Here is a 72089-nt window from a genome sequence, read left to right as displayed (position 1 = left end):
TAGGTTCTATCTCCCATGGGTTTACATATTCTTCTTCCCGAACGGGGTCATCCCATGTCACCTGCACATTCAGTCAATTGAAGATAAATTAATCTGAGTACAATACGAAGACCAAAGGTATACTAGAGCCAAAACAAACAGGATTAAATTAAAATACCTTGACAGAATTCCAATGTCTCGTCGAGAAATAGGAGGACACAGTACCTCTAAACCACATTATTCCTCTTGAGTCTTCTGTTTCACTTCTGGAATTTCATATTGGGCTGCCACTGAAATCGCATTGCCTTGCGCACAACTGACATGTCAACAAAGAATTGAGGACTTGAAGCCCTTGGATAATACCTTACCACAAAAGGATCCCCTCTTGTTGCATTTAACATTACTCGAGTAGTAGGTGCAGCCCTCTCATACCTCCAAACTTTCTTTGCAATCCCTATAAAGGGATCAGCATCTTTTACCTTCATGAAAACGTGTACATCTCCTGCAACAAGCTTCTTGAGAGCCACGTACATTTTCCATCCTTGAGATAGAATATTCACCCTTCTGTTTAACATCTGCATATGCTGAAACCACCAGATAGTCCCATGGATGTCTTTAGCGCTGATCACTTGAGATCCATGATTATACGGTGAATTTATTCTAGGAAAAATATTTTCCACACAGTCATCTAGGACACTGAGGCTATCGGAAATGTCAGAAGATGTTAACACTCTCACAGACAAAGGTCCTTCTTGGACATGAGCAGCATTGATGTTTGTATTTTCCACTTCTGACTCATCGCACCTAACCAATTCAAGTGCTGCATACACTTCATCAGTGACGGAATTTGCATGGAATCGCACAGCTAACACTCGACAACAAATCATAGTTGGAACTCCTTCAATCGCCCGATCTAGAGCACAAACGTGCTCGGCGTGCCCTTGAGGGTAATAAAAAACTTTTGATCCGACTGAGGGCACCTGCGCCATCCTCCCGGCACAGGCAAACCATTCTTGGGGATTTACCACAGGTTCTGTCATTATGTCTACCTGAAATACATAATTCAGTTCACCAGGAACAATCAATCCATTTCAACGAATAATGCAATTTTAATTTATTAAGTCCTGCTACTTTTTGATCAATTCCGAAGATTTAATGGTTCATCTAAATGAACAGTATAGAAACCTAAGTTGAACTCATGCATTTGTCCAAGGCTCTCATCACAGAAGCAAATGTTCAATCAAGAAAGCAATACTTTCAGAACAATCAAATTCATTCTAACGAGTAGTGCAATTTTAATTTATAATAAAATCCTGTTAGTTTCCAGGATTAGTTGAACAGTTCCAAAGAATTAAGATACGCAATGTAAAAGATAGAAACACTAAAAAATTGATCAAATCCATCCATTTTAACAAGGTAATGCAAGTTTAATTCATAAATTCCTGACAGGAACAGTTCCGATGAGGTAAGCTATAACATTAAAACCCTAAATGATAAAAATCAATGTCTCACACACACAGGGGGAGAGAACATTGATTCGTGTACTGTGTGCTTCAACTGCTTAAGAATTTATCAATCGCGACTTAAATGTGTATGCGTGTGTAGGTATGCGAATCATTAAATGGTTAGGGGATAAAATTAAAACCCTAAATATTCGATGAAAAAAACAAAGATTACACAAATTTTCACGCACACACAGATGGAGGGAGAACAACCTCGATTTTGTCTACAGTGCCCTTCAGATTTCACTGTCGCACCAACTCTCTGCGTCTGTGTATATATGCGAAGCATGATTAGCGATAAAATCAAAACCCTAAATATTCGATGAACAAGAGAAAGATTACACGAATCAATTTCACACGAACAACACACACAGGGAGGGAGGGAGAACCCCGATTTTGTCCACTGCGTCAGATTTCTCTGTTGCTTCAACTGCTTGAGAATTTTATCAATGGTGTCTGCGTGTATACGACCATAAATGGTTGGCGTCCTTTTTAAATTTCAAGCTACTTGAGATATTTTGGAGGCGGGATTTTTTTTTTTCTCTTTTGTATTTTAAAAACCCAGAGAAATTTTTTTCGTGCTTGGTGCGTAATATAGTTCCATGGTTGGATGAACAATTAAAGGCTGAATTCAAATCTCTCCCTTACATGGGTTGTGGGGCCATTCCATGTACCACCCAAAAATATATAATAATAATGATAATAAATAAATAGTCTACGGGGTTTTGAGACAGGTAGATAAGAATTTGGCCTGTTCAGGTCTAACATTAGACCATTTTGGTGCAAATAATTTATTGAGAATTCAACTCTTTAGTACAAACGGGGTTTTGACACAGGTAGATAAGAATTTGGCCTGTTCAGGTCTAACATTAGACCATTTTGGTGCAAATAATTTATTGAGAATTCAACTCTTTAGTACAAACAATTCCTTGAAAGGAGATGTGAGTATCAATTAAAAAAAAAACAAACAAACAAAAAAAACACACTGATAGGACTATGATAAGGATCTGTGTATATAAATAATAATTATGCATAAAATCATAAATTGCAACTTATAACTAATATTGGTTATTTTAGTTTTCTAAAATTTTATTTTACTTTTTCAATTAACCTGTATATTTTAAATTACATTAAATTTCATTCATCTACAAAAAATACTTACAGTAGTATCTTAATAATGTCCCAAAGTGTAATAACCCAAACTCGGAAGTCCGAATCGCTAACCGGGTCCTAACCTGATCCAGGACACCCAAGGGTAAAATAGTCATTTTACCCCAGCTATGCAATATGAGTCGCAACGAGGTCACATTGGTCATTTCTAGCCACTTTGGATCAAATGAAGAGCTTAACTCTAAGTTCGAGGGCTTCATGGTTGATAAGGGTAAAATTGTCAATTCAAGTCATAATTGTGGGATGGGACATGCACCATTAGAAAGACGGTTAAAAACCATGCAACTTAGACTCAAGAACAACCCCATTTGGTTAAGAAACGAGAGAGATATGATGTACCAAAGTTCGGGTTTGAGAATACCAGAAAGAGGCAAAATTTGGCTAAGTCTGGGAGCGACGACCAATAGTAGCTTTTGGCTACCGGTCGTCCAACACCCTGGACACCTCCACGCGCGCAAGATGAGTACCCCGACGCGTAACATGACAAGCTACGACCAGTCGTAGGTTCTGGCTACCGATCGTAGATTCACGAACTCTCTGATGAACAATAACTTATGCTCCAAAAATGAATTTTTTTGCCCCTATTGACTTGGTTCACCTTCCCCGACATAAACTTGGTCAATTTGACCATTATAACCCTGTCCCAACTCACAGAAATGTGCAATCATGCAATCAAAACCATCATAAACCAAGCATTGAATCTAAATAATTCTTTAAACATCATGACATCTCAAAGCTTGCACCATTTATAAAGTATGAACATGGTAATTATTTTCATCATTTACATGCCCAAAATATGGCATAGATACCCCAAATGAATTAGATTATAAGTTTGAGACCTTATGGTTTTAAATATAATGCTCCTTCCAAAATAAACAAAGCATAGTCATTTTACAAAATTTATCATAATAGCTAAACATAGGTTAGAAAAATATCAAAGGTGATTCCGTCAACTTCAACTACACTCGTGGAGGTCCATCATTAACCATGTCTTTACCATGGCATGGAAAATGTTAATGGAGGGGGTGAGCATGGATGTTTAGTAGAAGATACCTAAGGCACTAATTTTGGACTCCCTTGAGCCACACAACACACATTAAGGTTTAAAAGAAACCGGGATCATACATTAGGGAAATTTATAGCATTTAAATCACAAGTCAATCTCATCAATAGCATTTACACAACTCATCATAATTGCACACAAAAATATAATGCATAACCGTTCCCAAACTTGATCTCTATTGACCCTAACTAATATCGAAAACTGCTAACCGAGGCGAGATTGATTAGACATCCCTGACCTCTAAACCGACGAACCTAGCAATCAACATTACGTGTCCTATAACTGGCACGCGCTCCATCTAGGTCAACGTTAGCACTGGACTCGCGAAATCCAGTTCTTTGTATAAAAATCTATCAAATGCCTTTTCTCATTATCCATTTCCCGCCATGCCATGCACATGAATCAAATTCATCATTTTCACTTCATTTTCATTTATACGACAATAGTGGCATTCTCTAGAAAATGAACACAACATGGCATTATTTAAAATACAAATTCCAAACATTGCATTTTCCATAATTCAATCAGAAGCATGACATTTAAAAAAAAAAACCAACTACAAGCATGCACAATATAGAACTTCACACTATCCCCAAATCATGCTAGAATTCATATTCCAAGTAATTATTCTCTAAAACAATATCATACATGCTTTTAGCATAAAAAGGAACATAACTTCACATCATTTAATAGCATGTTTTCATCATATTATGTAGGGGTGGCAAAGTTCGACACGACCCGCCAACACGACACGTACACGATACGAGTTAAATGGGTAATGGGTTTACCATAAACGGGTTCGTGTCGTAAACGGGTTGACACGAATAACCCGTTTAGTTAAACGTGTTGTGTTCGGGTTTATGTGGCTCAACCCGTTTAATTAAATGTGTCACCCGTCTAACCCGTTACCTATTTTGACCTGATTATTAGGGACATTTTGGTCATTTTATTATTACACAAGAAACCCTATTAAGGCTGTTATACAAAATATATCAACAAATTCAACACCAGTCGGTCCAGTCTCCAGACAACTCTTCCTTCACTCTTCCGTCTCTCTCTCAGACCTCTCGGTCGACGGTCTCTCCTCTTCCCTCTCTCAAATCCACGCCACACCAGCACACCTCGAGCGACCAAGAAGTTCAAGAACACTACAATCTACACTTCGAGCGAACCAACGAAGAACACAAACCTTGAACAATCGAAGTAAGTTGTCTACTTTTATTTAATTTTTTTGTCTTCTCTCTTTCAGATCTACTCTGAAACAACAAGAGGTCGATTTTTTTTTGTTTTTCCTCTTTCAGATCTACTTGAAAACAAGTTTTCTTTAATTTTTTTTTTTTCAGATCTACTTTTAAACATGTAATTATTTGTTATTGTTTATAGTAATGATTCTATTCTATTTATAGTTTTATGCTCTGATACTGATTTTTACTCTTCTATATTAATTTCACTTAAATGTTTCGGTAATTGCCTAGTTACAGCATCAAGGTTGGAACTCATTGTTTATCTGGACATTGAAAATTTATAGTTTTATGTTTCTGTTTACGAAATGGGTTTGTTGTTCAATTGAAGCTTCTTTATCTGGCTGTTGGGATAAATCAATTCGTTATAGGCTCGTTCCCTTGAAGCGATAATAATTTCAAACATGCAGTATAATTTTCATCTGCGTTGCTACATGTTTTTAGCTTCAGCTCTGAAAGGTTGAGAAATTTCTCTGCAAATGTTGGTACCAATTTTAAATTTACTTTCTCGTTAATATGATAATTATACCTGAAGTAAGTCGTGTTAATTTACAGTAGTTTGTATACACAGTAGTTTGTATAGTTTGTATATATGTGTTTATATTTGTGGCCGATGATGACTCCATAGACCTGTACCGACTGTGGCGATTTACTTAGCAAATATGCCTGGATAATTAAAAAGCCAAGAATAGCTATCAATTTTTATAGCTTTCTGACATGTACAGCTTTCTTTAGTACTCTTTTTTTCTTTCGATTTAGTTGAGCGTTTGTTGGACTTTAAAAGTTAATGATACCACTTTCTTCCTCTTCTTCTTGTGGTTTTGTTTTCATTTTAGTACATTTGTACTATGTTTTTTGGTCCATATTTGTTTTATTCAATTGTATTTTTAGAAAGGCTGAAACTTTTACGACATATGGGATATGGGAAAGGAAAAAAATAAAATAAAATAAAGAAGAGGATAATATCATAATAGTATGCCAATATGGTATGATCTAGTATTTTACGGTATATATCACGAATTTTTTTATTTTATTTTTTATTATTGTTTTGAATCCAACTGGTTGTGTTGATTAATTAGAAATGCAAGTGTAGGAGTATTTATTGTTTGCAACTGCAACAACACAATGAATACTGTACTGCTACCATTTAATGGATCCTTTTTAGAAATCTAAGAATAAACATTTCTACTTGCTGACAAAAATCTCTTTAATCTTTTTTATTAAATTCTTTTATGGGCATTAATTTGTGAGGAATGAAATTCCCTCTATATAGATGGACTTTGAATTGAAATAATACGATTTCGCCATAAAAATGTTATCAGCAATGCAATAATACTAGTTTCTTTCCCTTTGCATATATGTGAAAAATCAGCATTCCCATACTATTTTACTACTACGCTCTCTACGTACTATAACAAATCATTATTATATATGTCCTCTTTATTAATTATTATATATGTTTGATTTATTTATTTATTTATTTATTTTTGGTAATATTTAGATGGATTCTGCCATGAGACTTGACGAAAGTGGATCAGAAGATGATCTTGATTTAATCGACCTTGAAGTGGATCAGAATGAAAATGCAGATGTGCAAGTGCAACCGAAAAAGAAACAGGACACGAAGCGCAAAAGAAAACTCACATCAAAAGTTTGGTTGCACTATGATATACTTCCACCCGGCAAAGACAAGAAAAGAAGATGCAGATGTAAGAAGTATGGGACTGAGTATATTGCGGAGGGCAGGTATGGCACTGGTAATTTAAAGAGGCATATAGATTCGTGTGTTAGGAGGGATATACGGGACATAGGTCAGTTGCTTTTATCTCAATCATCTGGATCCATATTTATGCATGCTTCTAAGTTTGATTTTAATAAATTTCGTGAGTTACTGAGTGCTGCTATCATTATGCATGATCTGCCATTTCAATTTGTTGAATATGAGGGCATTAGAAATATGTGTTGTTATTTAAATGAGGAGGCTCAGCCCGTAAGTAGGAACACAACCAAGGCTGACATATTAAGGATGTATAAAAATGAAAAGGGTAGGCTTCGACATATGTTGGAATCAACAAATGGTAGGATTTCTCTAACATCTGATTTGTGGTCTTCTCTGACTACTGATGGGTACTTATCTCTTACTGCACATTTTATTGATATGGATTGGCGCTTACAAAAAAGAGTTTTGAACTTCTCTTACATGCCATCACCACACAATGGTGTTGCTTTGACAGAAAAGATTTATACATTGCTAACTGAATGGGGGATTGAAAAGAAACTATTTTCAATTACTCTAGACAATGCTTCTTCAAACTGTTCATTTGTTGAATTGTTGAAGTCTCAACTCAATTTGAATAATGCTTTATTAAGTGGTGGGGAGTTTTTTCACATTCGTTGTTGTGCACATATCTTAAATTTGATAGTGCAAGAGGGGTTAAAAGAGGTTGATGAATCTATCATAAAGATTCGTGAGAGTGTTAAATATGTCAAAGGTTCTCAAATGAGGAAACAAAAATTCTTGGAATGTGTCTCTCATGTTTCCTTAGAATGTAAAAGAGGGTTAAGGCAAGATGTTCCTACAAGATGGAATGCGACATAACTCATGCTTGAGTCTGCCATTTATTATCGTTGGGCTTTTTGTCATTTGCAGTTGAGTGATTCAAATTACAAGTTCTGCCCATCTCAAGAGGAGTGGAGTAGGATAGAAAAGATTTACAAGTTCTTGACTGTTTTTTATGATGTTACAAACATCTTTTCTGGATCTAAGTATCCCACGGCAAACTTGTATTTTCCATCTGTGTTTTCGGTTCAATTAACGTTGCGAGAGGAAATGGACAGTAAGGATCAGTTTATGAGCAAGATGGCAATTCAAATGTATTCAAAGTTTGCAAAGTATTGGTCTGATTATAGCATGATCCTTGTTATTGCTGTGATTTTAGATCCTAGATACAAGCTTGGGTTTGTTATTTTTAGCTATAACAAGCTTAATGGTGATAACAACATTGAGAGCACACTAGTTCGTGATGCATTATTTAACCTTTTTGATCAATATTTGTTGAATTCTCCTATGGCTTGTACCACCAAATCCACATCTTTACCAAATGATGAAAGTGGGAACCGGCAAGTTGATGAGGGACAGTTAACTAAAAAGTTCATTGATGTTATGAAAGTGAATAATACTTTTGTGAGATATTAAATTCATTTAATGCCTATTTTATTCATTACATCTATTTATTTTTTTTACTTTTATCATTGATTAATCTATTTGTTTTTCTTAATTATTGTAATGTAGGAATTTGACTCATTTGAGAATGATAAATTGCTTGGAAATGCCCAAAAATCAGAGTTGGAACTCTATTTAGATGAACCAAAAATCAATAGAAATGCGAACCTTGACGTGCTTGCCTATTGGAAAGCCAATCAGTTTAGGTATCCAGTGTTTGCTCAAATGGCTCGTGATATATTGAGCATTCCAATCACTACAGTTGCTTCTGAGTCTGCGTTTAGTGTTGGTGGTCGGGTTCTTGATCAATATCGTAGTGCGCTTAAACCAGAAAATATGGAGGCTTTGGTATGCACGAGGGATTGGCTTTTTGGTTTGAAAGGTAAATAACTTATAATAAATTTCAAATTATATTTTTATTATTGCAGAAAATAGTGAAGTAATAAATTTTTTGTGTATGTTTTACTATAGATACAATGGAGCTTCAAGTGGATGACTTGATTGATAATGTGATGAAACTTAATATCAACAATGATGACCCTGCTGAAGGCCAATGTTCCACCAGTGTTAGCGTGACCGAACATTAAAATCTAGCTAGGTAAAAAAGCCCTCTACATTTGTTTTATTTTTCACATAATTTGTTATATGCATTCTTTTATATTTCAATCTGTTTTTTTTATTATTATTATTATCTAAACTTATTTTACACTTACCTATTTTGTAGGAATTTCTACTTTTGGGTGTTTCAGAAAAGAGTGCATGCAAATTCCAGAAGGAAGTTTTTGAGTTGTGGATCTTTGGCTTTTAAGAAGATTGCATGTTACTTGACATTTCTATTAAATATTTTTATTTCGGTCTGTAATAACTTATGACTTATCTTTATTTCGGTGGTCCGTAACTTATGACTTGTGACTTAATCTTTATCTTTGGCTTTTAATCTCTCTTTTAGATGTTTGCTAGTATTTTAATCTTTGGCCACTTTAAACAGGTTAAACGGTAAACAGGTTAAACGGGTTAAACAAGTTAAACAGGTTAAACGAGTTAAACAAGTTAAACGGTAAACATGGTAAACAGGTCGTTAAACAGGTCGTGTTTGGTGTGTCTAACACGACACGTTTATTAAACGGGTTACACGTGTCGTGTCGTGTTACCCGTTTAATAAACGTGTCGTGTTCGGGTTTAGGATATGTGACACGATTATTAATCGTGTCGTGTTCGGGTTGACCTGTTTAGTGTTATACCCCTACTTCGACACGACACGATTATGACACGCGAACCCGAATTGCCACCCCTAATATTATGTGACACCCATCGGATCCGAGACACGGGTTGATCAAGTCCGACCCGAGTCCGAGGGATATCAAACAATTAAAGTATTTTAAATCGAACACGGAATACAAAATGAATTAAGAAATGAAATTAAAGCTGAAATGAACTAAAAATAGAATCCGTAAAAATATTATAATTATTAAAATCCATCAAACCCAAACTCCAAAACTCCATCAGTTTACAACTTGGGAATCCATCTCTAGTGGACCCCTATTAAACATCCAAACGGAAGATAACACAACTGTAAAAAAAAAACATCCAGAAATAAAACTATGGAGAGAGCCCTACATCGTCGGAAGAGGGAATAGAGACCTCTGCTCAGCATGAACACGTCTAAGCCTGGAACTGTCGTGTACCTGAAAAATAGAAGTGGGTCAGGCCCACGCGCAAGTTCTATCCTACTACAATCCAAGCAGAGACTTGATACGCATGTACATTCTAACCAACTTAACAATAGCTAATAGTCCGTATGTATATATATATATAATCACACTAAAGGACTCTCACTGGACTACAGGCCGGTCTCAACCTGAATAGAGGCAACATGCAAAACGCACACAAAGTGGGCATGTGTACCTAAGCCTAACAGGGTACACCTCCAACCATCATAGCCAGCTATGCATCCCAATGCATATACGCTCCCTAACCGTCGATCCTGAGACTCAAGCTCATATCGAGGTACCATAAAAATATATTTAAAATCCATCCAGAATCCATAGTAGTGCCGCTCAACTATATGTTGCCTTGACACTACAAATCCATAGGATTTAACCTTTAGTCAATCCATTTCCTTAATCCCAGAATAGGTAGGACTTAGCGGTTTTTGAGCTAGTCCCCCTTGTATGCCACCGTCCCATACCGGTGCATACATTTCATCCATCCAGTAGTTGATAACACAGACCATGCATGTAAATATCAACTGATCCATAAATCCAACAATTTAAAATCAAAATATTAAACTAGACATTCAATTGTTCCATAAAGAGCATACAAAAATTATGTAATTTAATATGCTGCTTTTAAACTACGTAACCATAATCCAGCAATTGGCAATACAACCGTATATGTAATTATCAATTATTCCAGAATCCATATAATTGAGAGAACATGAATAAATGTCTACCTCAATTAATTCCATAGCAAGTATAATAAACATTGACAAATTATCATGCTTATATCACCAGTCCAACAATTGATGCGATAAATGCTGAAATTTAAACATCAATTACTCCTTAACAAGCATAATAAAAATACATAGATTTTAACAATGCTTATTTTATACCATTAATACATGATTAGAATTTGATAATCATTTACAGAAAGTTTCTACAACAAATTAAGCAACTTAAACCACTTGCTTTCCCTAACAGTTTACAACTTTGTTTAGAACTGATTATTGTTCAACCTATAAACCCCAAGTGGTTCATTAACCATTCCCACACCCTCTGGAGCTTTAATATAACCTTAAAACTCATTAAGGTTCCCATGTACAGTCCCTGAATGTCCCATACAGATCAAAAATTCAGCCCAGAAGCAAAATTCGTCAAAAATTACATCAAAAGGGGAAGAAGCCGCCTCCCCCACATGGGGAGCCGCCTCCCCCTTGTGTGGAGCCGCCTCCACACACCCTAGAGCCGGCTCCACCTTGTGTGGAGCCGCCTCTTCCTCCTGTTCCCCTCTCTGCTTGCGTTCCTTCTTCAGTTTCATCTCCGGTGACCCCCAGTTTGATTTGTCCCTTAACTCTAAAGGTTTCTCTTGACTAAAACTAGGTTTCCAATGCTCCAGATAATTTAAAATTCCTTAATCTTCAATCCACTTGAATCAGAATAGGAAATAAGCAAAGATGAGTTATAACAAGAAATTTTAAAGCATGTAAACACATGCAGTTCCAAACGAACCTACCATACAAACCAGATCTTTATTATTCCCAGTGTGTTACAGACTAATTCAACTCTGTTCACATTAATTTACATGAAATAATTCAGGAGTTACGCAAGAAAGAATCCGAAAAACCCAATACGTAACATGTAACCACAACCAGTTTTGTTTTTCATTCAGACAAGCCATCTGGTTTAATATTAATCTTTATTAGTCCTGGAGTTGCATTAAACATGTAAAGAACACAAGTCCAAGGGAGAGAGTTAGGAATAGAACTTGCCTTTTGCCTTTAGCCTTGCACAGTCGTCTTCCTACGTTCTCCGGCAACGTCCTACTGAAATCCTCCTCTGTACTCTCTCTGCCTCCACTGTCGTGAATAGTTTTTTTTTTCTAAAACCCTAAGCAGACTTAATACTTATATTTATAGGTTTATGCAGAACCTAAAATCAAGCCAAACCCTACAATGATTCCTAACCGTCCCATAGAGAATCCTAATTAAAATCTACGTCGGCTACCAAGACTTAACTTCTAAAACAAAACCCTAAATTAATCCAATTAAGCATTTAAAAGAATTAAAATACCAAAAATACAATTAACTAAATAATTAAATAAACTAACATACAATTAACTAAATAACAAGCAAATAAACCAATAATTTCAAATAACTTCAAACATTCAAATACACAAGCAAAATAAACAATTCTATCAGGTAATTAAATCAAATAATACAATTTAAAGAAAATTAAAGCCAAATAAATAATTAAAACAATTAACTCAAATAATCACAATTAATGTAAATAAACCAAATAATTAATTCAAATAATACAAATAAGTCAAGTAAGTCAAATAATTAAAAAAAAATCAATTAAAACATAAATTAAATACCAGGACTATCCTTTTGAAATTAGGGGTATTACATATTAACCCATAGTCATTTTAATTCACATTTTTCACATCCAAGAATGAACTTAAGAGAAATCAAACAAAGATGTTCAATGAAAGGCAAAGTGTAATGTCGTGGATTTTTTAGGACTTTTCGTTATTTTATTTTATTAATTATCTCCGTGCACCGTTTTACGCGTCATATGGGACTTGATATATTTTTATTACATCATTATTTATTTTGGGTCATTGAGGTGTTATATATATATATATATATATATATATATATATATATATATATATGTGTGTGTGTGTGGATGAGTTAGTAGGAGGATATATTTTATTGGATATGTGTGGGTTTGTTTTAAAAGAGAAAGGTTAATTTGGTAACTTGTTAGGTCAAATAGGAAGACCAAATATGAGGCACACATTTTGTGAGGCCAAGAGTGGGCCTTTGACCACACACCATTACCTCGCCATCACCCACACTCTCCCCTTTATTCATCACTTTCTCTTTTTCTCCTCTATCTTCTTTTCTTCTTTCTCTCTCTATATTTCTCCTCATTCTCTCTAAGATTTCACCATGTTAAAGAATGATTTATAAGGATCCATGGTTAGAGAAGTTGTAGATTGTAATGTTTCTAATTTTTTTCATTTTTCATTTTCTAAATTTTTTTATTTTTCGAGTGTATTTTTGTCTTTTTTGTTTTGCGTGCCAGATACCGTGGGGTGTGCCGAGTGTGTCGGAGAGTTGGTTGAAGCATTTCCTTGAGTTTGGGACTCTTAGGAATGTAATGGTTGTCATTTCGGCATTTTTCCCATTTTTCGGACAGGGAAGTCCTTGGTGGGACCCGTGGTCGGAGTTGTTGAGTACGGGAATTTTACTTTGGGGTCTATTACATTTTATGCATATTTATTTGATGCATTTTTATGTGGTTGCATGTTTTTATGTGGTGGTATTGTGTTAGTTTAAGTATAGAAAAGATGAAATATTTGTTCTCCTCATTCTCTCTAAGATTTCACTATATTAGAGAATGATTTATAAGTATTGCTCTTAGCCCATTTACCTTTCTGAAATTCACAAATTCCTTCTCTCTCTACACAAACTTTTTCTTTTTCTAAAATCGCACACTTTAAGCTCCAAATTCATAACCCTTCACTTAGATTTCAGCTTTGCCATTGAAGGCAAAGTTGACAAGCTTGATGAGGCGTACGTTTTGATCGAAATTGATCATTGTTGATGCGAAAATCCTCGCGACTTGGAACGACGGCGTTTACCTGCAAAACAAAGGGACGTCACCTTGAATGGCATCGGTGGGGTGCCAGCCAAGGACCCTCTGACGATCAAATTATTACTTGTAATCGTATCACATAATAATTATGTAATATTCTCTTTAGGTATTTTTTCTCGTACCTTCTTTAATGGCTTGGTGCCCTATTTATGGCTATCGATTGGAATCAAATTTGTTCCACTAATATCGATGGTTGACCTTATATTCCGCTTGTACGAGATCGTAGGAGATTTGTTACCAGATTTGTAGGGATATGATTTATTCCAAGGTTATCCTTACCCTGTTGAACCACATCCTCTTTCATTATCCTGGATCATTCTTATCCAATGGAAACCTTTATTTTTTATAACGAAAAATTATCGTTCAAAAGTAGAGTAGGTCTGGCGGCTGGTTAACACTTAATTGCCTTTTATCGTTAGGTCAAGGTAGGTTTATTTTTCCTAATCAGTTGCCTCCCATTCCCAAGCTTGCTCATCTAGCTTTGGAAATGTAATAATAATAATAATAATAATAATAATAATAATAATAATATATATTTTTTTGACATATGAACCGTAGAAGTAGAATATATATATATATTTTTTTCTTTTCTTCGAACAGTACCCGCGGGTACTATTCCCGCATGTACTGTTCATATGAACAGTAACAGAGAATAAATTTTTATTTTTTTTTATTATTTTTTTTTTTGCTCTTGGAACAGTACCCGCGGGGGGTACTGTTCATATGAATAGTAACAGAGTTTTTTTTTTTTTTTTTCCTTGCTCCTGGAACAGTACCCGCGGGTATTATTCCCCACGAGTATTGTTCATATGAACAGTAACAGGGATTTTTTTTTTTTTTTGCCCTGGAATAGTACACGCGGGTACTATTTTTAGTACCCTTGGGTACTCTGCCCCTAGGTACTATTTTTGGTACCCTTGGGTACTCTGCCCCTGTGTACTCTTCCCTTTGGTAAGGGAATAAATTGTACGAGCTTCATTCAGGTCGTCACTCCTTTAATAAGGATTTTTTATTGACTATCCCTTATAGTACGGAGATATTAATTACGGGATTCATTCAGCCTGGTCCTTGTAGTACAGGACATTTATTTATTATCCCTTATAGTACGGGGATATTGATTACGGGATTCATTCAGCCCGGGTCCTTGTAGTACATGACATGTAATACCCCGTAATTTTAAAGAGTTTATTTAAATTAATTTTGTGTTAGGTTAATTCTTTAATGTGTAGATTTATTCACCTTTTAATTATATATGTTAAATTATTTAATTAATTTTATTTATTGTGCATGTAATATTGATTTTTTTGTTCTATATATTATAATGATTAGTTTAGACATTTTATTGGTTATGTTTTAGATTAATTAATATTATTTAATTAAAGTATTTAATTTGTATTTAATAATAATAATAATAATTATAATAGTTTATTAATAATAAAAATAATAATAATATTTATAATAAATAATAATAGTATTAAATCAATGTAATGATGAAGAAATTAAATCTTAGAATATGATTTACCTTAGGACATCTTGCTTGACTTGGCTTGCTAGCCTTAAAGCCTTATGGTTGGGAATGTGGTTAATTAAATGCAAAAATAGATATTTGTAATATTTAAATTATATAAGTAATCTATATATAGAAGTTAGCCCTTTAGTTGAGGATTCACATAAGTTGAAGAAGGAAATAATAAAAATGAGTTCTTGTATAAGACCGAAAGGAAAAGAGAGAAAGAAAGGAGCCTGGACCGGTGTAGGGAATTTACCCGATTACGCGCAACCGGCGGATTTATTTTAAATCCAAAAAGGCAAGTTATTATCTACTTTTCCCCTTTGAGTCCATAAATTATTCATTACATTTATTCGGCTATTTTTTAAGGTTAGAAACCATGCTAGGACAATGAGAAATTAATTATTTAATTTATTAAAATAATGAGATATAAATTATTTAAGGGTTAAATAATTTATTATTAGCCTAGGTAATTATTTGAAACTTAGGAAATTGTTATTTAAGGCTTTAGAACTTTTTCTAGAATTTTTGGGCAATTTTCGGAATTTTTCTGTATTTTCCGGCGACCCTCCGGCGAGTTTTCCGGTCGCCGGCAATGGGGGAGATGACCGGAGTGATCCGGTGTGATGCGGCGCACCATAGGAGGGTGTGCGCGCGCATCTGGGCCTTAGATGAAGCTGATTGATCCGGTGCATTGCGGTCCATGTTACCGCGGTACACCCGGATCTATGAGCATAGGATTGAGTGATGAGAGGGTGAGATGATTCAGTGTAGCGCGCCCATAGTAGGATGATGCAGCCAACGAATTAGGACGAGCCACGTCATCAGGATGCATTAGTGCGCGCGTGGGAGCGCGTGCGCGCGCGTGGCTGATGCCAGACGCTCGTGGAGGCGCGTGGGAGAGTGGGAAAGGTTGGGCTGCGCGTGGGGAGGCTCTAGGAGGCGCGTGAGGGCGCGTGTGGGGTCTCTACAGCTGCTGGAAATTACCAGAATACCCCTAGGGCCTGTTTTGTAAATTCCAGAACCTTAAACTTGGATTTTTAGGTACTGTGTTGGTATTTACGGGTTTAACGGGCCACGAAATTATTATTTTAATACCCGTTACTTATTCTTATGGCCGATTAATCTTTTCTAAGCATTTATTGGCTCGTTCACAGTACGGATACTAATGTGATTTATTTAACGACATTGTTAAATATAAATAGTGTTATTACCTTATTAAATGGTATCAAACATTACTGTTAAATTAAATAATGCCATGGTTTTAGTCAGATAAATTATCCATGATATCTTATGGGATGTTTATACTGTTAAATGATATATAAACCATGATTATTATGCTGTGTGCATTTCAGGAAATAAATGGACTGTTTAATTATGTCGCATTTATATTATATGGATGTGTTGCCATATAGAACCATATGAGCTGGCTAATAAGTTTAGACTCATTTATACCTTATGCATTCGTTGCTATAGACAGATGTGTGGCTGTCGGGGTATGTGGTTTAGTATTATTGGCATGTGTTGCCTAATTGACATGCTCAGTATATTTAGTAATATTATTGGCATGTGTTGCCTAATTTATATGCTCAGTATATTCATCAGTACTTTGAGAGGTGTTATCACTGTGTAGTTCGTTATAGTCTGTGTTGTCAGTACCGTGCACCATGTATAATAGCTGATTTCCCGGGTTGGGAAAGGCGACACTTAACCACCTAGTGTGAGTCTAAGTGATCACCGTCTATTCTGGTTGAGATCATGTTATATATTGGATAGTTCCCTTAGGATGTATACAGATATAGTACTCATCCGATTCATAATGATTAATTTATTTGATTCTCTGATTTGGGTCATAGTAGAGAGGACTTGCTCGTGTGGTTGACCCACCATTGTTGTTATTTCAGGATACGGTCAGTACCCGTTCCAAGGTTGAGTTTAGCAGTGAGGGACCACCATCCGAACTCATCTACTCTTACGATCCAGTTCAGGGTAGAAGTTTTATGTATTACTTCAGTTTCAGTTTTTATTTACTTTTGACGTTGAACTCTCAGGGTTATATTTAGGGATCCTTGACATAGGATTTCCAAGTTGTAATGGAGTACTGTATTAAATAAAGGATGGATGGATGTTGTATTATTTAGTGTTCCTTTCCTGTCTAAATTCTTTTATTATCATCATGTTGTATTCCATGCTTGTATATTGCCAATTGTTTTTGATATCCCTCGTTTTTCGTGTATAAGCCTGATCAACTTATGCGTGGAAAATGTTGGGGGTGTCACATGACACTTATTTACTATCCCTTATAGTACGGGGATATTGATAACGAGATTCATTCAGCCCAGATCTTTTTAATATAGGACACTCATTATCATCCCTTGTATCCCTTTAGTAAGGGAATTAGATTTTTGTCAAGCGTCGAGAATGCCAAGTCCTACTAAGCTAAGTATGCTTGATGATTACTTTTTTGCCCTTTTTAATGAGGGAAGTGGATTTGTTCGAGCGTTGTGAGCTCTCCCTTTAATAAGAGAGTAGTTAACCCGTAGTCTTTTTACCGAGGGAAGAAGATAAAGTTGACCCTTCGTTCCTTTATGGGGAAAGATGTGCAGTCTCAAGGAAGATGACCCATTTAATACGAGAGACAGTCATCTCATCTTTCTAATAAGTGAAGGAAGCTGTAATTATCTCACCATTCTGTGTAGAATGAGTAGTTGGCTTCTTGTCCCTTTAATGAGGGAAGAATGTGTTGTTGGCCTCTCGTCCTAGACAACTAGTACCCCCGAGGGGTCGCTAAAGGAGAGAGACTTGAAACCCGTCTAGCTTGATGTACCAAGGTTAGTACGTCAATCTTCTAAACCTTGTCATCACATGTAGATCGACGATTAATATCGTGTGATCCACTATCCTGCCCCCGATGGTGGGATCTTGGGTGATGACCCATTCTATAGGCGTTTATACAGCGGACGGGGTGCCTGGTGCTGCAAGAATTTACAGATGTCTAAAAGTATTAAATTGTGTTAGAAATGATTACTAAAAATTAACCTGCCATGGATTATCAATCCAAAGTTCTACATAATCTGAAGTCGATAGGCAATTCCTGCAAGGTAAGAGAGGTGACGACTGTCATCTGGTAGGTGGAGGCTTAGTGTCCAGCGACTGGCTTGATGCCTGGTGGATAGGGGCGTGGTACCCAACGGCTGACAAATGACGGTCTGGTGGCTAGTACTAGATAATGGTCTGGTGGCCAGTACTTCGTTGGGTCCAATAATCGCCCTTAACTTATGAACCTCCTTGGGAATACATACATCATAGGATCTTGAGGGACATTGGACCTCCTTGGACCTGAAAGCCTTGATACATTCTCGGGTGTAAAAGGCCACCCTGATTACACGAACGAACGGAGTAATGAGACTCCGTTGCTAGAGACATCCTCAGTAGTAAAGGCTTTACTAGTAGGTAGAGACCCCTTTGTTGATAGTGATCTTCTTGATGGGTGGAGACCTACCCATTTATGTAGGTGTAGAAGGACCATGCCTTAGTCTTCAATGATCAGGCCTTGGTAATTGGCTGCTGCCCGATATGAGATAGAGTCTGGTCTTAGACGACCAAACCTCAGTAGTGAGGGGACCAAGCATCGCTAGATGGAAAACACCACATGGGACTGCTTGGGTCGACGTGCCAAATTTTGATTATTGTCGTCGTACCCTGGGTAGCATCACACAGCCCACCATTTTGCCCCCAGTATGATGGACGGGTAATCAGGATGTAGTGTCTCGTCCTTATATAAGAACATGGAAACCCGTTGTCAACTGACGACTTTGGGATGGTTTCCATGATCGAAAACTTTCGTCTTGCCGTCCGAGCCAAGTCGCGCCAGGATTATTATTTCTTTAGAGAACTAATCATTCCCACAGACGACGCCAGCTATTGATGCGAAAATCCTCGCGGCTCGGGATAACGGCGTTTACCTGCAAAACAAAGGGATGTCACCTTGAATGGCACCAGTGGGGTGCCAGCCAAGGACCCTCCGACGATCAAGTTCGTACTTGTAATCGTATCACATAATAATTATGTAATATTCTCTTTAGGAGTTTTTTCTCGTACCTTCTTTAATGGCTTGGTGCCCTATTTACGGTTGTCGATTGGAATCAAATTCATTCTGCCGATGTCGATGGTTGACCTTATCTTCCGCTTGTGCGAGATCGTATGAGATTTATTGCCAGATTTGTAGAGATTTGATTTACTCCAAGGTTATCCTTACCCTGTTGAACCACGTTGTCTTTCATTATCCTAGATCATTCTTATCCAATGGAAACCTTTATTTTTGATAACGAAATATTATCGTTCGAAAGTAATGTAGGTCTAGCGGCTGGTCAACACTTAGTTGCCTTTTATCGTTAGGTCAGGGTAGGTTTATTTTTCCCTATCAATTATCATTTGGAGCACCTTGCCATTTTCGAACTTGGGGTTCTTGGGGCTGTTTTGAAGTTTCTTATGTGTTTAGCAAATTTCTATCTCCTTTGTTATATGTTGAGAATTATGACACGTGATATAAGAATTGTTGTTTTGTGAATGCTTATATGTGTAAAGCATGAGTTGTTTTAATCTCGTGTTAATGGTCTATTTAAATCTTATTATATGAGGATTACTTGAATATGTTTGAATTGAGAAAAAAATGAAGTTCTTCCCATGTTAAATCTTAAAAGTATGCCATGAACTTTAAATTTAGCTCTCATAAGATGATTTGATGATGTCAATGCCACTATAATGATGAACTTATGATTTAAGGTTGAAAATCATTGCATTGCATATCATGGTATGAGAAGGAGTTTTGGGTAGAATTGGAAGGAATTTTTTTTTAAATAATGAACCAGATTTAATGAGTCCGGGGCAAGCTTGACCTGAGAGGAGCGCGACCCGGTCTAGGGCATGAAAAAGTTGATACTAGGCCGAGTAATGGTTGCCGAATTTGGAACCGGGGATAGATATCAATCTCGCCTCGGTAAAGTCAGTTAGCAGGTTTTGATAAGTGCGTGTTGGGTCGGTATAGACCAAATTTGGGATGGGATGCATCATGATTCACATCATGCATATTATTTACTAAATTGAATTATATAACTGATGATCTTGCTTGTTAAGTTGTTAAAGTGATACGAATTCCCATAGTCTGACCCCCGCTTCTTTTTTATTCCCTTACGTGTTACGAGGTTCAATGGAGTCCAAAACTAATGACTTAGGCGACTTCTACTGAGCTTTATCCTCACCCCTTATCTTTAACATTTTCAGGACATGGAAAAAGTTAGAGGATAATAATCCATCACAGGCTTAGACTGGATTGGAACTCATATATTGTTGTCTTTTACATAGAAACACGAGCCATGTTCTTTTGTAAAGCTGAGTAACCATTTTGTATAGTTTTCAGTTTGTGGTCTTGTAATATAAAAAATTTGAACCACTTAATGTACCTAAGATTTATCTCATGTAAATGATTTTGGGATTATGTAAAGAATACGCAACTTCATATTTTTGAATGAATGGAATGTGAGATATTATTTTACATGTATTGGGACAGGATTTATTCAGTTTAAGGTCCCTTAGGAGGCCATTGTTTACTCCCATATTCATAGCAGTTCAGTAACAGAGTTTTAGCTTGCACAACCATTTCAGACGACCGAAATGGGCATTTCGGTCGATCGACTGCATTATAATCAAATTCTAGTAGATATGCAAGTTTCAAGACCACAACCAGTCGACCGATTGGTCTACTTCGAACGACCGGACTGCTGGTTTGTTTTGGCCTCTATTTCATTTATTTTAAAGTCATTCTTAAGCCATGGAAAGGTGTTGTAGTGCATGTAATGAGTTGTATTTGTGTGTTGAAGGTGTCTTGACATTAGAAATGATGATGGTGCCCTTAGATGACCTCGGGTTCGGGTAAGGACCCGTTAGCGATTCGGACTTACGGGTTTGGGTCGTTATATAGGTAGTGGGATTGCCAACGTTTTGACACCGGTCTTGCATGCATTTGGTAAGATTCCAGTTAGGAGTTAGGAGCTTGGGTTGCTTTCTTGAGGTAGGGATGTCTAAAGTATTATGTTTTGACTTCTATTTGAGTTTTTCCTACTTGATTCCATGTTATGTTTGCTTAAATGATGATTATTAAACATTAAAGCAAAATATATATATTCTTGATGAAATTGCTATGTTTTACATTGTTAGGTGTATATTTGAAATGCTATAACTGTTAGAAAACATACTCTAATTGCAAGTTGATATCTTGAGATTGCTTAGTTTATCATAATGATGTGATTTCATTGATGTAAAACATGCTCTATGAATGAATAGGAATGAAAGCATAAAGGTATTAATTTTTATGATGCATGAATTCATTCATAGAATGAGCATGGTTGGGGAAAAATGAGTTTAAAATGATTTTAAAGAAAGTATTTTAGGAAAGGTTGGGAAAGTGATTTATGAAAGGAGCACGGGGCTAATTCGACCTAGAAGGAGCACATGACGAATTTGGACGTGTAATGTTGATTGTTAAGGCCCAAATAGTTGTTGAATTTGGAACTAGGGATAACCAATCAATCTCGCCTCGGTAAAGTTGGTTAGCGGTCTTCGGCGTGTGTTGTGTTGGGAAGGGATGATGGTCGGGAAGGCATTGCATTCATAACACGTTGATATACTTGAATTGATTATAAACTCTTGATATTCACGTATATGATCTCATTTTTCTTATATCTATTTTTGATGTGTTGGCTCAAGAGAGCCCAAAGTTAATGTTTTAGGCATTTCCTACTGAGCCATTGTGCTCACCCCTTATTTATCATTTTCAGGGCACAACAAGGAAATCCTAGAGGATGCCCACGTAGGCTTAGGAGTTGTTGATGTATTTTGTTATCTCTTGGAATGTAATTACATAGACAGTGAAACTATGTAATTTAACTTTATTCTTTTGTTACTTTCATGCGAAGCTTTTGTAATCATGGTCATGGCCTTATTGTTTTGCAAAATTATTCTTTTGGTTTAAATATGTAACGACCCAAACTCGGGAGTCCAGATCGCTACCCGGGTCCTTACCCAAACCCAAGGTCACATAAGGGCACTATAGTCATTTCACCATTAAAAATTATATTTTTATAACCCATCGAGGGTAAAACAGTCATTTAACCCATTAGGGGCGATACGAGGGCGATTAGGGTTTTGTTTGTTATGAAGTCTTATTGATTCCTAGAATTACACTAAAAGGGGATGTGAAGTCGGCAACTCCCCATTGTGGGCAGTCACTCTACATCGACGAGAGCTTCGTCGAAAAGAGAAAATCGATTCTCTTATCTTGCTTGGTTGGTCAATTTGATAAGGAAGTTGGGGGTGTGATCGGATTGAAGAATGGGTAGTTAGGGCATGGAATACGTCTTGTGGGGTTAGGGTTACTCCCTTATTCGATTCACTTATTTTGTTCAGGTTATTTTCTCAGGCAGAGGCTCAACGAGTGTTGAAGGAAGGCCGGCGGTAATAGGGTTCTGCAACTTTACGGATCTATGTGTGGTCTTTTAGAGTTGGTTATTATGAGGTTCTCAAAGACAAAGGCCTTAAACAGATCCGACTGTTTGGTCTTCCTCTTTATTTATGGTGTCAAGCCCTTTTTGGGGGAGTTGTGAGAATTGGATTAGCTTGTCCATCATTTGTGTTTATCAATGACGACACCTTCTGTTATAAGGTTGCGATCTAGGAATAAATCTCGTCGGAGTTGGTTCTTTCGACGGAGAGTCTTGAAAGTAGCGATAAGTCACATCTTATGTGAGAGGAAAAATGAAACATGCTTCTTAACAAAGGGGATGAAGGGGAGTTGCAGATCCGACAATGAATGAATGATAGAAAAGCACAAAGAGTGGTAAAATTTGTGGGAGGAAGATCAAGTGGTAGTCACACGCCGGTTATGCGTGTTAATGTTAACAAACAGAAAGCTACATGTAACGGTCGTTTAGGCCCCCATCCAGATCCTTCCTTTTTCCTTATCTTCAAGGGTTGGTGAGGAGAATGGATTAGGCTGTAAGTCTGATTGGGTTAAAAGAGATATGGGTTGTAGGGTGGTAAGCCATGCTAAGCCTTAAGACATCACAGGTCTATTAAATACGGACTATTTAAGCGCAAACCATTTTCGGATAGTTTTGAGCCTCGAATAGCCTACACCAAACGAAGGGTTAGAAAAAATGGATCCAACTCTTTTTCCATTTCTTTTTTTAATAAACCAAAATTTGTTATAGGGCCAGACTTAAAAGAACAAGCCCAAGTTCAGGTTCAGGCCCATTCCTCCTCTTCTTTTTCTTCACAACATGGTCTTTTGTTGCTGACGAAGAAAATAAAGCGAGACTCAAAGACTGCATTAACCGGTCGACAAGGATCTAAATGGACATGCAAAAAAAAAAAAAACAGAAATGGGTAGCATGCCCTACTGCCTCTATTCCGGGTTTAAATTTTGTTGTTTTTCCTCAAAATTCTTTATCTTCTCCTTCTTCGTCTGAGGTATTTAAAAGGGGTAGTGGTGTTGTGAAAGAGAGTTTTGATCAACAGAAGGATTGCTCTGGTGACATTGTTCCACGGATGAAAGGGTCACTGTCTTTAATGAACTTGGTTGGTAGTGGAGATTGCTATAGTGGAGTGACCATAAGTGTTAGAAAGGACTTGTCTTTCAAGCTAACAGACGATTTAGCTGTGTCATTGATTAATGAACTTAGGCTTTTTGTCGCTCTGAAAGGACTGAATTGTTTACCATCAGAAGCTAAAGTGAATAATGTTCTTGATTTAATGAAGATTGCCACAGAGGAGGCTACAGAGATGGATTTACAGTTAAATGCGTCTGGAAACAGTGAAAAGTGTGAAGGGGAATAGTTTGCTCTTTAGGTTCCTTTGCAATAAGTTTGTCCTCATAATTTTCACCCTTGGACGAAAATGGATTTTTCTGACGTTGATTTAATGGAACCTCGGCAATTGTGCACCCTGATTGCTTAGAAATGACTGATGATTTGGGCATGCAATGGGTGAATGACAATATTGGTATGGTTAGTGCTGCTTTGGGTGTTTCTTTGAAGGGTGACGTTGATCGTACACAGTCCATTCTTCATGCTGTTATGATAAGAAATGAAATTACAGAGACATATCAAAGCACTAAAGTTGGCAAAAATAGATCACAACGGAAAGGGGAACAGGAGATGAAGAACCTTATTTCCAATGTCAACTATAAAGGGAATGATAGGGTATCTAAAGAAAGGGGAAGGACTAGAAGTGGAAAATAGGGGGGAGGTAAGGAGATGATCATCTTTGGTTCTTAATGAAGCTATGAATTATTATATGGAACGTCCATGGTCTAAATGATCCGGATAAAAGAAGGGTGGTTAAGGTTACTTTTAGGCAGTGGAACGCTCATGTTATATGCTTGCAAAAAACCAAGATGGTTGCTATGTCTGATGAGGTGGTAAGGAGTATATGGGGATGAAGGTTTGTTGAATGGGAAGTTTTAAATGCTTCCGGCACATCAGGCGGAATTCTTATTTTGTGGGATCGAAGATAATTATCCAAAACAAATATTTGGAAAGGGCATCATTCTTTGTCATGTGTGTTTCAGATGGAGGATGATAATTTCAAATAGGTTTTTTCTGGAGTTTTTGGACCTGTTATTGATTGTGATAAACCAACCTTTTGGGAAGAGCTTAGCTTTGTCAAGGAATTGTGGTCATTGCCTTGCTGTTTAGGAAGAAATTTTAATTCTGTTAGGTCTCCGTTTGAGAAATCCACTAAGGGTAGATGGTCTAGTTTTTTGATTTCATCGATGGCCACTTCCTTATTGATTTGCCAATGGAAGGGGCTATCTTTACTTGGTCCAATGGTAGAGATTCAGTCACTTTCTCAAGGTTGGAATCGGATTTCTGGAGATTGGGAAAAAAAAGTTCCCGAATGTTACTCAGACTGCTTTGGTTAGGGTAACGTCCGACCATATACGCTTAGTTCTTGATTGTGGAGGGATGAGATCCAGATGAGATCCAGACATACACCTTTTCGCTTTGAAAATATGTGGTTAAGATCTGAGGATTTTCAAGGGAAAGTTTAGTCATGGTGGGGTGAAGCATCTTTCACAAGTTCTCTTAGCTATGTCTTAGTTAGAAAGTTTCAGGTTCTCAAATCTGAACTTAAGAAAATAGAACAAAGAGGTGTTCGGGAATCTTGAATGGAAGAAGAATAGAGTTTTAACTGATATTGTTGAACTTGATCGTCTTGACGAGCTGGGGCAAGATGTAGAGTCTTTACGCTCTAGAAGAGCGTCCTGTCAAGTGATTTTTGCGGAGATAGCTGTTATAGAGGAGATTTCGTGGCGTCAGAAATCTCGGGCTCTATGGCTTAAGAAAGGTGACCGTAATACTAATTTCTTTCATAGACTTGCTAGCGTTTATAGAAGATGTAATCACATTGGGAATATCCATGTGAATAGTACAGAGTTGTGGAAAGAAGATGAGGTGCGTAGGGGAATTATTTCTTTTTATCAGTAGCTTTAAACTGAGTCCTTGGAATAGAGACCTAAACTTAATGGGTTGCATTTCAATTCTAATTCTACGCTGGATAGTGATGGGCTTGAGGTTCTTTTTACTGAAGAGAAAGTTCTTAAAGCATTATTTACTTGTAACGGGGATAAAGCTCCAGGGCCAAACGGTTTTACTATGCGATTTTTTAAGGAGAGCTAAGAGGTGGTGCACAGTGAGGTGAAGAACACCTTTCAGGATTTTCATTCTCCTGGTACTTTTGAGAAATCATTGAATGTTTCTTTTATTGCCCTCATTCCTAAGAAAGGCAATGTGATACCCCTCGGATCCGAGACACGGGTTGATCAGGCCTAAGCCTAAACCCGAGGGATATCAGACAATTAATATGTTAACAAACACGGAATACAAAAGTGATTTAAGAAGTAAAAAAAATCCAAAGCTGAAAGAATACTAAATTAATTATCCTCAAATCATAATTATTTAAATCCGATAAATCCAAAACCTCTAATCCATACAACTCAGGAATCCATCTAGTGGACCCCTTATGAAAATCTCAAACTGAAACTGAAACAAGTCTAAAGCCAAACATAGAAAGTAATCCAACGTAATCGGAAGAATGAATGTCTGAATCTGCTCTGCATGTCCAAGCTCTAACCCTGGAACTGACGAATACCTAAAAAAATAAGAGAGTGGGTCAGGCCCACATGCAAGTCCTATCCTACTACGATCTAAACAGTAATCCAATACGCAGATACATCATAGATAGCTCAACAATAACTAGAGTAGTCCATATATGTATATATAGTACACACTATAGGACGCTCACTAGTCCAATAGGTCTGTCTTAGCCTGAATAGAAGTCAACATGCGAAAACGCACCCAAAGGTGGGCATGAGTACCTAGACCTACCAGAGAACAACACCTATGTCCAGTTATCCATCCTATGTGATATACGCGCCCTAACCATGATCCTGAGACTCAAGCTCATACCATGGCATCATATAATAAATATATAAAGTCCGTACTCCTAATACAAAATATCACCCATCTATATAGTGGTCTGATATATGTATAGCAAATCCATCCAGAAACCAAAGTAAGTCAGTCAATTATTTTATTGACATGACACAAATATGAGATGGACTTAACCTATATAGTTATTCCATAACTCAATCCATATTAGGTAGGACTTAGTGTTTGAACTAGTCCATACCTAGTATGCCACTGTCCCATACCGGTGTATACAATCCTCCAAATAGCATAGTTCATAAAACCACACTAAAAATTCAACAACCATCCTGCAAAATATGCATCAATAAAAATTCATACATATATATATCAATATTAGGCATTCATTATAGAGCCTAAAAATCCAATTTCAATAATGTAAACAGCTAAAACAAGTATAAGCATTCACATCATCCAAGTTGTCCACAAACTGATGCAGTTGAATAGCAAGGTGAATATTAATTCGATTCAACACAAGCATAATTAAATTTAAGTAATCCATGTTACTTATGATCCTATTTAAATATGAATAATCATAAATAAATCACATATAAACAATCCTTCAAGTTCCAAAGTATAAGTTGTTTAACCTTTAAAGTGCAACAAGTAGATTCTTTCTCTAACTATACACTGTCCATTCCTTAATTCATTTATGAGTTTATATTTCCCTCTTGTTTAACAGGTCTACAACAGTCATGTTCATCATTTAAACCAATTAAAACTGATTAAAAACACCCTGCGCAGTCCAAACAACGCACAACAACCAAACTGTACGCTTCCGGGTGAGAGCAGGCTCTCTCAAAATTGAAAGCCTACTCTTTTACAATAAGAGCTGGCTCCTAGACCTTCATGATCCGGCTCCTAGCAAGCAAACATACCTTTAGGAGCCGGCTCTAAGGGTTTGGGAGCTAGCTCCCTCCCTTTTCGGAGCCTGCTCTCACTCCCTTAGGTGCCGTCATCCGTTTCTGCTTCGTCTTCTTCAACTCCGGTGATTGACAGAGCCTCTGTAATGTTTTTAATTCTCATTCTAGGTTCAATCTTAGTCTTAGAATAATTTTAAATCACTGATATCCAATCATTACATACATTGAACACAAGTTTTGAAACAACGATTACAGAAACTCCGTTATCAATTTTAAACAATTCACAACAGATTAATTTAGTGAAAATTAAATACTGCTTTAAAAACTTGTTCTAGGGTTCAAACTTAGTCCCAGATTAGTTACAAGGCATCCAATCACATTACTAATCTCAATTAAACAAAGCTTAAACGTTAACAACGGGTGGAACAAATAACAGAACATCAAGGTTATGCAAGGCAATTAATTCAACGAGATTAAATAAAATTCATATATGCATAAAAGACTTGTTATAATGCTTGTTTAAATCCATTTTAGCCTTTATTTAATCCCTGGAGTCTAACTAGGCATGCACAGAACACAGATTAAAGGGAAAGAGAAGAACAGAGACTTGCCTTGAGTTTCAGTTCTTGAAACTCTAAACCACCGTCTCTGAGTTTCCCGTCAATGTCGTCAACTGCTGTTCTACACCTCCGGCGCTCTCGGTTCAACCTAGAAACACCCCGTCCAATTTATCCTTGAACCTCTCTGGTAACCTTCCTAGCTTTCACTCTCTATATCTCTCTGTCTCATGGTATAAGTGAATAGGGTTTTGTTTTGTAACCCTAAGGACGCGTATAATACAAATATATAGTCATCACTAAAATCCTAAGTCCAACTCTAAACCAACCCTAAGTCGGCTAAATCCCAGACACGATTTAATTAAAGGCAAAAAGAAACCCTAATGTAAACACACAACACGAAGCACAAATTAACTGTAACAAATTTAAATTAAATAAATGTCAGTTAATAAAATAAATAAAACACATAATTAATAAAACAAATAATACAAGCAATTAAACAATTAATTTATTAAAAATGCACATAAATATTAAATTAAATTTCAGGACCGTCCTTTTAAAATTAGGGGTACTACAGGCAACGCCTCTGATATTAAGGACTTTAAACCAATTAGTTTAGTGGGTTGCATGTACAAGCTTATTGCCAGAGTTCTCGTTCTTATAATGCGGAATGTATTGGACAGAATTATTTTAGAATCACAAAATGCTTTTGTTGGGGGATGCCAGATCATGGATTCTGTTCTTATTATAGGGGAATGTGTTAACTCTAGGTTGAAGAGTGGTGTTATTGGTATCTTATGCAAACTTGATATTGAGAAAGCCTACGATCACATGAATTGGAAGTTTCTTCTTTACTTACTTCAAAGGATGGGGTTCGGAGATAGGTGGATTAAATTGATAGAAACTTGTATCTCATCCGTTGTGTTCTCGGTGCTTGTGAACGAATTTCTAGTTGGTTTTTTTTGCGAGTTCACGTGGTTTATGACAAGGAGACTCCTTATCGTCCTTCTTATTTCTTATTGTCATAGAGGGGTTGAGTAAATTAATGAAAAGAGCTGAGGATTATATTGAGATTTCCCATTTGTTGTTCACGGACGATATCTTGGTTTTTTGTGATGTTGATGTCTCTCAACTGAGATACTTAAGGTGTATTCTGTAATACCCCTAATTTTAAAAGGATAATCTCGATATTTATTTATTTGTTTTAATTGTATTTTTAATTATTTAATTGATTATTTGGCTAATTGCTTATATGTTTAAATTGATTTAAGTGTTACTTTATTAATTGTCTATTTATTTATGTGTTATTTGTATTATTTGTTTAATTAAATTGTGTGCTTTAAAGATGTGAATTAATTGTAATTTTATTTGGTAGATTAAATATTTATTTTATTTTATTTTTAGTTTAAAAGGATGGATATGGATAGTAGTAATGGACCAACCAATTGGGTCGCATAGACTACTTGAATAGGAGATAAATAGGTACGGATATTCACCAATGGATAGTAGTATGTGTGTGTGTGTGTATGTATATATATATATAAGGATATGATTTTATTACTATTATTTTTAATATTAGTATTAATAATATTATACAATAATCTGATATATATTTATTTAATAAAAGTTAAATATATAAGATTATATATATGTATATCATTAGTTACCATTTTCTGTTATTTTTCCTTATTGTCAGATTTAGGGTTAAACTAAGATTAGGGTTTTATATTAACCTGTATATATGTATGTATAAATCTGGAAGCTAAAATATGTATATTGCGTGGTATATTGTACACATATACAGAAAGGGAGTTGTACAGAGAAAGGAAAAGAGAGAAACCGGGAGAAAGGAAGAGGGAGTTCGGCAAAGGGTTAGGGCTGAACTAAGGAAGAAGAAGGAAGAAGGATACGCGTGAGTTAGGACCAGACTTACAGAGGACGGCGACGGCATCCAAAGGCTGTCGGCGTTGAGGTTTTGGCCGGAGAAGAAGGAGATGGGTTTATATTTTGAAACCCTTAAATCAAGTTATTCTCCTACTCTCTCCCTTAGATTCGTGTTCTATGCATGTCTGGGTTAATTCCAGGTTTAAATTAGATATTAATTTGACCATGTATGCATACTTAAGTTGAGTTAAAACAGATTTTATGTGTTATTACATGTTCTTGCTTGATCTTGATATTTGTTGTATGAAATCTTGTTTTGATCCGTATTTGAGATGCATATTACCTTCATATATTTATCTGGGATGATTTGGGCATAGTTTAGACCTTAGGACCATTAACAGAGGAGTCACAAGGAAGTAGTAGTCGACTAGGTTGAGAACCTAGTAGACTACGCACCCAGGAAGTTAGCAGTCGACTATGTTAAGAGCACAATAGACTATTTGATAGTAGTTGACTATGTTGAGGGCACAGTAAACTATTTGTTAATAGTAGGCTATGTTAAGAGCACAGTAGGTTATTGTTAGTAATTAACTATGTTGAGAGCCTAGTAGACTACCACTAGTTGCTAGTTGACTATGTTAAGAACCTAGTAGACTAATACGCTAGTATTAGGAGTCAGTAAATTAGTTTGGCAGTGATTTGGGTTTCTTGGTTACTTTGCCCATAATAGGTGTTTTCCCGTTTAATTGATTTAAATGGACATGTTGAATACCCAGAATGCATAATTCACATTAATATGCTAAGGATTAGAACAATATGCTATTTTAATTAAATTTGCATGTTGTTATTGGTTAAGGAAGAGTTAATTGCTTATTATTATTTTAGCAATTTATATAGATGTTATATGATTTTAATCATGCATTGGCAGTATAACATAATCATGTATTGTTTCTGATTTTATTATGTTATGGACTAATCAGTAGGAAATTCTAATTGAATTTGCATGTTGATAATTGAGGATTTAATTGCTTAAAACTATTCTAGCAATTTAGGTGGAGGTTAAATGATTTTAATCATGTATTGGCTGCATAATATGATCATGGGAATATCTGGTTTCTATTATGCTTATTTCGAGATTTATTTGATGTGATATTATATCTATTGCATCATTTATGGATTGTATGCATTATATGCACCAGTATGGGATGGTAACATATTAGGGATGAATTAACTAAAAATGTTAAGTACTACCTATTCATATTTTCTAAGGACAGATTAACTAAAATGTTAAGTCTACCTATTTATGTCAGGTCAACGAACAGTTGAATAACATATCAAATATTACTTTTATGTTTGGATAGACGGATTTTATATACATAGTTATATGCCATGATATGAGCTTGAGTCTCAGGATCATGGTTAGGGTGCGTATATTACCTAGGACGAATAACTGGATATAGTAGACATCTGTGTGCCCTGGTAGGTCTATTCAGGTTAAGGCAGACCTATAGCCTTATAAGCATCCTATAGTGTGTATCTATATATATACGGACTACTTAGTTATTGTTGAGTAGACTAAGATGTATACGTGTATTGGATCTTGTGATACCCCTCAGATCCGAGACACGGGTTGATCAGGCCCAGGCCCAAACCCGAGGGAATATCAAACAATTAAAGTATTTTAAAGTGAACACAGATGACAAAATGAAACAAAAGTGATGGAATAAAACTGAAAGTAACATTAATTATAAAATCCTCCATGTATAACTGAAAATTGAAAATCCAATCCTCCAAAACTTCAAGATTACAACTTGGGAATCCACTGATGGACCCCTAACCAAAAGTTCAACTGAAACTGAAAACTGAAAATAGATAATGCTAGAAATATCGAGAGAAGTCCTACGTATCAGATGAAGGTGAGACTGTCCTCGACAAGCACGATCAAGCTCTAAGGCTGGAACCGTCCAGTACCTGAAAAGAATAATAAAGGAGTGGGTCAGACCCACGAGCAAGTTCTAATCTAACTGCAATCCATACAGTGACCCGATACGCAGATACACCGTAGACACCTCACAATATCTATCTAGTCCATACATATAAATATATCCACACTAAGGGACATTCACTAGTCTATAATAGGGGTCTCAACCTGAATAGAAGGCAACATGCGAATACGCACCCAAAGGTGGGCATGAGTACCTAGACCTAACAGGGTACACCTCAACCTATTATAACCAGCTACGCATCCACTGCATATACGCACCCTAACCAACGAGTCTGAGACTCAAGCTCAACTCGTGGTACCATAACCATATATATAAAGTCCGTCCAAATCCAGGGTAAGCAGTTCAACTATTTATTAAACTGACCTACAATAAACCAACTAGTTAGTCACTCCACTTATTCAGTTGATATGACTTAACTACCATCCGTTAATCCAGGAAGTCATCCAACTTGGTTACAGCTGATCTGACTTATCCACAATTAGGATTCGATATCTTTCAATCCATTCCATTAATCTATTAGGTTAGGTTTATGCGTTTTGAGCTAAACCGTCCCTAGTATGTCACCGTCCCATACCAGTACATACCATCCTCCATATCCATATAAATTACAACATATATAACAGTTCAATAATTTACAGACCAAAAACTACCATCCAAACAATTGCAGAAAACTATTTAAAGCTTCAGTAATTTAAATCCAAGCATTTAACCATATAGTTGCAGGAGACGATTTTAACAAATCAACAACTAACATCCAGAGCATGCATAGACCAAATTTAATATGTCAGGGACTCCATCATGCATGTGAATAGGTTAAATAATCATATTATTAACCAATAAATTGCTAAAACAATTCAGAAGATTGTTTAAATATTTCAGCAGTTTAAATCCAAGCATTAGCCATATAGTTGCAGTAAACAATTTAATAATTCCGCAACTAGCCTCCTAAGCATGCATAGATCAAAATTAATAATTAAATGACCCTATCATGCACTTGAATGCATTCTAAAACAAGTTTATAAACACATTATGTTCCATCAAATTGCTGAATTTTAATTCAACAATTAATTCAATTCCATTTGTTAAGTGCCTTAATTTTTACACTGTTTGTCCCGACAACTTAGAATTAAACTTTACTCAATTTAGGGTCTTGCTAACTCTCAAAATTCATTCCTTGATCCCTCTGTAAAGTTCCAAATTCATTCAAACAGTCTCCATGCTCCAACAGTGAACATAGTATGTAGAAAATTAAAAAAAAAAACGTAAAATAAATCAAAAATACCAAGGGAGCCTGCTCCAGAATTTGGAGCAGGCTCTTTCCAGCCTAGAGCCGGCTCTAGGACTCCCTAGAGCCGGCTCCACTTTGTTGTGGGAGCCGGCTCCCACTTCCATGGAGCCGGCTCTCACTTCCTCTGAGAGCCTTCGTCCCCGGTGCTTCGTTTCAGTCCGTCCGCTCCTTCTCTAATCAAATCCAACCACTCTGTTGGTCTCTAAAACTAATCTTAGGACTCGTAATTTAGTCTAGAAACATTCCCCAAGATTGTTTACAATAGTTTTGCAAACAATTACAGAGTTTAATCAAGCCATTTAAACTAGCATAGTTGAAGAACAATACTAAAACTAAATTGCGACATCAGTTTTATCCCAACCCCTCTGTTCTTCCTCCAATTTTAAATTTGAAGTCTTAAATTACATCTAGTATCCAATCAGACCTCGGTTGATTTCAATAAGATTCCAAATAAAAATTAAACCAGTAAGACGTTACGCCAAAACAAAGTCAAGAAAACATACGTGCTATAATTGTTTTGTAAATAAATTTCACAGATAAAACGATCAAGTAAAACATATATAAAACATGCATGGTTCAGTTGAAGGCCAATTAATCTCCTAGAGATGTCCAGGTGCACAGAACACAAAATCAAAGGGAAGGAGGAAGATAAGAACTTGCCTGTACAGTTTTATAAACAGAACGTTGACGCCGTTGTTCTAAGCTTTCCGGCAACCACTGACTACCTTCTAGCCTCCTCTGGTTCTGATCTAATCCACCAAACACCTCCCTTGGTCCTCTCTGTTATTCTCCTTGACAGACAGTTACGACGCTCTGTTCTCTCAACTTCTCCCTTTACTGTATACGGGAATATGGTGAATAGGGTTTTAGAAACCCTCGGCAGACGTATACCCATATATTTATAGAGTTATACCAAAACCCTACATTAATTAGAGCCCTAACTAAATCCTAACCGGCCCATAGAACTTAATTAAATCCTGTGTCGGCTAAAGAAACTAAACCCTCAATTTTGAAAAATCGTTAATTAAAATACTTCCTAAATTACTTCCTAAATTAAAACCTTTAATAATCAATTAAATAAATAGAATGCAATTTAAACAAATAAATAGATATCAATTAAATACACGAATAATCAATTAAATAAATAGAATGCAATTGAAACAAAGAAATAGATATCAATTAAATACACGAATAATCAATTAAATAAATAGAATGCAATTGAAACAAAGAAATAGATACCAATTAAATACACGTCACACAGGTAAACAATTAAATAAAAGAATTAAACCAAATAATCATGAAAAAATACAATAAAAATAATAAATAAATGCCGAGACTATCCTTTTAAAATTAGGGGTATTACAGATCTCTGCTTGGACTGTTGTAGGGTAGAACTTGTTCATGGGCCTGACCTATAATTATTTTTCAAGTATTTATCAGGTGTCGAGATGGTTCATGCTGAACAGAAACCAGTCTATTTCACTCTTTCGATTTTACTTAGGAGTTTCAATTATGTTTTAGTTTTCAGATGTAGACAATTCTTACTATTACTTTCAGTTTTGGTTTTCTAGGGGTCCACACAGTATGGATTCCCGAGTTATATTACTGAAGGATTAATTGTATCAAAAGAATTAATTAATGGAAAATTATTCTGAGAATTTAAATATTGGATTATTATTTTAGTTTTCATTTCAGTTTTTTTGTCTATTCTTATTTATCCTTATGTATTCTGTGTTCGTTTATTGCCAATTTGTTTTTTATATCCCCGTGCTTTCGAGTGTAGGCCTGACCAACCTACACGTGAAAATATGGGGGCATCACATATTCTTACTTGTTTCCGAGCGGTGTCCGGTCTTAAAAATCAATGCGGGAAAGAATGTGATTGTCCCAGTGGGGGATGTTCCAGATATCTCCTCAACTGCTGTTCTTGGGTGTGGAGTGTACGTTTTTCCACTTCTTTATTTGGGATTGCTTTTGGGAGTTTCCTCCAGGATAATGGGGAGTTGGGATCTGGTGATCAATAGGTATGAAAAGAGATTGGCAGGATGGAAAAAACAGTATCTCTCGAAAGGGGGGAAGGTCACTCTTATTAAGAGTACACTATCGTCCCTTGCCATTTATTTTTTTATCTCTGTTTCAGATTCCATGCTCTGTCGCTGAATGGACTGAAAAAATTTAACGTGACTTTTTTTGGGGTGGAAGAGCAGAGGAATTCAAGTATCATCTTATTAATTGGGAGCAAGTTTGCAAACCTTTAAAATTTGGCGAATTAGGCATTCGGAATCTGGTCCCTTTCAACAGAGCTTTATTGGGTAAGTGGTTATGGAGATTTGGCAAAGAGCGTCATCATCAGTGGAGAAGAGTTATCTCGTGTCGATTTGGGGAGGAGAATGAGGATTGGTCCTCTCGTCTTGTTTCTGTCTCGGGAGGCATTGGCGTGTAAAAATTCATTCGAAATGGTTGGGAAGTGTTTTCCACTCACATCAGATACAAAGTTCGCAATGGTAGACACATTCGCTTTTAGGAAGATTTGTGGTGTGGTGATCAGTTGTTGTCTATTTCTTTTCCTTGCCTTTTCAGTATTGCCGAAAACAAGCATTCTTACGTAGCTGATTGTTATCATCTTGATAATAGTAGGTTTACATGGGATGTGCGTTTTTGCCGCTCTTTTTAGGATTGGGAGTTGACAGAAGTCTGCGCTTTTTTGGATTTGTTGTACAGACAAAAGGATGTTAGCAGAGGTTGTGATGACATTTTGTAGGTGCCTTCCCCTCATGGTCGATATGGAGTACAACCCATGTTCACGTGCTTGTCCAACTTTAATGGCCAAGAATTCCATTGGAAGTCTATTTGGCACTATAAAGCTCCTCTTAGAATTGCATTTTTTGTTTGGACTGCCACTTGGGTAAAGATTTTAACATTGGATAATTTGAGAAAAAGGGGTAATCAGTGTTATCAAAGGCGCGTCTGGGCGCGCGCCTACAGGCGCATGAATTGCGCCTCATAATAGCCCAGGCGTAGCAACCTTCATTAGGCACACGCCTGGGAAACGCCTCATGCTTTTATTTAGGCGCGCCTGATCACTTATCCATGTGTTATTCAGCTTTTTCCATGTGCTGTTCACTTTTCTGTGTGTTGTTCAGCTTTTTTCATGTGCTGTAAATTTGTCTTCTTATGTAATAAAAGAATAAAATAAAGAAAAGCAACATAGAAACGTGAGACAGTGGAACAAGTAAAAGAATACCAAAAACAGAGAAAGAAATAAAAAGGGTGTAGTTTGTTGTAATCAACTTTGTCTTCTTGTGCAATAAAAGATTTCTGTTCAGCACACATATGTTGGAATAAAAAGCAGCTTTTGTAAATTTGTCTTCTTATGCAATAAAGGAATAAAATAAAGAAAAGAAATGCAATGATAAAAAAAAAAATGGATACAACATAGAAACATGAGAGAATGGAACAAATAAAGAAAGACCAAAAAGAGAAAGAAAGGAAGGGGAATAGTTTGTTGCAATGAACTTTGTCTTTTTGTACAATAAAAGAATAAAATAAATTGACCATTTCTACTTTTTTTCTTTTTTTTCTTTTTTTTTTCCTTTTTTTCTGTTTTTTTCTTCTTCCTTTAAGATTGGTTTTAAGATTGTTTGTTTAAGATTGCAATGATCTTCTATTTGTTGTTTTTCTTAATGGAGCTTTATTGTTTTTATTGTGCTATTTTGCTGGTTGGTTTATTGGTTTAATTGTGATATGTTTAGTATATTCTATTACTGGATGTTTATTGTTTAATTGTGTTCTTTTTGCTGAGAATTATTGTTTTAAATTTTTACTTGTGCGCCTCACATCACTCGGGCGTGAGCCTCGTTGTGCGCCTCGCACCTAGGCTTCAAGGGAACTCTAGCGCCTCAGTGTGCCTAACGCCTTTAATAACTATGGGGGTAATGCCATTGTAAACTAGTGTTGTTTATGTAAAACAGATGGAGAGTCCATGGATCACATTCTTATACATTGTCCTGTCGCGTTTAATTGTTGGAATTTAATTTTCAGCATTTTTAGTGTTCAGTGGGTGCTGCCTGAACACTTTTTTCAATTAATCAACACATAGAGATATGCCCAGTTCAAGGTCATGTGCATGCTTTTTGGAGGATTGTCCCACATTGTGTTTGGTGGTGTATCTGGCAAGAGAGAAACAACAGAAATTTTAAAGAGAAAGAATCAACTATTGCTCACTTAAAATCTCTTATTCTCCCTTCTCTTTTCTGTTATGTTAGAGGAAACGCTTGCTCCTCGATTGCTGATCTTTTTGATCTTTTGGATTCTATTGGTCCTTAGGGTTTCTGTTCTTTTGTATTATAGACGCGTTCCCCTTTTGAATACTTTTCTAATATATTTTACTTATTAAAAAAAAATGTTCAATACCCAAAAAGGGTAAAACGGTCATTTAACATGGTCAATTTATACCTTAGAACCCAAAAAGGGTATAATAGTCCTTACCATGGTCATTTAAGGATTTAAATCCCAAAGGGGTAAAATGGACATTTACTACACAAAGTATAGCTTCTAAACCTTCCAGGGGTAAAATTGTCTCTTTTTGGGCAAAATATAACATTTGTACTCTCCAGGGGTATTTCTATCATTTTCTAAGGTCATTTTGTACTTTGGTTGAAGTCTGGGGGGTAATTGTGTAATTATACCAAAGTTTTGGGTCAATATGCAAATATTGGTCCATCTAAGCGATTAGATGGTCCATCTAACTAGTTAGATGACCATTCCAGAACAGGTGCAAAGCCCAGGACCTCATCTAACTGATCAGATTAGGGATCTGATCGGTCAGATACTCATCTAACCGATTAGGGGTGTTTAAAAAATTCGGTAAACCGAACCGAACCGGATCACCAGACCGAATTAAACTGGACGATTTAGGCTAGTTGTATAGCGGTTTGGTTCGGTCTTGGGCCAAAAATTATAAAATCGTAATTTTACAATACGATCCTGGTTTGGGGTTCTGCTGGACCGGTCCGATCCGAACTGTTATATAACTTATATTATATATTTAGAAAATATGATATAACTTATAGTTTTGGCTAGACACAAGCTAATCCCACTTCCCACCCTTCTCAATAAAGCTACTCCCAATTTACCCAATTCCCATATTCTTTGAACTTTTCTGAGGGCCATGATGAAAGCTAGCAAACAGAGAGATAAAGAAAAAGAAATGATAGTCCATAAAAAGAAAAACATCATATGAAAATTACCAAACAATAAAAAATTACGCAATCAGAGACCAAATGGTGCAAAAATAAAGCATAATCATTAAGGACCAGAGGAGATTATTGATTTTTTAAACACTAAAGTGGAAAAGTAGTGTTTGTCAAATTGTGTTAGAAAAAATATATATAATAAATATATATACTGAATCTGTTTGTTGTTTCACAAGTTAAGTCCATATTACCGGTTCCCGTCGATGTATTCTATACAGGGAAAAATAAGAAATTATGTTTTTTAAAAATAAAATAAAAAGGAAATCAATTGAAACCGACAAACCGAACTGAACCGATTTTTCGTGATTTGGTTTGGTTCCATGGGCATTATGGTTCGGTCTGGTTTCAGAAATAGTAGAACCGTTATAAATGATTTGGTCCCACAAAACTTCCAATCCAATCTAAACCGGATCGTGTGCAACCTAATAATCGATTACATGGTCCATGTAATCGATTAAATGACAAACCCAGCGAAAATAAACCCACTGCCCAAGCCATCTAACCGATTACATGCCCCATTTAATCGATCAAATGATCCCAGAAACCTGATCTAACTGACTACATAGCCCATGTAGTTGATCGAATGACGTCCTAGATCTAATCAAACCGATCAGATAGCCCATCTAACCGAATAAATGAGATCTCAGCCCGATATGATCGATTAGATCACTCTTCCAAACTTTCCCAAAGCATTCCCAAGACCACTAAACATAAAATAAAACGCCGTAAGCATTGTTTAACATGCAAACATAGCATTGAATCATCAAATATGAAAGATCAACATGTAAATACATCTATTAAAACAACCGTTTTATAGGTCTTTAAGAATCAAATTATACAAATAGTCTTTACACCATTTCAAGGAATTTAAGCACAAAAATGAGGCCGCCATAGCCGTAAATACAACACTATAATATAAGACAATAAAAATCCTAGCGTGGTCTAAGTCCGTAAATGTAAGCCTTACGCCAATTCTTCTCTGGCTTTCCTGAAAATGTTAAAATAAGGGGTGAACTCAATAGCTCAATAAGAAATGTCTAAAATACCGGCTTTGGACACCCTTAAGCCAACAACCAAAGAACGAACGAAAAAAAAAGTCGTGATTATTCTCGGGGAAATATCAAAATTACAATCCATGCCATTCATTTTAAAAGATCATCATAATCAGATAGCAAACACTATCATGAATGCTAATACACTATGAAATGCAATGCCTTCCCGACCACAGTACCGGCCAACACAACACACTAAAAATTGCTAACCGACTTTACCGAGGCGAGATTTATAGCTATCTCTGGTTCCAAATTCGGCAACTATTTGTTCAAAATTCGTAAGTCTAAATCAATGAACAATTATATATATATATATATATATATAAGGTCATTTGAAAACAATTGGTATGATGACTGTGAATTTAAGATTAGAGTAATTAAATAGTAGAATCTTCAACATGACAAAGGCTTTCATTAGAATACTAGCTAAAGGGTGGTTTTTGACACTGTTAGATCTTTTACGGAGAGCAGGTCATTGATGAAGATCATTAGAAACCTTGAAGCAGTAATGAAAAGTTGATTACTTTTACTTATACTGATCATTTGCAATTGGGTATTACACAAACTTCAAGATCAAATGCATATGGAGTTAGCATTGTATGAATGGTAAATACAGAAAGAAACTGGTCTTGGTCTGAGTTGGAGCATATGGATACATAGTATTTCATCTCAACTCTCAAGGAAAACTTAAAGTGCATGCAATTAAACCCAAAAAATAATGAAAGAAGGAAGGAAGAAAAGGGAGGAAAAGAGTCAAAACAAACAAAGGGAAGAGCCCTATTATTATACAGATCATTGGGAAAAAATGCAGATTTAAAAATATTAATTTAGACTTACGAATTTTGAACAAACAGGCTGTGGTTCTATCTAGTATCTTACAATACTCGTGTAATTGTATAAATGTCTACATTAATAGATGTATGAATCAACTTAAGTTTCAGTTGTCTAACAATTGACTTCACAATCATATTTCTTCTTGGTAAAATGCTGTGAAATCAGAGTTCAAATGAATAAGAAAAGTTGGAATTGTTAGATTACCTCAAGCATTGTGCACAGAAAAGGAAGGCATGGATCAGAAGGCTCTAAGAAATGCAAAGAAGCAACAAAGTCTTCTGCAAATGAGGTAGTAGAATCATTAAAAACAAATGTGCATTCACGAGAAACTACCTTCTCAAAGGTGACAGTATTTTTTTTCATTTCCTATATTAAAATCCAGTGAACATAATTTTTTGAGCATCACCAGAAGAACTTGCCCATTTTTCAAAAGAAGATGTTGTTCAGGCCCAAGCAAGTTCAAGATGGCCATACAACATCTTACCAGCAAATTTAATACTTCAGCAGCAGCCCATGTATCTGAAAGCAAGCTAGCTTGTCCACTGCCTTGACTTGCAGAAACATCAAGTAAAGCAGAGAAAAACAGCTCAAACCTCTTTACGAGTCCTTCAAACAGTATATCAGAGAGACTACCTATGCCTTTAAATGTTACCCTGATCTGACAATTATCAATTTCCATCTCCAAGTAATTTGAATCAGCTCCATATTTTAAAGGTTTTGAAGACAAATGAACGAGCAGATAATCACCATTTATTTTCCAAAGCACAATTCCTCATTTGAAAATAAAAAAGAAAACATGGATGATTCTGACGAAACAGTGCAAAAATGATTTCCATGGATCATTTTTAACACAAATTTTTAAAATGAAATGCAAGAGATTATGCAAAAGGAGGTTGCTTCCTATAAAATTTCAACATACATAGATACACATGAACATAGACATACCTATATATATATATATGTGTGTGTGTGTTGTAAGTAACATACTATATATTTATAGACAAATATAGATAATTATAGAAGTGGCTGCACTTATTCAGCAAATAAGTCAAGAAACTCTAGTCTTACCCACCACTCGCGGAGGAAAAGGCAAAAATAAAAAATTAAACAGAACAAAAAATTAAGTGCATGAGAGAGACGGGTACCTCAGGAGATTTATTGGCGGATAGCAGGTTCTGGAAGATCGGTGAAAGTTCAAAGAAGAACCAATTATATATCTATAAATATATATTCAGAGAAGAACAGAGATCAACATACGTACCTTGGTTATTTTCCTCTGAAGGTAAAGCTCGTGAAGTTTGGGCTTAGAGGATTAGGGTTTCTTGTGGATTTTGGTTGATGGATCGATGTGTGCGAAGTGGATTTTGGTTGATGGATCGATGTGTGCGAATTTGGGAGGAATGGAACCTTTTTTGCGCTGCTAGAGCTCGCTGAAAAAGAAGCCGCCAAATCAAATTTTCACAAAAAGAAACCCTATTCTATAAGGGCCCATGTGGGCCTGTTGTAGAAAGTCCTTTCTACAACAGGCTATCCGGGCCTGTTGTCGAAAACTACTCTGCTTGTTGTAGAAAGTACTTTCTACAAGGGCTCTGTATGCCCCTTGTAGAAAATGTGTTGTTAAGAGCCCATTTTGTTGTAGTGTCACCCAACCCAACCCAAGTGATACAAAAACACGAAAGAGGTTCTCCATGTATCAACAGACAGGAGAGTCTTTAAACCAGCGGGAAGACTATGAGAAGAAGAAGCAAGATGGTGTGCTCCATCATCATCAAGCTTTTTAAAGGACAGACAGGAGTAAAATATATAACAAAATTATCATTTGAAGAGGGGATACTGATTACACAAATAAACACTGACAACTAGTGCAACTTAGGCATAAAATTGGAAGAGCTTTACTTGGCGGCAAATGCTGCATTTACAAGTTACAGTGTTGATATAAATCACATTTTTATATATCTTATACATTTAAATTAATCAATTCACAATGCAGTATTTGGGGCATATCTAATTATTACTTGGTGGTGTTAGGAGGAAGCAACATACTGAAAAGCAGACTTAATTTCATGATACCAAGAGCATAATATAAAAGCAACAAGATTCTTTTAAGTAAATGGTGGAACTGCAAACTCGATAATTCAATCAATTTCATAAATATTAAGATAGAAAATAGAACTACAATAATTTGAAATAGTCACAACTCAAGTGGTCAATGAGCACCATAAAACAAGAAAGTGCTAAATCAACTGGTGACAAACAACAATAGAATGAAATTGATGTACATAAAACACTAAAATAGTGACCACCCAACCCAGCCCAAGTGATACTCAAACAGGAAAGAGGGTCTCAATGTATGGATGGACATGATGAGGGCGTTTAAACAACGAAAAATCATGAGAAGAAGAAACATGATGGCTTGCTACATCATCAAGCTTCTTAAATGTATTATCCTTAATGTTGTAAGAGATGATCATAGTTGTGTCTACAAATAGCACCAAAAACACATCCTCTTCATCTTCTCCATGAATTAAACTAAGCACTCTTACCGTATCAAAGCTGATAACCATCTCCTCTCTTGATGCAAGATCAACCAACAGCAAGTCAAGGCTAACCCGACGCTTCAATGACCACTTAGAGTAATCACTTTCCATCTCGAATATGTCGAGATTATATCCGGTAGAAGGAATAAGATGCAAATGGCCTCTGGACTCCCCAAAATGAAAGGAATAGAAAGTACCAAGCTCAAATGGTGGAGATGGCATTGTGCAGTATCTTTCTTGATCAACATCAAAGTAGATGGAAGGTCGTCCGCCGAAGGAAATCCAATGGACGGAACCATTGCAATAGACTCCATGTTCGAATTCCACACTTAATGGTGCCTTGAATGGATAATGGTGATCACCAATATTGGGTTGTGGCCCCCGCCAGGCATGGGTTTCTGAGGAATAAATATGCACTTGACACGAATAGCCATAACCACTTTCAAGTAGTGAATTTTGAAAGAAAACAACTTTGTAGTGAAGGGATTTGGAAGGATCAAAAAACAAATATAAATAGTCGGGAGGATAAAGTTGAGTGAAGAAAAAAGGCCAGGGAAGACTAGAGAGTCGCTTGGTAGTAGGATTGCAAACATGGTAAGAGGTGTCGATTAAATTATTAGACTGCTTAGTTAAACAGCATAAGAGTAGAAAACCATTACAAGAGTGTTCTATGGTTGTAGTACTTGTATTCATATTGAGAGCCAGTGACTTGTTTTCATCTCCGCCATTAATGAGAGGAATGTATTTCGTGAATTTAAATGGGGATTTATCGGTTAATTCAGAGGTTAAGAAAAGGCCGGAGATTTTGGGATCATGGAATTGTTGATGCTGCTGCTGTAGCCAGTGGAGGAGAGAGAAGCGACGACTGGAGATGAGAAAGAGCCATTCTTTAGAGACTGACCTGAATCGAAGGAGGGATTTCGCCGGCAGACGCTGAAGGATCTCCACCACCAGGTCGGCGTTGCTGCGGATGATTTCAGCGGCGACAGAAATTTGGTCCGCCGACGACGGTATCTGCGCATTATTCCGCTGGCACCTTTTAAAGTGAGAAGCCATTCATCCAACAATTTCTTCTCTGATCTCTCAAGCTTAACGCCTTTCGATCTCGAGCGGACGCGTTTGGATCTCACCTTTCTGCTACCGCTTGCCTTGTGACCTTATATAGGCAACGAAATCAAAACCTAATAAAACACTGACTCTGAGGGTCAGTTTGGTAGGATGGGTTTGAAGGGAAAGGGAAGGGAAGGGACGGAGGGTAATAAAAAAATTGTGTTCGGGTAAAGTTAGTGGAGGGAAAGGGAAGGAGAGGGAGGGGTTTGGAGGGTTATTTATAAGTAACGTACAGTAATTTTTTAACCTTCCAAAATTGGGAGGATAAAGAAGGAAAGGGCAGGCAATGGCATACAAAATATTTATTAGGCCAATTTTACCCTCAAATTTGCTCTTCATATTAGGGCCTGTATTCAGCGCGGGAACAAAGGAAGGCGTATATTCAGCGCGGGAACAAAGGCGCCAAAATTCACTGGTATAAGAAGAAATAGGAGAGAGAAAAGGGGGAAGTGGGTTCACGTATGGGAGAGAGAGAAGGGGAAGTGGGTTCACTACATAGTCTCTGTGCCGGAGGAGGAAGTTGATGATAGAGATAGAAGGGAAAGGTTTGTAACGGCTCCTTAAATTTCCTAAATCCATGCTCTCGGCATCTCCAAGAAGAGCCGCCTCCAGAAATAGGTTGAGCCGGCTCCTTTATTGGCCTGCATACACCAACTCTCGGGATTTCTCAAATGCCCAAGAGAGCCGGCTCCAGCAACTACTTGAGGCGGCTCCAAAAAAAATGTGGAGCCGGCTCCACTCATCTACATCCTTCCTATTTCACTCGGCACCTCTCAAAAACCCATAAGAGCCGGCTCCATGATCATGGTTGAGCCGGCTCCCTTCAAGTGTCCTATTCCCATTATATCTCGGCACTTCCTAATTTGGGGTCATTATTGAAACATTCCAGAGAGCAAACTGACTTAGGAGACTTCATCTTGCTTTGGGCGAATTCTTCCATATGATGGGTTCCTTCACTGGTATGTTAAATCCATGAAATTCCCTCTTCAATTTATATATATTCCTGCTCTTAATTTTTAGTCGAAATTAGCACAAACATAATTCACTATAGAATCTTTTGGTGTCTTTGATTCTTTTCAGTTGAAGATATGGTATTTGCAAGAAATTGGTGGATCTGTATGTTCTATCCACTTCATGCCTTGGGTTGTTAAGTTTTTTTTTTTTTTAAATAAAGTCAGAAAGAACCTAACTTACTGTTTTATGTTGTTGATTATCATTGATTACATTTGTGATCAAACCCCTCTCACCCAAAAAAGTAAGAAGCCAAATTTAAAGATTAAATTAATGATCATTTTTTTACTTTTCTCTGTTGCTACTTGCTTGAAGGAAGATCTAGTAATTGGGAGCCTGCTCTACTCATATTGGAGCCTCCTCTACTTAAAGTAGAGCCTGCTCCATTCATATTGGAGCCTCCTCCACTTTTACTTGAGCCGGCTCCTTTTATAAGATTTGATACATTAAAGAAGATCTACACTAAACTATATTGAGGAGACTATAGTTTAAGCAACCATCATTGGGTACAAATGCAGCGATCTTCTTCCCATTCTTAATCAGTTGCACACGAGCAGATTTTCTCATGCCAGAGTTGGGCTGCTTAGCCTCAATACCACTGCATAAATTAGTTAAGTGCTGTTGAGTTTTGAAATATTGATTTGGAAAGAGAAGATGAATGTGGCATTTGCTACCAAACTGAGCCTTAGAACCGAATCTTGGGGCAAAAATATTGTTGCATATTTAAATCTAAAAATTTATCTTTTAAAATATATAAAGGGCATAATAGTAATTTTTTTATTATTTTTCCCTTTCCTTTCTTTTCTCAAACATGATTGTTATCCTTCCCTTTCTTTTCCTTCATTAATCAACCAAACACGATTGAGGATTAAACTTATCCTTCCCTTCCCTTTCCCTTATAACTAATGTTATCCTCCCCCTTCAAACCCATCCTACCAAACATAGCCTGACTGACAGCTTACGACCGAATGGTTTGGTTCGGTCTTTTCGGATCCAACTTCAAATTTTATAAAGGAAAATGATAAAGGGCCAAAAATATATATACACACAAATAAAGGGAAATGTGAAAGTTTGCCTAAAACCTTTTAAAATTTCGAGAATCAAAACCTTTTAAAATTTTGAGAATCTCAAGACCGGTGTTAACACGAGAGTGAGTTAAATGGTAGACTAGCTATTCAATACAAAATGGTAGACTAGCTATGCAATTTCTTATTGACTTGCTTAAAAAGCTAACAAATTCACTAAAGTTATGTTCACCAAATATACAAATTTTGACATTTTAAATCAAAAATAATATTTCATATGAACATTTGTATGAATTAAATACTTCAAGTCTACAAAAAACATCCAAGGAATATTGTGTATTCCGGAACCATGTCTTTAAAACAGGTCGCATTCAGCTAGGGGTGAGTAACATGTATTACTCGTAAGGAATAAACATGCATAGACCAAACTTTTTATAAGTTTATCACATTAATGTAAAACAATTCATAAGGTTCTTGCCACCTAGCGTGTTTTCAAGCCATTTCCCTTAGCTTTTGTCCTTCCACCTTGAAGACAAAAGCTCCCTCACTTCCTCCTCTACAACACCTTTCCTTGGTTTCACCGTTTGGCCTTATTTGCCCTGAAAAACAATCGAATCTTTCGTGGCAAAGCTACGTCAGATTCTATAAAACCTCTCGCAAGTGAGTAAAACAGCCACCGGCATTGACCTTTAAGAACTTCCCCGTCAAAAACAGTGAAGACCGGAGATCTTGAGAAGATGGTGGGATCTTCGTGGGGGCTAACCTTCCCGATGTAGTTGTCGGCTGCGTTGGTGGGGTCGTCGAAGGAGAGCAAGGAAGATGCGACTGCGGGTGCGGATGCGGAGATCTAGAGAAGATGGTGGGATACGACTGTGATGGACTCCGGCAGTGATGAGGTCAGTGAGTTTGGTTTCAACGACGTGGCGACGGTTGTTTGGCCTGAACCCTCGACGACAAAGTCTGCGTCCTCTTCTTCCCGCCCCTTCCTCTAGCTTCCCCCTCTGCCTTTGTAGCTGAAGGACCATCCTCATCACCGGCGACAATTGCTGGAGCTCCGACGATCTGCGAATCATCCATTTCGTGAATTGAATCATGTAAAGCTTCATCAGAAAATGGGTTTTGAGCTTCCATGTGGAAGCTCAACTTGACTGAAAGAATTGAATTTTTTGTAAAGTTCATTATTGGCTGAGCACAGTGAAAAATCCGCAAATGGTGCATGCATAACAAGTAAATGATGTTCTAGATAGAGTCCTATAAAACATAAAGGCACAGCATATAAAATATTAGGCAACTAAGACATACAGCAGTTCATGGTTTGTACTTCTACAAGAACCAATGAATGATAGGGAGAAGAAATCCCCCATGTCAAGGAAAATAAATGCGCAAGAAAGGCAATTAAAAATTTCAATCACTTTTTATTGTTTGAGACCCAATAGAATAAAAATCCCAATCAATCTAGCATGACACAACTTTTAACTCGGTTGAATTTTCCATTATCTGGATCCCATAACAACATAAAAAATGGGATTCTTAATTTAATTTCTTAAGCCCGTAGTTCAACCCAGATTATCCACGGTCGAGCCCAAAACCGCCGTCACCTGAGCCGCCTGTCACCACCGCTGTGAGATCACCTTCCCCCTTTCTTTGTCACGAAAGATTAGATATTTTTTTTCGGGGATATCTTTTGGTTCTCCTATCACTGCCCCACCCAAATTGATCGAATCAAACTCACGTTAAGTATGGATTAAATTTATACAATAAATAAATAAATAATAATGAGAAGAAGAAGATAAGTCCCACAGTGGAGAAAGGAGGGCATGGATTTGGAAATAAAAAAAAAAAAAAAAAGAGAAAAGAGAAAGGGTGATTATCCAATTAAAACCTATCGATTCAATTTTCTTTTCTTTTTTTTTATAATTTTGTTGATTTTATTATTAAAGCTGATGTATTATTTTTTCTTTTTTTATTGAAACACTTAAGGGCTAGGGATTATCCTAATAAATTATAATTCATTTTATAATACATATGCGCTATTAATTACTCGTATATATATACACGCTATTGGTAATATTCATTAAACCCTAACTATATGTAGCAGTTGGTCCAAAGCGCCTCCCTCAGTCCCTCTGTCTTTCATTTCCATTTCCCAAGCCATTCCTCTTTCAAATCCTCGATACACAGCCTCCAAATCCTTCCTCTGCAGTCGACGTCGTCCCGCCGTCCTCCGTCATCGACATCGGTCTGCAGTCGACGTGAGGTGTCGCTGTCCCGCCGTCCTCGACATCGGTCTGCAGTCGACGTGAGGTGTCGCCGTCCCGCCGTCCTCGACATCAACCTACCGTCATCGACATCGATCTGGTCCGAGGAACTTATTTGCACAGTTTTTAAATTTTATGGACTGAAATGCACATTTTAAAAACAGAGATGTATTTACACATTAACCCTAGAATATTTAGGGTTTTAATTTTATCGCCAACCATTGCTTCGCAGAAACCTCAACAGTTGCGATTGATAAAATTCTCAAGCAGTTGAATCCAACAGAGAAATCTGGAGCGACATAAATATAGGTTCTTTCTCCCTCCTTCCTTCTCCGTGTAATCTTTGTTTTGTTCGGCTTTTATTTCATTGTTAATCATTTATTGCTTCACATATGTTCACACTCAGACCAGTTGCGACTGATAAATTCTTAAGCGGTTGAAGCGACACAGTACACGAACCGAGGTTCTATCCCCCTCCCCTCCCCTCTCCTCTCTGCGTGTGTTTGTGTGACGTTATTTTGTGTCATTAAGTGTTTTAATTTTATACTTTGCCTATTCGGAACTGTTACTAGCAGGATTTTATGAATTAAAATTGCATTATTGTATTAAAATGGATTTGATCGATTATACAGGTTTATATCTTATACCTTGCATATGTTAAATCTTCGGATCTGTTCAACTGATCATTTTATTATTTAAAATTGTACTACTCTTTAACATTAATTTGATTGTTCTGAAAATATTGCTTTCTTGATTGAACATTTACCGTGATGAGAACATTTGCCCACCTAGGTTTATATATTGTTGGTCATTACATTTAGATCAACCATTAAATGTTTGGAATTGTTCAAAAACCTAGCCGGACCTTATAAATTAAAATTGCATTATTGGTTGAAATGGGTCTGATTGTTATGGTGAACTGAATTTTGTATTCCAGGTAGACATAATGAATGAACCTGAGGTAGACCCCAGATGTGGTTTGCGTGCACCGGCAAGATGGCGCATGTGCCCTCGATTGGTCTCAATTGGGTTAAAAGTTTTTTACTTCCCTCAAGGGCATGCTGAGCATCTTTGTGCTCAATTTGAGGGGATTTATGATGTTCCATGTATGATCTGTTGTAGCTGTTGTAGAGTGTCAACTGTGAAATTTGTTGCCAAGCCCACAACCAAGGAAGTATATGCAGCAATTGGATTGGTTCAGTGTGATGAGGCTGAAGAGGTGGCAAATACAAACATTAACGTAACACCGGATATGGACCGAACTGTCTCACGACGTTCTGAATCCAGCTCACGTACCGCTTTAATGGGCGAACAGCCCAACCCTTGGAACATACTACAGCCCCAGGTGGCGAAGAGCCGACATTGAGGTGAGGTCATTCCATTTTGACAAAAGACCCACACCCAAGTTCCATAGCCGCTATCCCGATCATGATTCCCCTACCCCCAGAGGGAAAGGTCCTTCCCTTTTGGTCCGGTTGTGGGCGAGGAGGGATTCGAACCCCTGACATCGTGGTTCGTAGCCACGTGCTCTAATCCTCTGAGCTACAGGCCCCACCCCGTCTCCACTGGATCTGTTCCCGGGAGTATCCGCCAAAGAAAGCCTTTCTCTATATATCCCGAATCTCCCTCTTTGGAACGGAGGCCTTTCGCTTGCAATTTTAATGGCGGACTTGAAGCTCGTGGACAATACTTGACCAACTCAAAAGGTCCTTCCTCTTGCTGCCTTATGCATTTCTTTAGTAATTGATGCAGCCCTGCTGATTTTTTTTGCAATCCTACAAAGAGAGTATCATCTCCTAGCTTCATAAATACAATTCCTGTTTTTTCTTTTTCCGTGTTTAAAATTCCTGATAATCCATTTGCGAGGTATTATCTTCTGTTGAATTCATTTTAGGACTAGTGACATACATGAGAATATTTCGGGTTTTAAAGAAAAAGAAAAGAGTCTATGTCAGTAGCCCTAAAATGAATTCAGCATAAGATAACGCCTCTCAAATGGAATATATGGAATTTTAAACACGGAAAAAGAAAAAAGAGGAATTGTATTTATGAAGCTAGAAGATGACACTCTCCTTGTAGGATTGCAAAAAAAATCAGCAGTGAATAAATGCACAAGGCAGCAAGCGTAAGGCCTTTTGAAGTCAAGTATTACCCACGAGCTTCAAGTCCCGTCATTTTGGATCCATGTGTCAGCTGTCCGCAAGTCAATGCAATTTGATTGGAAGCTAAGTATGAAATTTGAAAAGATGTTCGAAATTGAGGATTCAACGGGAACAAGGTCGTTTAGTGGTACTGTGTCCTCAGGTGTCTGGCATTCACTTTGGAATTATGTTGAGGTATTTTAATTCAATCCTGTTTGTTTTAGCTTTAGTATACATTTGGTCTCCGTATTGTATCTTCAAGTGACTGATTGTGCAGGTGACATGGGATGATCCCATTCAGGATGAAGAATATGTGAATCCATTGGAGATAAAACCACTACTTCCTCCCAACAATCTGTCAACTTCCACACCACAAGGGCCACAAGGCCCTAAGAGTATAAAATCTCCTCAAGTACAATTGTGCAGGCAAATTTCGGCCGAGGTTCAAACATTCACTTGCTGAGAAGACCAAAGGGAGGAAGAAAGCCTACATGAAGCCGATGGTAAGTGCTATCTATTAATTTTATTTTCCTTTGAAATATTCTTAAAGTTCATAATAGAATGGATGATTGTGATTTGTAGGTCTAAGACTTTTTTCCCCCTCTTTATATTCTGGTTCTATAAACGAATGCATGAAGTGATGCGATCCTTCTTGGTACCGAGACTTTGCATGTATTGTACCCAGTAGAGACTATTTCTATTGCTGGTAAAATTTGTGCCGAGGTAATCTTTTCCTTGACGTTGCTACTCTAATAATCTTTTAAAAACTTGTTTCCAATTTCAAGTCTTATAATTTGTGCAACCTTACAATGTGCATCTTTACCAGTTCATTTCCTTTTGTCATTTGTGGTTCTGCTGTGTTGGTTATCTGGCACTAGTCTTAGTACTAATTTCCTGTTTTGTTGGGTCTAGATGTGCTTCTCATGGTTCAACTAGTAAGATGGTTTTATTTACATTTCAGTTTTGAAAGACGTAGCTATATAGGCGTACCCTCTCTTCAATTTGTAATTTCCTTTTTATCTAATGGATGATGTCCCTTTCTTAAAGGTGATAAATAATACATCTACCTTATTAAATCTCTCAATCGATCCTATATTCATTATAGGTCTATGTTTTAAAGTATTATTTTCTATTTGAAACATTTGATGAATTCCATATTCGAAGTTGCTATCGCTTTTGCGCATGCAAAAGAATCAATTTAATAAATTTCTTATGTAACATGAAAAGTTGTCTACCCGTTGGAAACTTATGTTTAGTCTTCAGGTCATCACCCACTTCACAATATACATTTTTTGTGTTGTGCATTTGTAATTAGAATTAATTTTATAAATCATTTGTAGTAAGAAAAATTAAAATTTAGAAAGTGGCCGAACCAAATATGTTGGTTATGTTAGTACATATATATCCTCTACTATTATGAATTGAATATGATCTATTTAAGCTTATATATTATATTTTTGTATTATACATACTGAATTTCTGACCAATTCGTATAATTTTGCTAAAGTTTTTCATCGACATTTCCTTTACTTTTCAAGTGTTGTATAAAATTGCAGTACATGTACTGATATATAGATGGGATGGTTAGGTTAGCAACTGGTCCTTTTGTAATACACACGCATGCATGAATCTTGATCTTCGAAGATATATGCTTATCTGTGGACGGATGCCTAATGAATGCTTGTACTTAAATTCCGATCTACATGTACATGCAAGAAGATAAAACAGAAAACAATTAATTTTGAAAATTACAAGTTTGTTTGACAGTTTTCTCAAAAAATAAATTAAAAAACTGTCTTTTGTAATTCTATGAAAATTGTATCTGTTTTTTCAATATGATATTCTAAGCATTTAAAATTTTGTCTCCTTGCCAATCTTTGTTACAGATATTATTCTTTTCATTTTTGTTAGTTAATTTAATTTTCACGTTAGAATGATAGTGATATAAATCATAGCAAATACACCATCTTAAGTATGTGCATAAATGAGAACATTAACACACATTGCACACACAAAAACATGCGATAAACGCACGTGCGAGCATGCATAATTATACACATAATATATAAGTATATGCTCAATCCCCCCATTTTGAAGTAATTATAAGATTGTAATCTCAAAACAGCAGAGAACATTTAAATTAATGGAAGAACAGCCAGAAAGGGCAAGACCTAGGGATTGGGGATGTTTGAACAATATTATACAGAGTAGTTTAAGGGCATGGTTCAGTTCCTGCAATCTAGGCAACTAAATTAATAAAAAAAAATGATAAAATTGGTTTTAATATAATAATCATGTATATGTGGAAGCCCATAACTATACTTAGAGACTACAAATGGGTTTTAGAATATAATATGGTAACTCCTTCCATGTCAGGTTTAGTGTCTTATCAAGGGCCTTGTGGTTTAGTGATATCAACTCTACTTCCCGAAGTGGATGGTGAGGGTTTGAGTCCCTAAAGGGACAAAGTGGGTGGATATGTGTTTCTTGCCAATGATGAAGAATATAAAAATGGTTCGTTGTTTTAAATAGCTTGACAGTATGAATTACGAGCGTATAGATTAACTGAAGTTAAGGTTTTAGATAAAAATAAATTGACGAAATATGATTTATATAGCTGGTCAAAATATGGGATAAGGATTAATGGGTGTTAGCCCAGCTGGTATGATATCTCTTCCCAAAGGTAAAAATCGAATGTTTGAGATTTATTAGGGACAATATGATTTAGATAAAAATAATTGACGAAATATGAGAGACAATATGACATGTTGAATTTCTTGCATATTTCAAATGCATGATTTATTAGTAATCTTGTAATTAATTAGTTATCTTTTGTGATGTTAAATGCAGGTGGTTATGGGACTCTTGAAGAGCTACTTGAAGTGATAACAAGGGCTCAACTTGGCATACAAGATAAACCTGTAATTCTTACTTCTGCTTTCTCAGATTCTGTTGGATTGTTGGTGATTTTCTTCTAAAATTGCTTTTGAATCTGCTTTTACCATGTCAACTCTATTCGATGTTATTAAATATATGTTTTTTTTTTTCTGAAGTTCTTGCACATTAACAATCTTGTAATTAAGGAGTTAACTTCTGCGAAGTTAAATGCAGGTTGTTATGGGACTCTTGAAGAGCTACCTGAAGTGATAACATGGGCTCGTCATACAAGATAAATCTGTAATTCTTACTTCTGCTTTCTCAGGTTCTGTTGGATTGTTGGTGATTTTCTTTCTAAAATTGCATTTGAATCTGCTTTTACCGTGTCAACTCTTTTCTATGTTACTAAATATATGTATCATTTTACCATTTTTGCAGGTCGAATTGCTGAATGTAGATGGATACTACAATTCACTGCTGTCATTTATCGAAAAGCTGTGGAAGAAGGTTTCATTTGCCTAAGTGCACGGCATATCATTGTATCTGCACCAACTGCAAAAGAGTTGGTGAAGAAATTAGAGGTAACATAAACTCATCATCACAGTTGCTTTTTCAGTTGGATTCTTTCATCTCCTTTGAAATTTATCTAAGAAAATAATTGATGCATACAGTTGCTGAAATAGTTTAGTGCTTGTCCTGCTCTAGAAAAGGAGAAAAGATTGCTTACTCTGTTTGTTCCATACCAGAAATGTTCAGAAATAAAAAAATCCATTTGTTTCGGGCAGTAATTAGCTCAACTTGATTGCTTCTTATGTCATTGGACATTAGAAACCACAAAACATGATTTCCATGTTATGTTTAGTGTTATATCATCATACATCAAGTCCTAGATCTTATCAAGGGCCTCGAGGTTTAGTGGTATCTCCTCTACTTCCCGAAGTGGATGGTAAGGGTTCAAGTCCCTAAAGTGACAAAGTGGGTTGGTGTGTGTTTCCTGCCAATGATAAAACAAATATAAAAATTGTACGTTCTTTTAAATAGCTTGACAGACAATGTAAAACTTTAACGTCACCTATATGATTCTTTGAATATGAATATGCATGAATTGCGAACGTATAGATTAACTGAAGTTAAGGTTTTAGATAAAAATAATTTACGAAATAAGATTTATATAGCTGATCAAAATATGGGTTAAGGATTAATGGGTATTAGCCCAGATGGTGTGATATCTCTTCCCTAAAGTCGAAATCGAATGTTTGAGTCTTATTAGGGACAATATTATGGGTGTCCATATTTTAAAGGATGGGGACAGCATGCTTGGTGAATTAAGGGGTGGGATGATATTGGGAAGGGAATGGCTTGTGAATTTAAAATAAAATGTTTCCTATGCATACAACAAGTGTTGTCGTGTAGTACTCATGCATTTAGTAATACCCATCACAATTTCCATTCTTAACATTTTTGTTTAATAAAATGTTACCTTAACTTGTAAAGTTCTGAATCATAAAGGGAAAAAAGCTAAGTTCATATGTTAAAGGATTGTTGAAAAGGAAATGGATGCTGGATATGTTTAGTGACAATGGGCAGATTAATTGAATAATAATTAATAACAAAATAATTTTTGCCACCACTTTGTCTTGATCCCAATTTTTTTGTCAATTGAATTGGAAACCAGATTTTATTAGAAACTCAGATTTTGGGATTTTGGAGAGTTTGTCAGTTAAAATGACATTCCTAATTAATGGCATGGTTTGTTCCAGTCTTTGACTCTTCGATTAGCTCATCAATTAGTAGACAATTGAGGTGAGTTCTTACCAGTTTCATACCCACATTTTGGTTCTGAATACCTCTCGATTTAAAAGACAAGGAACGCGAGCTCAGTAACAACACAATGAGTCAGCGTATCAGAAGTTTAGAGTTACAAAGGCGATTGATTTGACACTGTATATTGGAAAATTTCAGTTTTAAGGGGCATATAAGATGGAGGAGTGGCTATAGAAGATTTTTTTTTTTTTTTTTTTGATAAGTAAAATGTAATAGAAGGCGTTCAAAAGGGGAACGCGTCCCAAGCTATACAAAAAAGGACGGAACCTATGATCTCAAAGAGCCCAAAAGGTCCACAAGATCCTCAATAGAGGAAAACTCTCTCCCCCAACCCCAACAAAAAAGAGAACAAATAATAGAGAATTTCGACACCCCAATGGAGGACTCATTCCCATCAAAAGATCTTCTATTCCGTTCTTTTCAAATGCTCCACCAAACACTAAAAGGGGTTATCCTCCCGAAGACTCTCGCTTGAGCCCCCACCCATTGGCCCATCCAAATGTCCAGCAATTCCGGAAAAGTCCGAGGCCTGACCCAATGAATACCAAACAAATCAAAAATGAGGCTCCAACAATCATAAGCCACTGGACAATGCAGCAGCAGGTGATCTACTGACTCCCCATTTAACTTACAAAGACAACACCGATTAACAATAATATGTCTTCGCTTCCTCAAGTTGTCCAAGGTCAAAATCTTACTCCAAGGTGCAGTCCAACAAAAATAGAGTTGAATGTTTATATGAAAACAGGTTTTGGTAAATAAAGGGGAAGTTCTGTGGCACTGGGTAATTGTGAATTTTAAAACTCCTATGATTTATATATTCCATTACTTGAAATAGTATTTGAAATTGATTGTCATTTTCTAAGAGGCAAAATAATGAGTCAGTTTGTACCTATGCTTAATTTATTCAGTCAATTTGACATTGATTGTCATATTCCATTACTTGAAATATGTATTTCAAAAAATTCTTAGTCTAGTATTTTAAAAATGAAGTGATCTCACACACAATAATACAAGCCTTGGATTTAAGTCTTTAATTATCACTGTATGTGTGTGGTTCACGCGTTCTATTGCGTGTTGGGATATAAGTGCTACATATATGTGTGTATGGTTCACACGTGACGTAACGTATATATATATATATATATATACACAAGCATGGTGAGGACACACTAAAGAATGGTCAAGCAGAGGCATTACTAGTTGATTCATGTATTGTTCTGTGACTCGTATTTGATATATATATATATATATATATATAGAGAGAGAGAGAGAGAGAGAGAGAGAGAGAGAGAATTGAGAAGCAGGTTTTTCCTCCTTTCTAGTTTGTGGTAAAGATACATACATATATATATATATATAGAGTGATAAATCGAGGATTTAAGTCTTTAATTATCACTGTATGTGTGTGGTTCACGCATTCTATTACGTGTTGGGATATAAGTGCTACATATACGTGTGTATGGTTCACATGTGACATAACGTATATATATATATACAAGCATGGTGAGGACACACTAAAGAATGGTCAAGCCGAGGCATTCCTAGTTGATTCATGTATTGTTCTGTGACTTGTATTTGATATATATATATATATATATATATATATATATAGAGAGAGAGAGAGAGAGAGAGAGAGAGAGAGAGAGACTGAGAAATCGAGATAGAAAGAGAGAAATGGAGCGAGAGTGTGAAATGAAGCATTTAATATTCAAGAGGATTTGTGTATTGTGGGAGTAGCCAAGGAAAGAAGAGTAGCTATCAGGATTAGGGTTGCAACTTGGGTTGTCCCAACCCAGTCTAGTCCCAACCTAACCTCAATCCGAAGCGGGTTGGGTCTGGTTGACGGGTTGGGTTTTTTTTTTTTTTTTTTTTTAAATTTTATTTTAAGAAATTTTTTTTTTGAAAATATATATATATAATATATTATCTTATATATATAATATATATTTGATTATATTAATAAAAATGCTACCGACTTATTGAAATACTGTGTTGGGGTTTCATGGAATTGTTCGAAACTTGTATAAAATTATAATTTGCAAAAGACACTGGACATGTCACTTTTAGTAATTATTTTTCAATGATAAGATTCAAATTAATATGAATAACTCATTCAACATAGATTTATTAAAAACTATTTTTGAAAAAAAAAATCAATGGATTATATTTGTAAAAAAAATCTATTAGATGTGCCTAGAAGAAAATTTAAAATACCTCCAAATAACTTTTAAAATTTTCTTAAGTCTATATATTTTTAAAATTAAGAAGGAAAAGAAAATCTAAAATAAAACTGAATTTTATTAAATTAACATTAAGGATATTTTTATCATTATAACTTCACATCAATAGTGCGTAATTTTTATTTTTTTTAAAAAATCTATTTTTGGAAATTAAAAAGAAAACATAAAAGGGAAATTATATTAAAAAAAAAAACTTATTCTTAAATTTTTATTAAGGGGCTATTATTATTACTCACTCATAAAAAAATAATAATAATAATTATTATTATAATATTACTAATCATAGCATATCAAACAATTCATCTTCACAATCACCGTAAATATGCCTCCACCACCACCGCCATCATTTCAGCCTCCCCTATCGCCTCCATCTCTCTTCTCTCCTCTCTCCTCTCTCTCTCTCTCTCTCCAACTGCAAATTACAAAATCTACAAGAATCAGAAGTTCAAAACCCATATATTTCAGATTGTTCAAAAAATCAAAACCCAGATCTGCATATCATTTTAGATTGTTCAAAAAATCAAAACCCTGATCTTTCAGTTTCCATCGCCCGCTGTTCCAGTTCGGAATTTGAATGGCATCAGCTGCGATATTCTCGTCTCTCCGGCGGAGGAGGTCGCCGTCTCTGGAGGCGTTCCTGGCACCGGTAGATCTCGCCGCTGTCTCTCAACTCTCAAGCTGTGGAGAGAGAGAGAGAAAAAAAAAAAAAGAAGGGGGTTTCGGGTTGAGCCCGAATCCAATCCGAATATGTCTAGGTTTTGACAAAACCCAACCCAAACATGAACCCGATTTGTGAATTTAAAGCTCAATTTTTAAAATTTCGGGTTGGTCATGGGTTGGGCTGGGTTAGCCCGCCCAAGTTGCAGCCCTAATCAGGATGCTGCAATTGAACTTGGCATGGTATTGGTACATAATGGCCCTTTTTATGTATGTGTTTTGCTTGAATCAGTACTTGAAATTTACTTAATCTTCCTGTTAATCTGCTTGTAAGTATTTTCATGAGCTTTTTCATCTCTATTGATGCCTTGAAATGGGACATTCTTGTCGGTTTCTCTTCTAAATTCTCATTCAAATGTGCTGGTTTTTTTTTTGTTTGTTTGTTTGTTTGTTTGTTTTATTTGTAGTTATTTAAGCAAACCCTTTCATATTAGCCATGACTTAGTTCAGCAGTTCTGTTATTTAACAGGACTAGCTCTCTCTCTCTCTATATATATGTGTGTGTGTGTGTGTGCGCGTGCGTGCGTGTGTGCGTGTAATGTGTGTGTTTGTGCGTGTGTACTATATCATGTGAAGCTATATTCAGTGCTTCAAGTTACTTTCTCTTATTTGAGATGGAATGTATATGCTTTTCAGTTTTTATTCATTTTTTCCACGCTTATCTTACAATCTTAAAGGTTTTTTTTTTGGTATAGTAATTTCAAATGGGTTCATCATACCTACCTCAAAATTTATATTTTTAATCCCAAAAAGATAAAAATTAATATATTTTTTTGCTTATATTCACTGTTTGGGCTGATTTGACCTTTGTCTGTTGAAGTTGTCAAGGAACATTGATCTGGTCTATGGAGGTGGTAGCATAGGCCAAATGGGGTTGGTTTCACATGCTGTTCATAATGGTGGTCGGCACTTTATTGGTGAGCTTCCTTCTCCTTCGTTATTCCTATCATTTGTATCCTCAAAACTCTTAGAAACAAACAAAGTGACTATGAAATTGTTGGTTGTTTTTACTTTACAACTAAATTTTGTCATCTTATTGTTCTCTTGCAGAGTTATTCCCGAGATGCTCATGCCTTGAGAGGTATGTCTGCTATACACAGAGTCTTTAACCTTCCTCATAAGATTAACTAATTAATAAAAAAAACCCATTAATCTACTAGTACTATTTTTAATCACTTTTCTAATTATATGGACAGAGTTTAGTCCTGTTTCATCCTTTTCTGCATTCCTTTTCTTTTTCTTTCACTATATGATTATATCTAGCTATTTCCTTTTATATTAATACTTCCATTTAAAATATCGGTTATGGTTTTAATATATATATATATATATATATATATATGTATATATGTATGTATATATATATGTATATATTGCTTCTCTGCTACTGTCTCTCTCCCTCTAGTACGTGTACATATTGTGGGTTAAAATGAGTGTGTGGAGAGGGAGTTCTTAAAGTAATGTGATTTTTCCCCCTTTTTTATTGTGTGTGTCAGTGTGTGTGCGTGCTTGCGAGCGTTTGGTGCTTGATTGCCTTTATCCATGGTACCGTTGGAAAGCTGGCATCTTACGACTTCTATATAAATATTAAGTTTCAAATGCTCCCTCTGATTTATTCCTTTTTTGTTTCGTCTTTGTTGGATGATCAGTTCAGCCATCAGTATATCCCTCTTGTTCTCTTTCTTCTAGGCTTTTTGCTAAGTTGCATATTCTTTTTGTATATATATCCCTCTGGTGTTATATGAACCATTGGCTCTGGAGTTAGCTGAGCCTATCTAGTCTAAGTCCGCCATTCCTGTAAGTCTCATCATTGCTGCACTGCTCAAGTGCGTAACACTCCAAACAATTTCTCTCTATATATACAATACACACACCAATACATACATACATATAATATATATGGATTTAAATTTTATAATATTTTTTCTACTTGGGTTTTGGGTACCCTTTTGCAGTTGATTGGTGAAATAGTAGGGGAAGTGATGTTTGTTGCAGATATGCATCAAAGGAAAGTAGAAATGGCTAAGCATTCTGATGCTTTTACATGCCTTGCGAGGTAAGTCTTATCCTCCCGAGTTCATTTCTTTTTTCCCATTTGTCCTTTTTTGGGAAAGGCATGTAGGGGCAAACTTGTCATTTTAGTATTAATATGCTACACCTTATTCCCCCATCTGTGAAGAGAAAAAATTCAAATAAATACTAAATGTATATTAAATGATGGTATGAGAGACAAATGGAAGGTACTGAGCTGTAATTCTGAAGTTCTTTGCACATTTCAAATGCATTATTTATTAACAATCTTGTACATAAGGAGTTATATTCTGTGATGTTAAATGCAAGTGGTTATGGGGCTCTTGAAGAGCTACTTGAAGTGATAACACGGGCTCAACTTGTCATACAAGATAAATCTGTAATTCTTACTTCTGCTTTCTAAGGTTCTGTTGGATTGTTGGTGATTTTCTTTCTAAAATTGCATTTGAATCTGCTTTTACCGTGTCAACTCTTTTCTATGTTATTAAATATATGCATCATTCTACATTTTTGCAGGTCGGATTGCTGAATGTAGATGGATACTACAATCCACTGCTATCATTTATCGACTAAGCTGTGGAAGAAGGTCTTGTTAGTCCAAGTGCACGGCATATCATTCTCTCTGCGCCAACTGCAAAAGAGTTGGTGAAGAAATTAGAGGTAACATATACTCAACATCACAGTTGCTTTTTCAGTTGGATTCTTTCATCTCGTTTGAACTATTTGTCTAAGAAAGTAATTGAAGCATACAGTTGCTCAAATAGTTTAGTGCCTGTCCTGCTCTAGAAAAAGGAGAAAATATTGCTTACTCTGTTCGTTTCCATTCCAGAAATATTGAGAAAGTAAAAAAATTCATCTGTTTTGGCCTGTGATTAGCTCAACGTGATTGCGTTTTTGTATGTCATTGGATATTTGAAACCACAAAACGTGATTTCCTTTCACAATTGATGCATAAACTTATGGTCTGAAAAGATTCATACAGGTAATGAAATGGTTTTACTTGTGCAGTGGATTAATCTTTTTTTTTTTTTTTTTTTTTCTTCCCGAAAGTAATTAGTCTCGTTTTCGTATATGTGTTGTCTCAGGAGTATGTTCCCCACTATGAATGAGTTGCCTCGAAGCTGAGCTGTTCCCCGCTGTGAACGAGTTGCCTCGAAGTTGAGCTGGGGAGATGGAGCAACTTAGCTACCCCCAGCAATATGTTAATTGTTGGTTTGACACACGAATTTTGATCATAAACTCCCAGTCTATTTTAGAAATTAACCCTAAAAATATATTAGCATAAATGATAATTGTTGTTGTAATGACTTGGGATTAAGTATCATAGTAGGAAATCAGATTTGTATTATATATTTTAAACTTTTCCAACAGAAATAGTGTTAAAGAGCATCTCTTTTAAAATCTCTTATTCCAAATCCTGGATCACAAGAAAGCAAAACTGAGGGCAGATTGAACGTGGTACTTAATCCTGGATACCTACCAGTCAGAGTTAACATATATTATTATTATTATTATTTTGTCTCAAGGCAAGAAATGTTGGAATTAAATTAGTACGATACTGTATTTTCTAATTTTTAAGGTAAAATTATTTTCAAATTTTGGTCATAAACTCTTGAAACGGTTTTAGAAAACTATTTATACGTGATCACATTGCCCTTTCATTAAGTTGTTAAATAACTAAATTAACTTATGATATACCACTATTTAAAGAAAACAAAATTGATATTTTACGAATTACTAAAATAGCCTTTTAGACATTAGATCTCTTTTTGCTGTTGTATCAGCCCAAATCTCTCCCCTCTCTTCTTGTATGCGTTTGTGTGATATATATATTTATATAAAATGGCCTGTATCTGTATATATAAATGAGTCTATATATATATATAGAGAGAGAGGGAGAGAGAGTGCAATACCTCAACTACATTTGTATTTTTTTTAAAAATAATTTTTAATTTTAAATTTATCATTAAATAGTAAGGTCATACTTGTAATTTCACAACCCGATTAATGGGAATTGACAGTTTATGATTAAAATTTAAAAGTAGCGGGGTTTTATGAAACACTATTTTTAAAGGGGCTAAAATTATAAAACTTCCTTTTATTTTTAAAAATGTCATGTAACTCCTACAATTATTAAAGAACTACCAAAAAAAACTGAGGTTGTCCCTTTTCGAAATTGTTGCAAATGTCTTTATAATATATTAATATTTTATTAAAATAAAATTATAGTGTGAGAAGTGTAATTTCGTTATTATAAATTATAAGATTATTTTGATTATAAAAGTGATGTAACTATTATACGTGATAATCAAAATATCAAAGAATAATATGATAGTTTTTCTAAGTGAGGAGTTAATTGATAGTTTTATAAAATAAGAGGGGTATGATTTTAGCCTGGTCGTCCGAAGCAGCACTTCGGTTGTTCGGAATGCCCATTCCGGCCGTCCGAAGTGGACCAACCGGTCGACCGATTGTGGTCCTCAAACATGCAAGGCTACTGGAATTTGATTGCAATGTAATCGGTCGACCGAAATGTCCATTTCAGTTGACCGAAATGCCAATTTGGGTTGTTCTACAAGCTGAAACTCTGTTACTGAACTGTTATGAATATGAGAGTAAACAATGGCCTCCTAAGGGACTTTAAACCGAATAAATCTTGTCCCAATACATATAAAATAATATCTCACATTCCATTCATTAAAAAATATGAAGTTACATATTCTTTACATAATCTTAAAGTCATTTACATGAGATAAACCTTAGATACATCAAGTGGTTTAGATTTTTCATATTACAAGACCACAAACTGAAAACAATACAAAATGGTTACTGAGCTTTACAAAAGAACATGGCTCATGTTTCTATGCAAAAGACAACAAGATATGAGTTCCAATCCAGTCTAAGCCTATGATGGATTATCATCCGGCAACTCTTTTTTGTATCATGAAAATGTTAAAGATAAGGGGTGAGCATAAAGCTCAGTAGAAGTCGTCTAAGACGTTAGTTTTGGACTCCTTTAAACCTCGTAACACATAAGGGAACAGAAAAGAAATCGGGGTCATACTATGGGAATTCGTATCACTTTGACAACTTAACAAGCAAGATCATCAGTCATATAATTCAATTTAGCAAATAATATGCATGATGTGAATCATGATGCATCCCATTCCAAATATGGTCTATACCGACCCAACACGCACTTCTCAAAACCCACTAACTAACTTTACCGATGTGAGATTGATATCTATCCCCGGTTCCAAATTTGACAACCGTTATTGGGCATAGTATCAAATTTTTCACGCCCTACATCGGGCCGCGTTCCCTCTAGGTTAAGCTAGCCTCGAACTCGCGAAATTCAGTTCATTTAAATAAAAATAAACTTTCCTTCTAATTCTGCCCAAAACTCCTACTCATACCATGATATGCAATGCAATGATTTTTAACCTTAAATCATAAGTTCATCACTTTAGTGGCATTAATATCATCAAATCATCTTATGAGAGCTAAGTTTAAAGTTCATGGCATACTTTTTAGATTTAACATGGCAAGGACTTCATTTTTTTCTCAATTCAAACATATTCAAGTAATCCTCATATAATAAGATTTAAATAGACCGTTAACACAAGATTGAAACAACTCATGCTTTACATATATAGACATTCACAAAACAACAATTCTTATATCACACGTCATAATTCTCAACATATAACAAAGGAGATAGAAATTTGCTCAAATGGAAAACAAAACTCAGTGCATTAGGGAACCCCTACCATAATTGAAGAGCAAACACATAAGAGCCTTCAAAACAGCCCCAAGAACCCTTAGTTCGAAAATGGCAAGGTGCTCGAAATGATGATCAACTCCGATCAAAAAGTAAGCCTTGTCAAGCTTGTTAACTTTGCCTTCAATGGCAAAGCTGAAATTCAAGTGAAGGGTGATGAATTTGGAGCTTCAAGTGTGTGGTTTTAGAGAGAGAAAAAATTTGTGTAGAGAGAGAAGGAAGCTGCTAATTTTAGAGACGAAAATGGGCTAAGAACAATACTTATAAATCATTCTTTAACATGGTGAAATCTTATAGAGAAGGAAGGGAACAAATATCTCACATTTTCTATACTTAAACTAACACAATACCACCACATAATAACATGTAACCACATAAAAATGCATCAAATAAATACCCAAAATAAAATTCCTGTACTTTATAACTCTAACCACGGGTCCTACCTGGGACTTCCTGGTCCGAAAAATGGAAAAAATGCCGAAATGATAACCATTACATTCCCAAGAGTCCTGAACTCTGAGGAATGCTCCAACCAACTCTCTGACACACCTGGCATACCTCACGGTGTCTGGCACACAAAACGAGAAAAGCCGAAAATACCCTAAAAAAAATCAGAAAATGAAAAATGAAGAAAATAAAAAATATTACAATCTACAACTTCTCTAACCATGGATCCTTATAAATCACTCTCTAATATGGTGAAATCTTAGAGAGAAGGAGGAGAAATATAGAGAGAGAAGAAGAAAAGAAGATGGAGGAGAAAGAGGGAAAGTGACGAATGAAGGGGAGAGTGTGTGTGACATTTCCGATTTTTACCATTTTTAATTTTTCTGAAATTTTGTCGCCGTAAGGGCATTCTTGTCTTTTCTCTTAGTTGGGTCCATTTGCATTTTTTGCATGCTAATTCATGTGAGTAATATAGTATTTATGTGGTAGTGTATTTAAATGTGTTTGTGGTACAAATAAAAGCAAAAGAAAAAGGTATAAGAAAATAAAATGCATGGGACCCACCACCACCAACTTAAAGGTCTTGAGACTAAATTTTGGTCTCTATCTTTCCTCTCCCGCTGGTTCTCCTTCTTCCCTCTCTTACTTGCGTTTTTCTTTTTCTTTGGGAAACTAACTTTAATCTTTGATAACTCTCTCAATCCTTGGAAACTTTGAGTGCCGTTTGAGGCAAAACGGAGAGCACGACGAGCTCTACGCATTGATACCAACAATTTTAGATTTGGTGCTTCCTTTGGCCTTCGAATTTCTTGACCATTTTAAGGGTTTTGCTCCAATTTGAGGTAGAGACTCTTAATCCACAATTTTCTTGCTCCTATGTGAATTACATCTTCTAAATTGTTGCAAGACATACTTATTTGTGCTAGTTGTAGTTTAAAAATAGTTAAAACATGTATATGTGGTTATGTGAGAACTTGTATTAAATGTTTTATGTGGAAAACATGCCTACGTGATGATTTGTATATGTTTGTTATGCTAGATGTATTGTTGTATGAGAGCATGTTGAAATTTCTTGGGAAATTCTTACGAAATTATGCATTGCTTACTTAAATTGAGTTGGTTGTGGAATGATGAGTATTAGCATGACATAAATGCATCTATGCATCTACATTGGGCAAGAAATGGGAAAAATTGACCTTGAAATGAAAAAGGGGAGTTTTGGGAAAGAATGTAATGATGAAAGTATTTTGATAAAACCCGGTCGCTGCGGAGTCACCAACGAGCCGGTAGGTTAATGTAACCTAGAGGGAATTAGGGAGATTGCCCTAGCGTGATTGAGCTATCTGGACCCCATAATGACGCTGCGGAGTCACCAAAGGTCAGGGACAGTAGTCAATCTTTCTCTCGGCGCTGCGGAGTCACCAAAGGGGGTTACATTAACGGTTTGAAAGTGATGGTTTCGAAAATGGGGAGCGACATTGACATGCATTGCATCCCATAGCATTCTATTGTTTATAATGAGACTTGTTGTTATGTTGTGTTATTCCGACAATGTATGATCCCCATTCCGATTGTCCTATTCTTTGGTTGGATTCATAGGGACATAAGAGACGTGTCTTAAGTGTTACCTACTGAGCAATTTGCTCACCCCACATAATTAATATTTTTCAGGTCATGGCAAGGAATTGGCGGATGATAATCCACCACAGAGCTAAGGGAACTTAAGGCATTTTTGAATGTATTTTGTGGGACTTAAACTATTCTTGTAAAGTGCATGACACAAAATGTATTATTTTTGCAATATGTAAAACATTTGGATTTATCATGTATATGGTCATTTGGGTAATGTAATTAAATTTGTATATGTTAATTCTCGTATATCATATAACGTGCGTGTTGTAAATTACGTTATGAAGTGGTGGTTATTATTGCAATTTAATGTTGAAATGTATCTTAGTTTATGTACGTGAGTGTAGTGGAACAGTGGGTGAGGATAACCCAAACCAGTCGACGTAAAACCCCATACGTCGACCGAGTTGTATGAACCAGTCGACGTGTAGCTTCCTATACGTCGACCGGTGTCAGTGGGCTTTTAAACGTGAATGAGCCAAACCAGTCGACGTAAAAATCTTATACGACGAATTACGTAAACCAGTCGACGTGTGGCTCCCCATACGTCGACCGGTATCTTACAGTGTGGTAATGTTGTACACGTTCCAAACCAGTCCACGTGTAGCTTCCCACACGTCGACGGGTATCACCACTGTTTATAACCCAAACCAGTCAACGTATAATGCATATACGTCGACCGGTTTACGTCACATATGTAATTACTAATTAAGTTCTTAAATTACACTTTGGCACCAAGTGAAATTACACGTAATTATTTTCTTTGACCCACTAAAATGCCATAATTATATTTTAACCCCCGAAAGGACTATATTGCCCCAAACCTTATTCTATTTACTATGTGATACAAGTTAATGACCGTTGTACCCTTGAGTCTCAATTTATGGAATTGTAACAAATTACCATTTTGCCCTTTTGGACCTTGTTATTTAAATTTAATGTGAAAAGATTATTTTACCCTTTGATGATTTTGGGTCAGGTAAGGACCCATTTAATGATCCGGATCCATGAGGATTTGGGTCGTTATACTGTGGGTGATGGTGGGGTAATGGTGTATGGTCAAAGGCCCACTCTTGGCCTCACAAAATGTGTGCCTCACATTTGGTCTTCCCATTTGACCAAACAAGTTACCGAACTAGCCTTTCTCTTTTAAAACAAACCCACACATGTCCAATAAAATATCGCTTTCCACTAACTCATCCACATATGCATATATATACCCATATATATGCATAACACCTCAATGACCAAAAATAAATAATGATGTAATAAAAATATATTAGGTCCCATACGACGCGTAAAACGGTGCGCGGAGAATAATTAATAAAATAAAATAACGAAAAATCCTGAAAAATTCGGAACATTACACTTTGCCTTTCATTGAATATCCTTGTTTGATTTCTCTTAAGTTCATTATTGGATGTGAAAAATGTGAATTAAAATGACTATGGGTTAATATGATGAAAACATACTATTAAATGATGTGAAGTTATGATCCTTTTTATGCTAAAAGCATGTATGATATTGTTTTAGAGAATAATTACTTGGAATATAAATGCTAACATGATTTTGGGATGGTGTGAAGTTCTATATTGTGCATGCTTGTAGTTGTTTTTTTTTTAAATGTCATGCTTCTGATTGGATTATGGAAAATGCAATGTTTGCATCGAATTTGTATTTTAAAAAATGCCATGTTGCGTTCATTTTCTAAAGAATGCTATTATTGTCGTATAAATGAAAATGAAGTTAAAATGATGAATTTGATTCATGTGCATGGCATGGCGGGAAATGGATAATGAGAAAGGGCATGTAATGGATTTTTATACAAAGAATCGGATTTCGCAAGTCCAGTGCTAACCTTGACCTAGATGGAGCGCGTGCCAGTTATAGGACACGTAATGTTGATTGCTAGGCCCCAAAATGTTCGTCGGTTAGAGGTCAGGGATGTCTAATCAATATTGCCTCGGTAAATTTGGTTAGCGGTTTTCGGTGTGAGTTAGGGCTGATAGAGACCCAGTTCAGGAACAGTTATGCATTGCATTTTCATGTGCAATTATGATGAGTTGTGTAAATGTTATTGATGAGATTAACTTGTGATTTAAATGCTATAAATTTCCCCAATGTATGATCCCGATTTCTTTTAAACCTTAATGTGTGTTGTGTAGCTTAAGGGAGTCCAAATTAGTGCCTTAGGTATCTTCAACTGAGCCTCCGTGCTCACCCCCTCCATTAACATTTTCTAGGCCACGGTAAAGAGATGGTTGATGACGGACCTCCACAAGTGTAGTTGAAGTTAACGGAATCACTTTTGATATTTTTGTAACCAATGTTTAGCTATGATGATTATTTTTGTAAAATGACTATGCTTTGTTTATTTTGTAAAGAACATTGTATTTAAGACCATAAGGTCTCAAATTTGTAATCTAATTCATTTGGGGTATCTATGCCATATTTTGGGCATGTAAATGATGAAAGTAATTACCATGTTCATACTTTATATATGGTGCAAGCTTTGAGATGTCATGATGTTTAAAGAATTATTTAGATTCAATGCCTGGTTTATGATGGTTTTGATTGCATGATTGCACATTTCTGTGAGTTGGGACAGGGTTATAACGGTCAAATTGACAAAGTTTATGTCCGGGAAGGTGAACCAGGTCAATAGGGGCAAAAGAATTCATTTTTGGAGCATAAGTTATTGTTCACCAGAGAGTTCGTGAATCTACGATCGGTAGCCAGAACCTACGACTGGTCGTGGCTTGTCATGTTACGTGCCGGGGTGCTCATCTAGCACGCGTGGAGGTGTCCAGGGTGTTGGGCGACCGGTAGCCAAAAGCTACGATCGGTCGTCGCTCCCAGACTTAGCCAAGTTTTGCCTCTTTCAGGTATTCTCAAACCCGAACTTTTGTACATCATATCTCTCTCATTTCTTAACCAAATGGGGTCATTCTTGAGTCTAAGTTGCACGTTTTTTAACCGTCTTTCTAATGGTGCAGGTCCCATCCCACAATTATGATTTAAATTGACAATTTTACCCTTATCAACCATGAAGCCCCCGAACGAACCCGAACTTAGAGTTAAGCTCCTCATTTGATCCAAAGTGGCTAGAAATGACCAATGTGACCTCGTTGCGACTCAGATTGCATAGCTGGGGGTAAAATGACTACTTTACCCTTGGGTGTCCCCGGATTAGGTTAGAACTCGGTTAGCGATTCGGACTTCCGAGCTTGGGTTATTACAGTTTGGGACATTATTAAGATACTATTGTAACTATTTTTTGTAGATGAATGAACTTTAATGTAATTTAAAATATACAGGTTAATTGAAAAAGTAATATAAAATTTTAGAAAACTAAAATAACCAATATTAGTTATAAGTTGCAATTTATGATTTTATGCATAATTATTATTTATATACACAGATCCTTATCATAGTCCTATCAGTGTGTTTTTTTTTTGTTTTGTTTTTAATTGATACTCACATCTCCTTTTAAAGAATTGTTTGCACTAAAGACTTGAATTCTCAATAAATTATTTGCACCAAAATGGTCTAATATTAGACCTGATCAGGCCAAATTCTTACCCACCTATGTCAAAATCCCTGAGATTATTTATTTATTATCATTATTATTATATATTTTTGGGTGGTACATGGAATGGCCCCGCAACCCATGTAAGGGAGAGATTTGAATTCAGCCTTTAATTGTTCATCCGACCATGGAACTATATTACGCACCAAGCACGAAAAAAATTTCTCTGGTTTTTTAAAATACAAAAGAGAAAAAAAAAAATCCCGCCTCCAAAATATCACAAGTAGTTTGAAATTTAAAAAGGACGCCAACCATTTATACTCGTATACACGCAGACACCATTGATAAAATTCTCAAGCAGTTGAAGCAACAGAGAAATCTGACGCAGTGGACAAAATCGAGGTTCTCCCTCCCTCCCTCTCTCCCTCCCTCCCTGTGTGTGTTGTTCGTGTGAAATTGATTCGTGTAATCTTTCTTTTGTTCATCGAATATTTAGGGTTTTGATTTTATCGCTAATCATGCTTCGCATGTATACACAGACGCAGAGAGTCGGTGCGACAGTGAAATCTGAAGGGCACTGTAGACAAAATCGAGGTTGTTCTCCCTCCATCTGTGTGTGCGTGAAAATTTGTGTAATCTTTGTTTTTTTCATCGAATATTTAGGGTTTTAATTTTATCCCCTAACCATTTAATGATTCGGATACCTACACACGCATACACATTTAAGTCGCGATTGATAAATTCTTAAGCAGTTGAAGCACACAGTACACGAATCAATGTTCTCTCCCTCTGTGTGTGTGAGACATTGATTTTTATCGTTTAGGGTTTTAATGTTATAGCTTACCTCATCGGAACTGTTCCTGTCAGGAATTTATGAATTAAACTTGCATTACCTTATTAAAATGGATGGATTTGATCAATTTTTTAGTGTTTCTATCTTTTACATTGCGTATCTTAATTCTTTGGAACTGTTCAACTAATCCTGGAAACTAACAGGATTTTATTATAAATTAAAATTGCACTACTCGTTAGAATGAATTTGATTGTTCTGAAAGTATTGCTTTCTTGATTGAACATTTGCTTCTGTGATGAGAGCCTTGGACAAATGCATGAGTTCAACTTAGGTTTCTATACTGTTCATTTAGATGAACCATTAAATCTTCGGAATTGATCAAAAAGTAGCAGGACTTAATAAATTAAAATTGCATTATTCGTTGAAATGGATTGATTGTTCCTGGTGAACTGAATTATGTATTTCAGGTAGACATAATGACAGAACCTGTGGTAAATCCCCAAGAATGGTTTGCCTGTGCCGGGAGGATGGCGCAGGTGCCCTCAGTCGGATCAAAAGTTTTTTATTACCCTCAAGGGCACGCCGAGCACGTTTGTGCTCTATATCGGGCGATTGAAGGAGTTCCAACTATGATTTGTTGTCGAGTGTTAGCTGTGAGATTCCATGCAAATTCCGTCACTGATGAAGTGTATGCAGCACTTGAATTGGTTAGGTGCGATGAGTCAGAAGTGGAAAATACAAACATCAATGCTGCTCATGTCCAAGAAGGACCTTTGTCTGTGAGAGTGTTAACATCTTCTGACATTTCCGATAGCCTCAGTGTCCTAGATGACTGTGTGGAAAATATTTTTCCTAGAATAAATTCACCGTATAATCATGGATCTCAAGTGATCAGCGCTAAAGACATCCATGGGACTATCTGGTGGTTTCAGCATATGCAGATGTTAAACAGAAGGGTGAATATTCTATCTCAAGGATGGAAAATGTACGCGGCTCTCAAGAAGCTTGTTGCAGGAGATGTACACGTTTTCATGAAGGTAAAAGGTGCTGATCCCTTTATAGGGATTGCAAAGAAAGTTTGGAGGTATAAGAGGGCTGCACCAACTACTCAAGAAATGTTAAATGCAGCAAGAGGGGTCCTTTTGTGGTAAGGTATTATCCAAGGGCTTCAAGTCCTCAATTCTGTGTTGACATGTCAGTTGTGCGCAAGGCAATGCGATTTCAGTGGCAGCCCAATATGAAATTCCAGAAGGGTTTTGAAACAGAAGACTCAAGAGGAATAATGTGGTTTAGAGGTACTGTGTCCTCCTATTTCTCGATGAGACGTTGGAATTCTGTCAAGGTATTTTAATTTAATCCTGTTTGTTTTGGCTCTAGTATACCTTTGGTCTTCGTATTGTACTCAGATTAATTTATCTTCAATTGACTGAATGTGCAGGTGACATGGGATGACCCCGTTCGGGAAGAAGAATGTGTAAACCCATGGGAGATAGAACCTATACTATTTTCCAAAAATCTGCCAACTTTCCCACCCAAAGGGCCACAAGTACAACAAGGTCCTGAGAGTAAAAAATCTCGCCAAACAAAATCGTTAGGACGAAATTTTCCAGGTCAAACATCCACATGCCAAGAAGAATACCAAAGGGAGGAAGAAAATCCCCAAGAAGCCGATGGTTAGTTAGTGGATAAACTAATTGTCTGTCCTAGTTGTTAATTGTCTCTCCTACTCAAGATATGAGTTTTCACTTTATAACTTCGCTATTATCATGTCCTTGTGAATCAATT

General features: G+C 36.2%; 4 protein-coding genes, 2 long non-coding RNA genes and 1 pseudogene across 17 annotated transcripts in view; 4 read left to right on the top strand and 3 right to left on the bottom strand.

Annotated features, from left to right (window-relative positions):
- The window catches only part of LOC132313048 (cytokinin riboside 5'-monophosphate phosphoribohydrolase LOG8-like), a 7323-nt pseudogene extending 6956 nt beyond the window's left edge, over positions 1 to 367 (bottom strand).
- LOC132314639 (auxin response factor 8-like) lies at positions 240 to 1019 on the bottom strand. The gene has a single exon (XM_059813476.1). The coding sequence runs from the start codon at positions 1017 to 1019 to the stop codon at positions 240 to 242; it is 780 nt and encodes a 259-aa protein (XP_059669459.1).
- Positions 1020 to 6456: 5437 nt separating this feature from the next.
- On the top strand, positions 6457 to 23961 carry LOC132314638 (zinc finger BED domain-containing protein RICESLEEPER 2-like). Its single transcript, XM_059813475.1, has 7 exons — positions 6457 to 7491; positions 7606 to 8139; positions 8248 to 8560; positions 8650 to 8744; positions 9167 to 9174; positions 22304 to 22462; positions 23607 to 23961. Exons 1-7 carry the CDS (start codon positions 6457 to 6459, stop codon positions 23959 to 23961), a joined length of 2499 nt encoding a protein of 832 aa, XP_059669458.1.
- Positions 23962 to 42675: 18714 nt separating this feature from the next.
- LOC132314637 (F-box protein At5g07610-like) lies at positions 42676 to 43944 on the bottom strand. The gene has a single exon (XM_059813473.1). The coding sequence runs from the start codon at positions 43942 to 43944 to the stop codon at positions 42676 to 42678; it is 1269 nt and encodes a 422-aa protein (XP_059669456.1).
- A 4156-nt stretch (positions 43945 to 48100) lies between these two features.
- On the top strand, positions 48101 to 61499 carry LOC132313045 (uncharacterized). 12 transcript variants are annotated; one of them, XR_009483383.1, is made up of 13 exons: positions 48101 to 48392; positions 48525 to 48601; positions 49230 to 50628; positions 50711 to 50936; positions 51016 to 51156; positions 53284 to 53354; positions 53545 to 53635; positions 53749 to 53891; positions 58915 to 59011; positions 59145 to 59175; positions 60050 to 60785; positions 61002 to 61107; positions 61211 to 61499. It is a non-coding gene; the product is annotated as an uncharacterized LOC132313045 (long non-coding RNA). The 12 variants fall into 12 exon arrangements; XR_009483373.1 differs by having other exon boundaries at positions 60050 to 60150; positions 60642 to 61499; XR_009483374.1 differs by lacking the exon at positions 61002 to 61107.
- A 7823-nt stretch (positions 61500 to 69322) lies between these two features.
- On the top strand, positions 69323 to 70961 carry LOC132313047 (uncharacterized). Its single transcript, XR_009483384.1, has 3 exons — positions 69323 to 69913; positions 70051 to 70105; positions 70772 to 70961. It is a non-coding gene; the product is annotated as an uncharacterized LOC132313047 (long non-coding RNA).
- Positions 70962 to 71495: 534 nt separating this feature from the next.
- The window catches only part of LOC132313044 (cytokinin riboside 5'-monophosphate phosphoribohydrolase LOG1-like), a 6805-nt gene continuing 6211 nt past the window's right edge, over positions 71496 to 72089 (top strand). Inside the window, exons 1-2 of the mRNA XM_059811659.1 lie at positions 71496 to 71646; positions 71743 to 71977. The gene's annotated coding sequence lies outside the window, so the exon portion shown is untranslated. The remainder of the gene's footprint in view (positions 71647 to 71742; positions 71978 to 72089) is intronic.

Source organism: Cornus florida, unplaced genomic scaffold (assembly GCF_030987335.1).
Source record: "Cornus florida cultivar Cherokee Brave unplaced genomic scaffold, ASM3098733v1 CherokeeBrave_3.0.0_Hap2_Chr06, whole genome shotgun sequence".
Lineage (NCBI taxonomy): Eukaryota > Viridiplantae > Streptophyta > Magnoliopsida > Cornales > Cornaceae > Cornus > Cornus florida.
This window is presented reverse-complemented; position numbering and strand designations above follow the sequence as displayed.

Bases quoted from the DNA above. Each gene is read 5' to 3' on its own strand.
- LOC132314637 (XM_059813473.1), bottom strand. From the start codon at position 43,944: ATGGCTTCTCACTTTAAAAGGTGCCAGCGGAATAATGCGCAGATACCG.
- LOC132314639 (XM_059813476.1), bottom strand. From the start codon at position 1,019: ATGACAGAACCTGTGGTAAATCCCCAAGAATGGTTTGCCTGTGCCGGG.
- LOC132314638 (XM_059813475.1), top strand. From the start codon at position 6,457: ATGGATTCTGCCATGAGACTTGACGAAAGTGGATCAGAAGATGATCTT. The intron at 8,140-8,247 runs GTGAGATATTAA...ATTGTAATGTAG, and splicing joins TGAAAGTGAATAATACTTTT to GAATTTGACTCATTTGAGAA. The intron at 22,463-23,606 runs GTAGTTAGGGCA...GGTATTTAAAAG, and splicing joins GTGATCGGATTGAAGAATGG to GGGTAGTGGTGTTGTGAAAG.